At 35.3% G+C, this 72089-nt stretch overlaps 5 protein-coding genes across 13 annotated transcripts in view; 3 read left to right on the top strand and 2 right to left on the bottom strand.

Annotated features, from left to right (window-relative positions):
* Nucleotides 1–436, top strand: part of LOC127087921 (heat stress transcription factor A-2) — a 2393-nt gene extending 1957 nt beyond the window's left edge. For 4 of the 8 annotated variants that reach the window (XR_007790085.1, XR_007790084.1, XR_007790086.1 and 1 more), the window contains one exon: nt 92–436. The gene's annotated coding sequence lies outside the window, so the exon portion shown is untranslated. The other 4 variants (XR_007790082.1, XR_007790080.1, XR_007790081.1 and 1 more) reach the window with 1 other exon arrangement.
* Nucleotides 437–21148: 20712 nt separating this feature from the next.
* LOC127087919 (cytochrome P450 711A1) lies at nt 21149–26366 on the top strand. Its single transcript, XM_051028837.1, has 5 exons — nt 21149–21460; nt 24403–24555; nt 24855–25623; nt 25707–25802; nt 25874–26366. Exons 1-5 carry the CDS (start codon nt 21222–21224, stop codon nt 26219–26221), a joined length of 1605 nt encoding a protein of 534 aa, XP_050884794.1. The 5' UTR covers nt 21149–21221; the 3' UTR covers nt 26222–26366.
* On the bottom strand, nt 26356–28836 carry LOC127087920 (protein IQ-DOMAIN 6). 2 transcript variants are annotated; one of them, XM_051028838.1, is made up of 5 exons: nt 28411–28836; nt 28060–28308; nt 27719–27946; nt 27511–27624; nt 26356–27299 (listed from the first exon to the last, which is right to left on the bottom strand). In XM_051028838.1, exons 1-5 carry the CDS (start codon nt 28474–28476, stop codon nt 26616–26618), a joined length of 1341 nt encoding a protein of 446 aa, XP_050884795.1. In that variant the 5' UTR covers nt 28477–28836; the 3' UTR covers nt 26356–26615. The 2 variants fall into 2 exon arrangements, with proteins under 2 accessions (XP_050884795.1, XP_050884796.1); XM_051028839.1 differs by having other exon boundaries at nt 26356–27296; nt 28411–28827.
* A 15867-nt stretch (nt 28837–44703) lies between these two features.
* LOC127087918 (protein MAIN-LIKE 2-like) lies at nt 44704–46610 on the top strand. The gene is made up of 3 exons (XM_051028835.1): nt 44704–45224; nt 45309–45399; nt 45484–46610. The coding sequence occupies exons 1-3, from the start codon at nt 44734–44736 to the stop codon at nt 46555–46557; spliced, it is 1656 nt and encodes a 551-aa protein (XP_050884792.1). The 5' UTR covers nt 44704–44733; the 3' UTR covers nt 46558–46610.
* A 9330-nt stretch (nt 46611–55940) lies between these two features.
* On the bottom strand, nt 55941–67488 carry LOC127087917 (mitochondrial carrier protein CoAc1). Its single transcript, XM_051028834.1, has 7 exons — nt 66923–67488; nt 60755–60840; nt 60467–60674; nt 59444–59585; nt 59068–59252; nt 58801–58929; nt 55941–56332 (listed from the first exon to the last, which is right to left on the bottom strand). The coding sequence occupies exons 1-7, from the start codon at nt 67100–67102 to the stop codon at nt 56240–56242; spliced, it is 1023 nt and encodes a 340-aa protein (XP_050884791.1). The 5' UTR covers nt 67103–67488; the 3' UTR covers nt 55941–56239.
* Nucleotides 67489–72089: the final 4601 nt, after the last annotated feature.

Here is a 72089-nt window from a genome sequence, read left to right as displayed (position 1 = left end):
TGAAGTAGTTTGAATAATTGCTTGTGCTACATAAGTTATAGTACTATACTATTTTTAATTATGTCCTTTTGTTTGTAACTTCATTTTGCAGGTCTTTACTAAAAGCAAAGCAAATACTCAAGAAGATTATGATGGAATACTATTTAGTGGATTGCCAAATGTTCATTGTTCACGGAGGGTGTATAACTTTTTTTTAGAACGTTTCAATGTTCTTTGACAATTTCAAAATAGATGGACTAACTGTCCACTATTAAAAGTTTAAGATTCTGCATTTTCAGATATATAGACAGAGTCACATGTTGATTAATGTCGGTTTTCTTGTGTGGCTGAATTTAGATAATGTACTTATATGTGAAAATGCATTGAAGTTGAGTTATGTGCACTAAGTTTAATTGTTTTTTTTATAGATTTTTTAAAATGAGAATACTTTGGTACACTTGTAGTTTGTTTGAGTATTTATCAATCACCCATTCATGTAATATCATGTTTTTTTTTATAAATAATTTATTTAAAAAAAGTTAAATAGATTTTATCTAGAGATATTATGGGAATTTAAGTTTTTTTTATTTGTTAGAATTGCCTTTGTGTTTGTTTAGTTTATTTGATATTTCGGATTATATTGGATTATCTTATTTTATCTTTTTTCTACCTTATTTGAATAGTGTTGATATTATTTTTAGAAGATACTAGTATCTTACAAGTCTCTTCTGTATTTATATTATACCTCTTTTATTATTATTATTATTATTATTATTTTTAAAGATTAAATTTATTTTTAATAATATATTTAATTTAAAACTTCCCATTAATTATATATTGCACAGATCAATACATTCAAAGTATGTATGTAAAATGACTAAGACAATAAAGAATTTTATAATATTTGCAAACATAAAAAGAATACTATTACTATCTATGTAAAATGGCTAAAACAACAAAGAGTTTTATAATATTTACAAACATAAAAAGAAAAAATAGTAATCAAAGTTTAATGATATTTTAAATTTCGGATTTACATTTGTTCAACATCTCAAAATACGTTTGTCAATTAAAATAATTGGGAGTTCAATAGAGAAACCATAAAATCACAAGTCATTTATTCATCCTATAATAATTAGAAATAAATAAATTAGAACTCAATTTCTAAAATTAATTATAAAAATGAAAAAAGATAATAAAAAAAATTCAAATAAAATTATAGCATAAAAAAATTAGAAGTAGAAAAAAGACAATAAAAAAATAGAATAGTCGTTTACCATCTAAAATAGTGATTGGAAGACTTACTTAAACACAACATTGGTAGTAGTAAGACATGGTGCATTCTCCTTGTTATGTATTAAAATCTTCAAACCATTCTTGCTATTCATTCTTGAAAATGCTATATACAATTGCCCATATAACTAAAAATAGGAGTAGACAAATATAATCATACACTATCAAAGAATTAATCTTGGGATTTATTTATTGTCATTGTGTATGAGACAATGATCGGAAATTATCTCCTAATCAACTTGAATGATCTTGGTGATTCAGAAGGTGACATAGACATTAATGAAATGTAAATTATGTTTCCAATGTTCTTTTTAGACATTATTTTAGTCTCTAGCACGTGATTTATCAACATTGTCACTATTAATCTTGTTCCATTGCATAACCCTTCTGCTTTATCCAAATTTCACATTAGTTTAGCTTTATCTTGTGATTTGGAGACCTGACGTTCTTAGAAATTTAAAATTGGACTCTGTTTTATCTATCGAATCAGAACTTCATAAACTTGATTATAATTGGACTCTGTTTTATCTATTGAATCAGAACTCATGTACTCATTTTCTTCTCCTTTAAAATGGAAAAGAAGTGAAACATTAATACGTTAGAGAATGATATTGATTCAAAAACATTTATATGCAACAAAAGTAATTTTTACTTGAAATTAAGTCTAATACATAATTATTGATTTTGTCCACAACTTCAATCGTTGAAGTAAGAATAACTATACACTGCAAGAAATCTTCATTCTTGTAATTTTCTAACAGACTGGGATATATGCTCTATACAACTTCTTTTATAGGATCGTTAAACCTTGATATTAGCAGCTCTTGCGGAACTTCAATATCTACAATACCTTCATTTGACTCACAAATCGTCCCATCTCCAACATTTAATATCAATTGTGGGAATTCAGCTAGTTTTTGTGAACTTGTATTTCTTGAACCTTGTTGAAGTCGCATATTTTTTGTCAGAGTAAGTACTTGAAAGTAGTCTCATACATATGAAGAGCTAATTGAAGCATGGACTATATCTGAGTGACTTGCTCTTGGGACAACATGAAGAATTTGTCTAAAATATCCTCCCAAAACAACAACTTTGTCACCAAATATTGAATTCTTATAATCGTGCTCTGTCATGATATCTTTAAGTTTTTTATCTAAAGCCTCAAAACAGTTTTTATGCGACATTGGTGCTTCATCCATATTATCAAATTAGTTACTTCCAATAATTCTGAATGTTTGTATTTTTTCTCAATGTTACAAGTGAAATTGTCAAGTGTTTGTACAAGAATTTTGAATTTTGAGTGTGTTGTTCTTCCACTTGAAAATAATAAGAAAGCTATATCACTTGAAGCAACACTAATAACAATTTTGTTTTTGAGAACGCAATGCATTTGAAATAGTTCTCCACATGAAAGTTTTTTCAATCCCTGCATAGTCATGTAAGAAAATACTTCTCCTTTTCTATTGTTCACGACTTGCATGATCTTATAAAAAATTGAACGTTGCTCGTCTATCAATCGAGAAATACTAGTTATCAATAAAAATTCAAATATATATAATAGTAACATATGTTGGATACAAAATTATTTTGCTTTTAGTTTAATTACCTATAAGTGAATGCAATAAATCATAGAATTTTTTACATTCGATATTACAATCATAATCAGGTTCATCATAAATCAGCATGTTGCCAACGTGCTTCGTGACATATGAGTTTGATTTTGGCATTCCTTTAAATTCAGACAAACTTCTTCGATTTTCTTGCAACAAATTCTCAATTTCAATAAGCGTTAGATTCTTTATTTCTTCCTCAGTCAATTATAAGTCTGAATAATATAAATTAAACGTTATAAATTATAAACTAAACAATATGGAAATCAATGTTGGTATTTATTATAATATAAAGGCGTTATGCATAATATCTATAAATTTAACATGAACATGAAGACATTTTCGTTGATGTTAGAATACTTAAAAAAGGCAAAAAAATATGAAGTTACCGAAAATTATTAACATATCATAAGTATTATAAGATAAACTTACTTCTGTTGTTTGTCTTGTTTCTTTGTTGATTTAGAATACTGTCATATAGTCAAATCCATGTTAGTTGCCATACATGATGTGGTATATTGATGGTACTTGATAGAAGTATGGTTACAAATAACTTTCTCAAGAAGTGACCTGATCCTCAATGTTTTGCCTCACGTATAGCTGCAACATATTCTTTGTCATCTTCAAGAAATCACATTTCAAAACATGCATCCCTGAAGCTATCTTATATCTTTCCACGCACATATTTGATATCATTATAGCATGTTGGACCTCTTACAACAGTTAGCATCATTTTCAAGTAATACAATTCACCTGAACTTGGAGGAACCCAAATAAGTCTACCAATGGTATGACCTCTTTTGCGTGGTCTCCAACGTAGGTACCTTTTATCATAGATAAACTTAGAAACAAATTGAGAATAAGTCAAATTTGTTGCCTCTAGATAAGTCTTATTTGCTTACATCTAGGAAATAAACATTGATTCCTTAACACTTGGTTTATCGAGTACATCGTTTATCATCTCATGATCAATATAGTAAACAAAATTGTCCCCCTGAAAATGCTAAAACAATCTCTCAACAGCGGGATTTCTACCGTGAATAGGAAATGAAAACAACCTCCAACATACTTCACTTGGTAACACGTATCTACAATCAAGATATTGCTTTACTTTGTCAATATTTACGTGCACAAAAGTACCATCAGATCTTGATTGTACAACAACAGTCGTAATTCTATCATATCCCTTATTAATGTACTTGAATAAGTACTTGACAGAACTGCTCTAATTACACCATTTCATGTTTATGTATGTTTGAAATTTTTTCAACAAAATTGGATTATAAGGTGTCGCACCGTGAAAAATATAGAGTCGCCACCAGATTTTATTCATTCCAAAGGACAGGGAAAGTATCGATAAAACCCCCAAAGAATGATCTTGGCAATCAAGAGCGAATTCAGGAGTCGGTTAATACAAGTGGAATGTATTAACACCTTTCACATCCGTTGTACTCAACGAGAACCATTTTGCTTGTTCTTTATGCATATGAGTGTTGTTATCTGAAGGTTACTTGCTATTGGTATAATGGGAAAAAAGTTTTTAAATTAGCGTGCTCGCACAGATCTTCCAATCTTGTGCTTACGTATCCTCATAGTACAATAAGAAAATCAAAGATCGGTAGTTTCGAGTAGAAAATGAATGTTTGTTTATTGTTTTTAATGAGCAGTGTTAACGTTCACGTTCTCGCGCATGAGAGACTTAAGCGTTTGTTTGTTTACGATAGAATGGATGCACTTGGATCACATTCTAACAGTTAAATATGACTTCTATACTCGCGCATGGGAGGCTTAAGCAATGTTCATATTGCGGTAGTGTTGGTGTAAGCCCTAAAGGTCAATACTTTTGGTACTTGTATTGAATTATTTATTAATAATAAAAGACTTTTTCTTTATTATGTTTGTTTAATAAAGTCCCTAGAATAGCTAGTCCGTTTAATGTATCAAGTGTGACTTAATCATGAAATCACATTAAACATAAGGACACTATTCTTAAAGTATCCGTAGTCGAGCTTTATTGTGAAGTGGGATAACATTAAAGCATTAAGACTATTATGTATATAGACTGATGATCACATCTCATGAATCATGGATAAGGAGTTATCAAGTCTTAAACATAGGTATGAATATTAAGAGTAATATCTATACTGGATTGACCCGTTATGAGAATACTATATAGAATGTTATGCAAAGTTTCATAAGTTATTCTCATGGTGATAATGATGTATACCATCCTTCGACCTGAAACCACTATGGACCCTAGATGTAGAGTCGAGTGCCTTATTGTTGATCAAACATTATCCGTAACTGGATTACCATAAAGACAGTTGATAGGTACTCCACGAAGCATGCTAAGGAACATGAGTGACCTATATGGAATTTGCCCATCCTGCGGAACAGGATAAATGTCTATGGATCCAATATTGAACTGGACAAGGATGACACGGTCTATGTCTTGTGTTCAATATAAACATAAGGGCAAAAGGGTAATTGTACGCATAAGTATTATCACAAAAGGATTTGTTAGATCACATGACATTTTCGTGTCTTGGGTAGCAGTGATGTGTTGCTAGATACTGCCCACTGTTTATTATGTTAAATACGTGATTTAATATAATTGTCAATACCGCGAAAACCTACAGGGTCACACACAAAAGGACAAATTGATGAGAGATAGAGTAACTAAGGAATACCGTAATGTACGATGCCCTTAAGTGAATTGTATAACATCGTAAGGTACGGTATACTTAAGTAGAATACGAAATATGGTAAGGTACCACGCGCTTAAGTGATTTTGGCATATTATAAGATATGGGCCACATACACTTGAGTGAGCTTTTTAGCTTGCAGCCCACACAAGTTATTCTATAAATAGAACCCTTGTGTAGAAGCATTTGTGCAGTTGCAATTTTCGTTTCTCTCTCTCACTCAAAGCCTTCATTCGTAGCAGTTAGCACTGAGATTGAAGGAATCCGTTCGTGTGGACCGAGTAGAGGCGTTGTCATCGTTCAGCGTTCGTGATCGCTCCGTAGATCTGCATCAAAGGTTACAATCGTCACAAGAGATAACGATTCTATCATTGATCATGCTCATTCGTAAGGATCACTAAAGGAGAAATTTTAAATTCCGCTGTGTTTTGGATCGCTCTTCTCCTTCAGGTAAAACGGAAGCATCATGTCTTTTGTGATTTTTTTTAATAAATTTTATAAGAAAAACAAAATAAAAAGATTATATAGTCCGAAGGAATTATCAGCTTCATAAACTTTAAATAAGTAAAAGTTAAATATTAGTGATGGTAGCTCAAATAAATAAAAAATCAGTACGATTTAAATTACTAATGATTTAATATATTGAGTTGTTGAACACTTCTCTTTGGATTCTTGTGCTGAGAAAAAAACTTGTTATAATACTTTGTTTAGCTTCTTTAAAAAGACTATTGAGAATTTAGGATAAAGGATGGGTTGAGAGAAAAAAAAGGCAAAGACAACATGTTCCTCTTACTTTTGTCTTTACTTTTTTGTTAAAATTAAACAAAAAAAGGATGGTTTTTTTCTTCTTCTGAAGTACATTCATGTCAATTCAATGTATAAGATTGATTCCTTAGGAATTGCAAAGCATAAATGCTGTGAAAATGAGGAAAGTAGAAGCAGTGTTGATAGTAATTCTTAGCTATCAATTATTATTCTTTTAGGCTAAAGAATAAAATTGTGCTTCTTCATTTTGGTGAAAGTGTTTAATTGGAAAATGCTAAGAAATGAATTTAGACATTGGTTATAGACCATGGATTTAGGCACTGGTTAAAGACTTCTTCTCTAAAAAATTTAATATTATTAAGGGTTTAGAATTGAAAACATTAATATAAATCTCAATTTAGTAATTATATATCTAAAAGAGTAATTTTACTTTAATATATTCAAATATAAATTATTTTTTGTTTAATTGACTTTTAATTAAAATAAATTCTAAAAAGTTTAGTTTTGTCATAATCAAAACTTACTGTAGAACCACATATACTAAATTTATTAGAATATATTTTAATGTAATTATGTTTTTGATTATTTTTCCGTATTTTAGAGAATAAATCTTTTTAAAATCTGTGGGTTAAATTAGAGGTGCTGAAAGTCCATCATGAATTGAAAGATGAGAGACCCATCATGGATTGCAAGATACTTCTTTATTTGTCAAATTATATGCAAAGTGACAATTAGTTCAATATTATTTGTCAAAATGTTTAGTTGAATGAATCTTTAGTGGAATTAAGGTATTCGTCCACAAAGTTGACTAAAGCAAATTTATTTTGAAATATAATCTGAAAATTGAATTATTTTGTGAATTTTTTAAAAAATTGAATTGTTATAGGTCAAAAATTCTATTCATGTATGAATATACTCAACCCAATCATGAACAATTTTAATATGGATATTAGGTTTGAGTTTTTTAATACATTGATTCAACCTATTAATATGACATTAATAATTTCTTTTTTTTATTATTAATTTAAATAAAAAAATAAAATTAATATGTCACTAATAATTATAATTTTATCAAAATAATTTTATTCTCTATATAATACTATTAGATCAATTAATTTACATAATTTTAAGATTAAATATTTTTTTATTATTTTTCAACTTACAAACATGTCAAGTAGAATTTTATATTATTATCAGATTTTATGTTGTGTTACGTAATTCTAAAATTAAATTGTGTTAAATTTTTTTAAATTAAAAAATTATTATAAAATAATTTTTATTTAAAATACAACTCATGAATCCAATTCATAAATGATTGCATAGATTCTGATCAATTTTGACAACAAAAATTATGGATTTGATAACAAACTTAATTTATTAAAATTTAAATAAATTGAATAACATGTTAGATTAAATCCAACTCGTATACACCCCTTGATACATTTTTAATATAAAAAAGTATTTATTATATTAATAAATTTTGGACTTTAAAAAATTATTTTGCTTAGATTCTTTAACGGGTGTCTTTATTATGACATTTGTTAGCAACAACTAATTTAAATATATAACGCTAGTCATAATATAGTTTTTTTTAAATAATCGACTATTTTAATTTAATTTTTAAAATAAATTATTTACCAAGATAATTATGTTTCACGCATAGGTTTAAAACATGCGTCAGTTGAACTGACACATGTATTTTGTCATTAAGAAGAGACGTCAATATCGTTGGCGTATGCATGCAGTCAAGTTAATGCAATTGACACATGCTTATTATATATCATGTGCAATGCGTCATTGCATGTGGTGCAAGCTATATATATATATATATAGGTAAATGAAAAATAATTATTAATATTATGATATAAAGTTAAAATACATAACAATTGATAAGAAAATCAATTACTCGCCCGATTGAAATGTCCCTCTATTCCATATCAAGGTGCGTTAGCCCGCCTTCGAGGTCTCTCACGATTTCCCTGGGGTGTTTGGGGCCTTTGAGTGCTGACATGATGTAATGGTGGTTGGTGTGAAGGTCTGGTGGAAGGTCCATCAATATTTGATAAATTTGTCATCATTTCTCCCCAATAGTTGGGGTTATTGCTGCCAACGACGTTGCCGTAATTGAGTTCGGTGCCATTTGTCGTAGTTTGATCGTTGTGGTTGGGTGGTTTGTGGACGGTATGGTTGCCCGAATTGGGACATTGAATCATTTTGGAAACGAAGCAATGATTCATGTGGTGTAATAAAGTCAAACAAAGGATGGATGTTGTAGAGATGAGATGTTTGAGTGTTCATAAATGGGGGTTATGATGGGATGAGGTTGAATTGTATGAATCATCACTATAGACATATGTGGTTGTTGTGTATGGTTGTTAGTGGTTAGGTTTTGGTTCCTAGTTTTGAGTTTGAGTGTGTGGCATGAATTGGTTGTGAGGTTGGGTGTTTGGTGGTTGGGTGTATATGGTAGGGTGATGGTGTGAGGTTGGTCGTTGGGTTTGGGTGGGTTGACATTATTCTTGGGCGGAGATTTGTTGTTGGGCATTTGATGATGAAGTCCGTTGGCGTGGATCAATGAAATACCTTGGCTAAGACACAAACTGTGGCGTTGTAACCGACCTAAACCATGCCATATAATGTTGAGTTGGTCTAGCACTATGTATGATTGGTTCGTTTAAGATGTGTTGTCGTCGATTCCTCCAATGACAACACATCTCTTTTACGAAGTCTCTCCAATCGGAATAATCCCATTGCCATCGACTCTTTGTTGATGCCAATATCCCAAACACGTCGGAGGTTCTGGAATTTGTTGTTGCATGCTGAACTGCAGCTTTACACGGTCAATCTGGTGCATCTCCACAGTAGTGAATCGAATGATTGGTGTTTTGTTGTCCAAACTGCATCATCATCATGGTTAACCTGACGATCAAGACCCAGATACGACATCCAGATAAATTGTATAAGCATTTGACATGATTAAAGGATATGTAATTGAATAGTTTTTTTTAAAATCATAAGTAGAGTTGTTTAGTAGTAATACATCGTCTGGTCCAATGTGGTCTAAAAGATTGCGATAGACTACTACAGCGTGTTTGGGACACCTGTTGTAGTTCATCCCTTTAATTGACCACCTAGATCGAAAAGATAGAAAATATATTAGTTACAGTTAGTTTTAGTATACATTCTAACAAATTAGAAGATTTAGGATAAACTTACTTTGTTGCGTCGGGGAATGTGAATGGCTTCTCGTTGACCGGGGCGAGTGACTACATTCTTGACCAACCTCATGCTTGTAGTAAATAGGCGCAAGAATAAAACGTACAAGCATTTTTTTGGTATTTTTATACAACGAACTATATAGATGGGACAAAACAGATAAACCCCAACTATATGTGCCTACTTTATTTATGTATCGTAACAACGATAAATACATAATATTTACTATATTACTAGTACTTTCAGGAAATAAAAAATTACCAAATAGAATCATAATATAACATCGAGCTTGAATTATCTTTTCATGCTCAGTAGAATCTTCATTTAATGTTATACTTGAATATTATTGTTTAAGATATTTTAAATTAATACCTTGACCCCTAGGTTGACCTAAAGTTTGTCATGTAGTTGTGTCTTAACACAAAGGGGCACCCAACAATTCCTCGCATAGAGTTATCTTGGTTAACTCTACCATTTATGGCCTTACCATCGATAGGTAGACCTAACAACATGTTGATGTCCTTAAGTGTGTCGGTACACTCACCAAAAGAAAGGTGAAATGTGTGGGTCTCGGGTCTCCATCTTTCTAACAAAGCAAGAATAAATTTGTAGTCAACTGAGTATGAGACTATGTTGAGTAGATTACCAAAACCGCATTCTCAAAGATATGGTTCTATCAAAGGGTTGTGTGGTACATATTCATGTACACAACATCGAAATCTCTTTGGGTCCTAACAAAAGATGATTAAGACATAAGTACGAATAAGTAATAAACAATAAAGACATTTTGTTAGGAAATAAGAATAAGTAATAAACAAAATAGAATAAGTAATAACATACAAATGTCACAATATTATCGATTGTTCCTCGATGTTTATCACTCATGGTCAATAGAGACATATTGTTGCAGATATGTTAAGTGTTGCAGATAGGATGAGTGTTACAGATAGGTTGAGTGTTGCATATAGGATGAGTGTTGCATATAGGTTAAGTGTTGCAGTATTTATAGATGTGAAAGTAAGTTGAGTGTAACCTTGAGGGTAATTTGCATTCATGGGAAAGAGCAGACAAACTGAAGTAGATGTTGTTGACGAGGAAGAAGAAGAAGATGAGTTATTGGTTGATGAAATGGTAAACGATGAAATTATCGACCACCAGCAAGAGCCATTGCCAGTTAGTCATGTATATTGTCCACCTCAACACATGACAATCGTGAATTTGGGTGCAGATGAACTTTCGTCAAATATATTTTATAATCCTTATGTGCAAATTCAAGGATCATTGAAAGAAGGAGACAGATTTCGCACAAAAGAAGATTGTGTCAAAGCCATTAAAAAGTATCACATGGAATTATCATCTGATTATAGGGTTGATCGAAGTAATGCAATGAGGTATAAGATATATTTTTAAAATGAGATCTGCCTATTCTGATTGTCAGCATCTTACTGGAAGAGGAGTGATTCTTGGGAGATAGGTTCTATGTAAGGGTGTTCGCGGTGCTGTTTGGACGGTTTTGACGCTAAAAATCATCTGAACCACAAGAGAAAAAAGTATGCGGTTCGGTTTGGTTTGGTTGCCTTTTAGAAATAAAACCGAACAAAACCAAACCAAACCAATGCGATTTGGGTTGGTTCGGTTTTTTGCAATATTTTTTGAGCCATATATACTCCTATATAGAACAACATAATTCTGTGTTTAGTTCATACTTTACAAAATAACAACAAAACTCATCATATTTAGACAAAAACTTCTCATTCAATATACAAAAATAAGATTAGATAAAAGTAGAATAAAAAACATAAAATGAAATAGTATCATAAAACAATATAAAAAATATTATAATAAAAAATAAAAAATGGAGGAGAGGAGAGGATTAGAGAAGATGAAAAATAAAGAACATAAGAGATGCGAGATTATAGAAGAAAGATGCGATAAAAACGTAACTGGAAGAGAAAATAATAATATTAAAATGAGAAAATAAAAAATAAAGAACATAAGAGATGAGATGTACATGGAAAAGAAGATGAGAAGAATGTGCGATATTACTATGAGAGATTTGAGAAGGTTGAAACTAAAACCCTAACTGTGACTAAGAGAATAATTGTAATATTAAGGCATAATAGGTTTGAGTTTTCGGTTGGATGTGGGATAAGTGAAGTTTGGGTTGTAACATAATGCGGTTTGGTTTGGTTTAGTTCGGTTTGCAAAATACAAACCGCACACCAAATCGAACTGCACAGTTTTGTTAAATAATGGCCCAAAAACATCCGAACCAAATGTGGTTTTTTGCGGTTTCGGTTTGGTTTGGTTTAGTTTTTAGTTTTCTATTGGGTTGGTTTGATTTTGAACACCTCTATTTCTATTAGTCCAGTTCACACATGCTTAATTATGAACCCAATGCAGGACCATCGTAAAGTCAGCTCTCAGTTAATATGCAATGAAATTATGTCTATCATTAGCGACAATCCATCGTTAAAGGTGAGTAAAATAATCTCGCATATTGTTACACAATACAACTATACCCCATCATACAGGAAGGTATGGATAGCTAGGACTAAGGCAGTTGAAAAAGTATTTGGAATTTGGGAGGAGTCATACAAAGAACTTCCAAAATATTTGGTGGCACTTAAGCATTATGCTCCAAGACTATTGTCAATTTGGAAATATTGTCGGCGTATAACCCATACGGAACTTGTGTTAATGGTAATGTCATATTCCACTGAATCTTATGGGCGTATCAACCATGCATCAAAGGTTTTGCTTTCTGTAAACCTATTATACAAATTGATGGTACATGGTTGTACGAGAAATATAAAGGAACGCTACTAATGACAGTGGCACAAGATGGCAACAATAACATTTTCCCAATCGCCTTTGCACTAGTTGAAGGGGAGACTATTGAGGGATGGAGTTTTTTCCTAAAAATCTCCGATTGCACGTTGCTCTCCAGCCTAACTTATGTTTGATCTCAAACATACACCCTTCAATTGTGAGTGCCTATAAAAACATTGATAATGGCTGGCAGGATCCTCCTTTTACGCATGTCTACTGCATTATAAATATCGCTAAAAATTTCATGCGGGAGATCAAAGACAAAACATTGTGGAAGAAGGTTGTCAACGCATGGTAAACATTAATAGAACCTTCCTTCAAACACTACCGTGAAGACATCAGATTGTCAATCACAGATGCAGTAAGGTGGATCGATAATATTCCATTGGATAAGTGGACTAGGGCATACGACAACGGTCAACGATGGGGCCACATGACAACAAATCTTGTGGAATCAATGAACTTTGTCTTCAAAGGCATCTGAAACCTACCAATAACCTCTTTAGTGCAAGCAACCTATTTTAGGCTAGGGGCGCTGTTTGAGATCAGACGTTCCAAATGGAGTTCAGTGACAATCTGGGCAATTATTTAGTGATAATTCAATGAAACTAATTAAAGAGAAAGCTTCCAAAGCTAACACACATGTGGTCACGGTGTTTGACCGTACTAAATGTTGGTACAGTGTTGTTGAGTCAATGGAGCACAATGAAGGCATGCCGATGGGACACTATTGAGTGGAACCAGATAGACGGTAGTGAGATTGTGAAAAGTTCCAAGCCTTTCGTATGCCCTGGTCCCATGTCATAGCGGCATGTTCAAAGGTTCGGCGATATCCTTCCAACTTACTATCTGACGTTTACAAAGTCATAAACATTTGCAATATTTACAAAATTAGCTTTTTGGTGGTTGCAAAAGAGGATTACTGGCCTACATATCAAGGGGACATTCTCTGGCACAATGAAATAATGTGAAGAAAGAAAAAGGGTCTCCAAAACAGCACCCGTATTCGAATTGAAATGGATACGGCGAACAAAATGATTAGATTATGTCGTTCATGTCGCCGACCCAGTCATAATACTATCCCAGTGTTGGAACAAGCATAATAAGATAATTTTAATTGTAACTCTTTTGCTTTATATTAGAAACAACATTCATTTCATATGATAAGCAGAACAAATACAATAATTAAACAACAACACAAGAAACTACAACAAATAAAATAACATCACAAACAAATACAACACACAAACAACATAACTATGCGATTACAACCATCAAAACAATTTTGTGAGAAGTATACATCATCTTGTGAACGTCTCTGTCAGTTTTAATATTGACCCAGAAACGAACTTCTCCATTTTGGTTGAACGTCGTATCGAGCCATTGAATTCTTATGATCCTTTCACAATCTGCAATGTCTCTATCTAACCAACGGCTCAAGGTCCTGTTAAGATGTTTGAACGTATCTACATTCCAAAGTCGGATCCTCATCAGAGGCAACACTACTGGAAAGATTAAATCGACATTTCTCTTGTGAATATAAGGCCATAAGTATGAATATGAAGAATTACGGGAGAAGCTGATGTTGTGTAAGAAGTTGTGTGAAAAATTACGGGAGGGTGATGTTATGTATTTATAGATGGAGTGGTGGAGTAGTATCCACATGCATTAACGCACACATAGAATGCACTGTGCATGCACCATTGCATGTAGCGCCTACACATGGCCTACACCTGCATGCACCATTGCATATGGCGCCTACACATGCATGCACCATTGCATGTGGCGCAAATGAATAACTTTTTCATTAGATGCGCCAAATGCAATTAGCACCTAGGTTAGATGTTTTTTGAAAAGTGGTTATTTTGGTAAATATTTTGAAAAAATGGTTATTTTAGAATTTTAATTGAAAAAAGTGGTATTTTCAAAAAAATTGTAAAAATAAAAGTAACAAAAATATATATTTGAGTGTTAAGTGTTAACTCGATGATAATAACTTAGTTTTATAATCTAGTTCTGAATCGGCTACATGCCCAATCAAAAAGAGACTCAACATTAATTTGAAGTTGTTCCATCCAAATGACGAGTGTATAGTGCAACCGTACTCTAGAGCCTCATACTTGATCTACGCCATGGACCTCTAACAAATGTTGGCTGTCATCTGATGCCCCCCTATTCCACTCTTGGAATTAAGGTATATCCCTAAACAACTCTCATATATAAGGTGTGTCACATGAAGATTGAGGTATGATTCTAATGTTTAACCATAACTCATTTTACCCTTTTTGACTCATTTACTGACTTAGGTATTGGAGTGCTAACTTGTATGTTCATCCTCGCGCAATCGTACCAAAAACATGTCCCACCGCACCAAGGCTTTACTTTATCATTTCACCAAATATTTATAATTCCTTAAACGATACAGTGACGTCGACAGTGGGAATTGACTTTTGTTTTCTGTGTATTTCCATAATCAGATCTCTTTTGATGCAAAGTCACGAATCACTGCAACAGTTACACTCGAACAAAGAAGATTATTCCCGATCTAGATGCCAAAAATATCATAGCTTTTCATTCTTTAAGATTGTCTCTCATCCTTGTTGTCGATTCAACCGTGGTTAGATTTTCAAGCAAGAGCCTCCACCACAAAGATCACATGAATCACAGGTCACAACCACAAGGCAAAAAAAGGACGGACTTATTTTAGGGTTTTTATACCACGAGAAGATGGATGGAACTCTTAATACGACACTACCATTGGTTGTAACAACAAACATATCGAACCACTCACTATTAGGGATCCTCATCAACAACGGAAGCTCATGCGACCTAATGTACATCAGGATCTTCATGAAGCTAGGGTTATGCAACCAATATCTGAAGTTGTATGAAGGCGGGAACCTTTTGGCATTCAATTACTCCTTAACTCGTCCATGTGGTGTCGTGAACTTACTGATTTATTTTGGATAAGGAAAGGACAAAAGAAATGTGAACATGTGTTTCCTTGTGATTCCTTGTGGCAATGTCTATAACAATGTCCTAGGAAGGTAATTCCTAGCATCGTTAGATGCAGTGCCCTCCATAATACACTTGAAGATGAAATACGACAATGATTCAGGTAAGTCAGTCGTCGTTATAGCTTATCTACGTGGAGGTCAAGGAGGAAGAAGAATGTATGTGGTGCAGTCCGAATGGTCGACCTCGATGTGCATGAGGATGAAATCTTGCGAGATGATGAACTTGGCTCATCAGTGAGAATAATTTTGATGACCTTAAGGTTAGCCCCTGATGGCGAGTTTGAAACCTTCCAACTCAATGATAATCCAACATGGTCAACTAATAGAGGTGTGGGCTTCCCGACCCAAGTGAAAAGGGGATTCATTAGGTGCCTCAGATTCAACACCGACCTCTTTGCATTTCTCCCAAGGAAATTCTTAGCATTGACCCGAGCATGGTCTACCACCACTTGAATATTGATCCCTCTGTCTGATACGTTGCCCAATGTAGAAGGCAACATGGCAACTATGAAGACAATCCAAGGCCTGCTTGATGCTAACATTATCTCTTAAGTGAGACACACTAAATGGCTATTCAATGTCGTCTTGGTCAACAAGATGTCAGGGAAGTGAAGAATGTGTGTTGACTTCACCAACCTCAATTAGGCGTTCCCTAACAATTCATATCCAGTACTAAACATAGACAAATAAGTAGACATTTCATGATACAAGATTTTTTTGTTCATGGATGGGAAGTACGACTATAACCATATACCCATTTATGAGCCAGACAGGGTGAAAACAACCTTCATGACAGAGCAAGCCAACTATTAGTACAATGTTATGTCCTTTGTCTTGAAGAATGTAGGGCAACATACCAAAGGATGATGAAAAGGTCCTTATGGAAGAAATAGGGGATACCCTAAAAGGTCTATATGGATGACATGATCGTAAAATCATGTGAAGGAGAGCTACATGACAAGCACCTAACCATCGTGTTTAGAAGAGTCAGACAATATAACACGAGGCTCAACCCATAAAAGTATATCTTTGGGGTTAGGGCCTAAAAATTGTTGGGATTTTATTTTATAGGGAGAGGCATATAAGTGATCAAGGACAAATATGAGGCGTTCAACAAGATGGGAGCATCGACAACAAAGAAAGAGGTTATGAAGTTGAATGGAATGTTGAAGGCCCTAAACAAATTCATTTCCAAATCGGATCAACATGCTTTTTTTTCCTACAACTTTCTAAGGAAAGAAGGACTTTTTGAAAAGAGCCTTATCCACTCCACCGAAGCAGTTAGTGTCGTCCTCTTAAGGGATGTGAATTCCGCTCAAAGTTATGTATACTTTATCTATAAAGCTTTGGTTGGACCTGAAACACGTTAATAGAATATTGAGAAGGTGGCATTCATGTTGGTGATTGCGTCTAGGAAATTATAGTGTTAGTTTCTTGCACATGCCATTATGCTCCGTACCGACCTACCATTAAAGCAAGTACCCCATTGGTCAAATTTGGTTGGGCGGATAACCATGTGATCTATCAAAGTTTCTAAGTTTGACATCTCTTTTGAACCTATGAAAGCTATGAAGGCACAATTGTTTGCATACTTCATAGAGGAAATGATTTCGAGTGCATCAGAGCCAGCCCATAACTAGGTCATGTTCACGGACGGTTCATCCAAAAGATGGGGAAGTGGAGCCGATCTAATTTTAGAGAATGAAGATGGTTGGTAATCAAAGTAAGTTTTGAATTCTCTATTACCAATAACCAGGCCGAGTATGGAACTTTCATTGCAGGCCTTACATTGGCCGCCGAAATGGGGGAGGAAAATAATAAGTTGCAAACAGATTCCCAGATGGTGGTGTTGCAGGTCAAAAGAGATGCTCAAACCAAAGACCCATTTCTATACGATATGTCACATTGGCCAAAGAAAGAATAGAAAAGTTTAAATCCTTCAAAATTTTGCACGTCTTAAGGGAGCAGGCATCTTTTCCAAACTCGCAAGCACCAGAGCCTCTAGTGTGAATCATTTTTTCATCCAAGAAACATTGGGGAACCCAATCATCGAAACTTTCTAGGAAATGATGATGGCCATATAAGACACCTCACAACCTTCTTGGACACCACCCATTGCAATATATATTGAGTATAGAAGACTTGCCATTGATTTAGCTAAAATAGGTCTCGTTAAGAGGGGAGCATGATCGTATTCCATGATAAAAGGAACTTTGTATATAAGAGTCCTATAAACCCCTCTACTAAAATGCCTCGAAGGGGAAGATATTGCCTACGCACTTGCTGAGGTGTACGAAGGGATAGCCAGACAACACTTGGGAGCCTAGTCTCTAGCTAATAATGTCCGCAGGGTTGAGTATTATTGGTCGTCCATGGTCCAAGGCACAAAGGTTATGTGAAAATATATGGTTGGTTCTAAGGACATAGATATATTCACAATGCCCATCCATCCAAATTGCACATGTTAATGTCGCAGTGTAATTTCTCTTAATGGGACATGGACATCCTTTGTATTTTTCCTTTGACCCCAGGCGTTAGAATTCCTGGTTCTACCGATATACTATTTTACAAAGTGGGTTGAAATATAAGCTTTTGTTATGATCATTGCGGCCAATATTTTGAAGTTATTCAAGTGAAACATCTTGGATAAATATGGAACCTCTCAATTTATTGTGACGGATAATGGGACACGGTTCACAAAAAGAACTTGAAGAATCTATTGTAAGACTTGAATGTCGTACAACATTTCACATTAGACGAACACCCTTAGACCAACATGCAAGAAGAGGCTGGGAATCAGGTCATGTTGAAGGGATTGAAGGGAAGGCTTGAATCATCTAAAGTGAACTATGAAGAGGGTCTCCCATGTGTTTGTTGGGTCTATAAGACTATGCCCTTTCGACTCACTTATGGGGTTGAAGTCGTCATTCCTGTCGAAATAGGAGGATTAGGCTGAAGGACAACGCACTTTTTACCAGAAGAAGGTAATGCATAAGTTATCAAAGATGAGGTATACCTTTTGAAATATAGAAGAGCTTCAACCTCCCTCATGAGCACCTTCGCAAAGGAAGTAACCTCAGCCAAATACAAAAAGAAAGTCTGACCTTGAAAGTTCCAACCTAGAGACCTCGTACTAAGACGAGTCGACCTTGGAAAGTTTATGGATAATAAATTGCTAGTTTTTTATTTCCCTCTCTCTCTCTCTCTCTCTCTCTCTCTCTCTCTCTCTCTCTCTCTCTATATATATATATATATATATATATATATATATATATATATATATATATATATATATATATATATATATATATATATATATATATATATATATATATATATATATATATATATATATATATATATATATATATATATATATATATAGAGAGAGAGAGAGAGAGAGAGAGAGAGAGAGAGAGAGAGAGAGAGAGAGAGAGAGAGAGAGAGAGAAAGAATGTTCCAAATAGAGGCAACAAGTTTTAGATTCAATTTCATTTCACTCTTCTTTCTCACATACTAACTTGAGTGTTAGAGTGCTAAGCTTGCATGCCCCCACTCCACTGCATTAGAGGCTAAGATCCATCATCACCGCCGCACCTACACTCATTTATGGTTCTAGAACGGAACAGGTACTGAACAACATCAACAGATGATATGAGGCTTTAACGCTTTTTTCGAAACATGTTCTCCCAATTGTCATGAAAAATATAATGTTGGTAATTAAGCAAAAAATGGTCTCGAAAGTCGAGGAGTTCCCTAACCTCTTTATCACTATGATCCTGGCCGTTTACCGACCTAAATAAATTAATAAAGAGGCAAGTCATTTGTTCCCCTCGATCAACCTCAGTAGAATCTGAATTTGTCCTAGGATGTATGGGAGAAATGGGTCTGACATCTACACCTATAATAACGTGACAACATAGTTCATCCCTTTGATTCCTTCAGCAAATTCATCTATACTTCCACTAGAATGGAAACTCGAAGGTTTTCTACCACCTTCAATAACCACCACCAGAGCCAAAACTATCGCTAAGAACAATAAGGTTTGCAATAGCTTGGTTAACTTCTAAAGGATTGAAATTTGGCATTTTTGGGTTTACTATTCTAGTGGATAATGAAGCATCACTCTCATAATCACCATGAGGTATATCTATAAAATGTGCAAGTTCATCTCCTACACTGACCATGACTAATACAAGGAAATTAAAGTTATAAATTATAAACAAGAAGGAGAAAAATGGTACATGAAAAGTTGATAGTTGAAGAAATGGTTAGGACAAAGGGTGGTTCTAAAGGTGTGATAAATCATAAAATGCAAAATATGAAGAACAAGTAAAGAGACTAATAAATATGGGAGTCACCGGAGCCTGGGGAGAAAAATCATAGTTTGTAGATAGAAGAGAAAGGTTGCATTCTGTGCTGAGAGTAAAAGGTGGATTTGAAGATTGAGCGACATTTATATAGTGAGGCAAGTTAGGCGAATCAATGGTCCAAAATAAAAGAAAATAGGAAAATGAAAGAACAAACAATTTGATTTTATCTCGAATTTACAATGACACTCAAGTGCACTTAAGCATCTTAGAGGCAAGCGTTACACCTTAGTCTATGGATCTATGATCACATGTTAAAAAGATCATGTGAAACATCTCGATGACGATACTAGCATTTAATGCGCCTGATTACAAGATTACTCACATAGGCTCCCAAGTCGTTTCCAATTCTTTAAGCAATGAACCTGATGCAAAGAACCAGTCCAATTTCTAAGAGGCCTAATCATCAATTCAAATTTCATCCTTCCAAATGACGAGGGTACATTGCTACTGCACTCTATAGTCCCATATTTGATCCATGCCATGGATCTCTAACCACAGTTGGATACCATCTCACGATCTCCTGCATTCCACACTTGGAAGCAAAGGACATCTCATACCGATTATAACCATAACTCACTCTATCCTTTTTAGACTCATTCACAAACTTATGTGTTAGAATGCTAACTTATAGGTCCACCCTCGCACAACCGTACATGAAACCTGCTCCACCACACAAAGACTTCACTTCATCGTTTCACAAAACATTTCTGATTCCTTGAATGGAACAAATCTAAAAATATTGTTTTATTTTCTTATTCAAAATAATAAAATAAAATAATAATTAATTCTACTTTAATTAATTCAAAAATCTCTATTTTTCTTCTTTTTTAAATGATCAGGAGTAATACTTTTATTATATTATTCTTATAAATGTTCAATGTATTTATCATCAATATAAATATAAATAGAAAATATTAGTGAAATAATAAATTAAATATAAATATAAAATTTAAATAACTCAATTATTATAAAATTTTCTTTTTAAACTCTTTTATAGAAAAAAAAACTTTTTTTAATTTCATTAAATATCTGATGTATCAGATGCATTAGATATTTAATAAATTACAAAAATATTTAGAGAGTAGAAGAATAGCTCTTCTTCACCCTTGGTTCAACACCCATAAGTGTAGAAACACACATGCATGAGGCGTAGGTATCTTTTCAAGGCAAAGTGACTTGTGATACTCCATTATTTTTGTCTTCCCATGAATACTACCATATTATTGATTTGATTATTACACATTAATAATTGGAATAAATTATGGAAGTGGATTGGATTGGGTACAAGGGTATCTAATTCTGATATATCATCATCACATAAGGACAAAATTAATAAAAAGTCCATTTACATCCATTTTCTCTATATAAGCTATAAGGAGTAGGGTGAAACTAGAGTACCTACCTAGCCTTCAATAAGCAAAGTTTGTGTTTATGATGGATTTGGAATGGTGGTTTTCAATTCGAATTAGTAGTGTTTCTTTGGGTTCAACAATGTTTACACTATTGAGTTTAGTTGGAGGGTGGTTGATTTATCTGTATGGGCCATATTGGAGAGTCAGAAAGGTTCCAGGCCCACCATCTCTGCCGTTGGTAGGACATCTTCATTTGCTTGCTAAACATGGTCCGGATGTTTTCTCAATACTTGCCAACCAATATGGTCCAATCTACAGGTTTCATTTTTATCATATCGCAATTATAATTATTTATTTATTTATTTAATAATATTAATCAGAGAAGGGTATAAAAGATGAGTTGAGAAATTGTAATATAAATAAAAATTTATATTATTATAATTCAATTGTCTTTTTTATTATATAAAGGGCCCAGCTGAGCACAAGCTTTATATGCTTTCAGACTATATTTTATTAAAAATAAAATATTTTATGTCTTTGTCCATTTTCTTTTTCGTCAACGCCGGTTCGATTTATTATAATAAGCTGATAGCTTTCTTTTTTGATTGTTTTTTTTATTAATAACATTGTTGAATGATCTACCAAGGATTTTTTTTTGTCTTGACTCTCGCATTAATCTAAAAAATATATACGTCCCATCTATAACATTAAGATTTGTGAATATATTTTGTTTTTAGTTCTTAATAAAAAAAATAATTTTTATGATTATCTTATAAGAAAATGAGAATCTTATAAAAGAAATAAGATATGTAGTTACAGTGTAAAATAATTTTATATTGTAAAATTAATAACTATCATATATTTGATCACATCAAACTGAAGTTTTTAAGTTAATAATATAACATATGATATGCTGATGAATTGATAGTGTAAAATTATTTTATACTTTTAGTATATATAAGTTAAACTCTTTTAAAAATGATTCCTTCCGTTATTTTTTAACTGTCATTTTTAAGTAAAAAAATTATTTCTTTTTAATTGTTGCTTTCAAAATTCAAGTAAAATTAATTGTTATTTTGTCAAAAAAATTTATAATTATTTATTAAAAAAAATTTTAAAAAAAAATAAAGATATTACAGATAAAAAGACCAAATAGTGAATTTGCTTAGCAATATTTAGGAAAAAAATAATTTTTAAATATACTAAATAATCAAAAATATTAATTATTTAATATATTTTAAAACTAATTTTTTTTATAATAAGGATCAAAAAACATATATTGTAACAACACCTAAATCTTATTTTTAGGTGAGATAGGAAATCTTACTTTAGGCGAGATAGGGTGCATGGATTGTTATTTTAAGTATTATATTTTTTATCCAATTCATTAATTTTTTTAAGATTTTTTAATAATTTATCTTATAATTTTTATTAAGAATGTATATAGTTAAGTCAATACACAAAATCCAGTCAAATCTGTTAAAAAAAAATTTTAAAGTAGGTTGAATTGGATAATTTGGTGGATATGTGTTTTAAAATTAAAAAACCCATTAAAAAAATTTAAATTTTGGATAAAATCAGACTCAAAACTAAAAAAATTCACTAATCCACTAATCAAATATTTATTATTATAATTTTAATGATTTTGATGAATATTAACTTAGTTGTTTCAATTTTAGTCTTTTAACATTTATTATTTTAATAAATCATGACTTTAATTAATTTTGAATGTTTCACTATTTAGTTATTTTGTTGTTAATGTAATTTTATGTTATGCAATTTTAATTTATTATTAGTATTTTATAATAATTTTATTAATTAATGATATAATTTATTATTTTATGATGCTAAAAGATAATAATTAATTTATTTAAATAAAATAAAATTATTCAATAATTTTTATGAAAAATATGATGAGTTATTTAATATTAATAAAAAAATGTATTTGGGTACTCGACTATCCAATTCAATCCAACTTAAAAATTAATGGATTTGTTCAAGCTGATTGATTGATATAACGAGAGTTTATTTTAACTCACCCAAACTAGAATATTCTATATAGATTGAATATTGAATTTGTTTAAACCCAACCAAAATCGGCTCACGTTCACCCTTAGTTTTTGTTATTTTCTTTTTCCATTTAAACTTCTTTTCTTTTTAGCACCTCTTCTTATATCAAAATTTCTAAATCTTCTCTTTAATATTGTTATTTTTAATTTTATCTCATTTAATCTTATCATATATTTAATATAACACTCTCATCTCTACTACACATATTTTATTTATGTGTTAATTTTAAACTTATTAATATTTTATTTTATACAATATTATTTTTCTTATTATTATTCAATAAAAAAAATTCTTTAACATGTGTCACATAAAATACATAAATTTTCTTCCATTTCAACCATTTAATTTAAATGTATTGAAATTAAATAGTCTCAAAAGTTTTATGTAACATAATTTCTCACTCAATCATCAATTACCGTTATTGTTAGATTGAAGTTAATAGTTAGATTGAACCCATGAGTTGACAATTGTATGCATGAATCTATGATGAAAAAAAATAAGAAATAAAAAAATAAAAACATAAGTAAAAAATTATATATACACCTAGACTAATCATGCATTTAAATTTAGGGTTTAGCTAACTTGTGTCCTTGGGCACAAGTTAAGGTTACTACTATAAAAAAAATTGTGTGGAATAAAACAAAAATTTAAATTTCAAAAAATCAAATGCACGCACTCCAAAAAAATATTTCTATAAGTGTATCATTAACTTGTGTCCTTGGGACACATGTTAGCATTAGCCTTAAATTTATTTTCTTAGCAAATGTTAGTATATTTCTTCACACCAAAAGGCAACAAAAAAAAAAGGAGCCATGGAAAGAACTAAAAAGCCTAGTATCATTATTGCTATTCCAAATCATACAATTTTGAATAATTAGAGTGTTTGTGATCATCATCTTAATCATCATATTCTGAACTCATCTGATGAATCATTAATTTACTGAAAAATACATTATTGTTTCTAAAAAATGAAAAAAAAATGAATGTAATTAAAAGGTGGCTTTAGCCTTTAAGTTGCTGCAATATCAATAATGATACCATAAAAAGTTCAACAGTAAAAATAATCAAAGAAAGAGGAGAGTAAAATAATGCTTTTTTCATTACACTTTTTATTTATGAAATTAAACTTAAATTTAATTTTTCTTCTCTTCATGGTCATTAATAATTTTTCCCATTATTTATTAGTGCAGATTTCACATGGGAAGACAACCACTAATAATAGTAGCAGATGCAGAACTGTGTAAAGAAGTAGGAATCAAAAAATTCAAAGACATTTCAAACAGAAGCACTCCTTCTCCCATTAAAGCTTCTCCACTTCACCAAAAGGGTCTCTTCTTCACCAAGTAACCTTTCATATTCCATAATGTTTTCTGTTTTGTTCTTGTCATGTTACAGAATAAAATCGACAATCGACAAGCACATAGAATCACATGAAATGAGGTTTCATAGTATATGATTTTTTACATTTTTCTCAGTGGACTAGCCACTAAGTTTGAATATTACTTTACCTTTTTCTGTTAGTGGCAAGAAACTTGAGTCAGAATCATATATGTCTTCTATAAGGTAGTACTACATTATTTGTCGGCAGATGTTTACAATGTTTTTTCTAACAGTTTCATGCCACTTTGATTTTCATCTGCAGGGATTCACAATGGGCTACATTGAGAAACACGATTTTATCGGTATATCAACCGTCACATCTATCAAGATTAGTGCCAACAATGCAATCATTCATAGAATCTGCCACTCAAAATCTTGACTCAGAGAATGAAGATGTTGTCTTTTCTAATTTGTCGCTTAAACTCGCGACCGACGTGATTGGACAAGCAGCGTTCGGTGTCAACTTTGGTCTCTCTGAGCCTCATTCTGTTTGCAACGAAATCAAGAATGTTGGTGATAATGAAGTAACGGATTTTATCAATCAACACATATACTCGACAACTCAACTTAAGATGGATTTGTCGGGTTCGTTCTCAATCATACTTGGTTTACTTGTTCCGATTCTTCAAGAACCGTTTAGACAGATTTTGAAGCGAATACCGGGCACTATGGACTGGAAAATCGAGCGTACTAACAAAAAACTAGGCGGACGTCTTGATGAGATTGTGGAAAAGAGAATGAAAGATAGAACGCGTAGTTCGAAGGATTTCTTGTCGCTTATACTAAATGCTAGAGAATCAAAAGCTGTTTCGGAGAATGTGTTCACATCTGAATATATCAGTGCTGTTACTTATGAACACTTGCTCGCTGGCTCTGCAACCACTTCCTTTACGTTGTCTTCTGTAGTCTATTTGGTTGCTGCGCATCCAGAAGTCGAGAAAAAAATGGTTGAAGAGATTGATAGGTTTGGTTCAATAGACCAGATACCGACTTCTCAAGATCTTCATGACAAGTTCCCTTATCTTGATCAGGTAGTTACGTTGAATGAACATCCTTAAAACTCTCTAGAGTGTATCGAAATTAACTCTTATAATGTTCTATTTATTTAATGCAGGTGATCAAAGAGGCAATGAGGATTTACATCGTATCGCCATTAGTTGCAAGAGAAACATCGAATGAAGTTGAAATCGGAGGTTACCATCTTCCAAAGGTAAAACATGTTTCTTTTTGCATGATCATCAATGCTTCAAATCGGTTGCTGATGTAGTTTTGTGCGAACAGGGAACTTGGGTTTGGTTAGCACTTGGTGTTCTAGCGAAAGATCCGAAAAACTTTTCAGAGCCAGAAAAGTTTAAACCAGAAAGGTTTGATCCTAACTGTGAAGAGATGAAGAGAAGGCACCCTTATGCTTTCATACCATTCGGAATCGGTCCTCGGGCTTGCATCGGTCAGAAATTTTCCCTTCAAGAGATTAAGCTTTCGCTCATTCATTTATACAGAAAATACTTGTTTCGGCATTCACCGAACATGGAAACCCCTTTAGAACTTGAATATGGCATAGTCCTTAACTTCAAGCATGGTGTCAAGCTTAGAGTCGTAAAAAGAACAAATTCGAAGGTCGAGGGATGAGATATAAACTAATATTAGAAATAAGTATTATGAGATAATGTAATGAATAATCATGTCATATACCAAATAATGTAAGTTTATGAAAGGATACTGGTTTGTTAGCTTTTAAATAGTCAAAAATAAGATGAAAAATATTGTTGACAAAGTGTGATTTTCCCATAAATTGACGACGATTCATACAGAAAACTCTCCGGACCGAGTATTAATCAAAACTCACAAATGAACAATTATACAAATGGAGGACAAGAACATAAGCTAGATCTGGTTCTTCTTGAAGCTAGCTAGTTAACTAACTCGGACTAAAATACAACAGACAACAAGATGTTGAACTTCTTGAAAAACGAATAAATAAAGTGATCTTGAGCATCCATGGAGCTGTTTCAGTTTCCTTTTTTCACCGCGGCCTCACCGAGCTTTTATCCATGGAAGTTGGTAGATGAAGTGGCCTAGAAAAGTTGAGTGAATGGTCAGAAGCAGCTATACTTCTAGAATCTCCATTAGAGAAACCTGCAGCCCTCCTCATAAACTGAAACTCGTCCATTGACTGTTGCCTTTGAGCTCTGCTATACATTGGATTATTGCCCGATTTCAGCTTCGCCTTGGTTGATTGCGTTAGGTTCATGTAATTTGGCCTAGTGTTGTTACCACTATCCTCAGTCCTTTCGTAAGTGTTCCCTGACATTGGTGTTGCGGATGTACAAATAGAAGACGATGCAGAACTTTCATCATACCGAAACTCGGAACTTGGACTTGAAGACGAACGAGTAGCTTGTCCGATGTGGGGAGGAGGCTTCGCGGAAATCCTTGTTGTAACATTGTTCTTCTTGATATTGACCGAGCATGGTTTTGAATTAGAGCTTACAAAGGGATCCGCGAATTTCTTCGGAGGCGGTGGAGGTGTTTTATCTAAGCTTTCAGCATGGGATTGTTCCATCAATCTTGTCTCCCAAGGCTTGGCTGCCATCCATCTTTCCAACCAACTCCATCCCCCGTTAGCTTTGTTCATCTCGGGATTCTTGAGAGAGGAAAACGAGGCGGTTGTTTGTGAATTAGAGCTTGAAGTTGGCCTGCATTGCTGCTAAAAATCTCAAAAATGTAAGCATCTAAACTAACAATATTTCCGATGATTCATGAATTTGAAAACCCTCAGTGACATTAGTTTCTTCTAACAAACAATTTCAGAGACTAAACCGATCGATCTAAAAGGACTAATATGTTAAACGAAAAACATTTTCAAGGACTAAATTGTGATTTACTTAACCTAATTTGTTACTAACTTAATTTCTTACCTTCTGAGCAAGAGAGTATGCAAGTGCTCTCTCTCTTTTGAAAGCTCCTTCTTGCCTCATTTGAATCTTCGATTTCACATCTTCCAATGTTCCAATACTATCACACCACCCTTCCTGCACATACACACACACACAGAAAAGACACTTGTTAAACACCACCAAAACTAAAAATCTTGTAAACTTCCCATTGTCGACTCATGATACAAACCTCAGCATCCTTCAAAAGTTCAAGCTTTGTCCGCCGCTCATTGAGCATATTCTGCACGGCTTGTCCCTCCATCGACATCCTCACTCGACGAGCCCTCACTCGAGCCTGAACACGAACCAACGCCTGCATGCACCTCAATGTCACTGCAGCTTGCTTCCTCACTTGCCTACCCCTAACTAGTGCTTGAATCCTCACCACCGCCTTCAAAGCCCTCAAAGCCCTCCTTGCCTGCACTCACAAACAACAAACAACCCTTACATTCATTACAAACATAGTCCCTTCCAAGAAAACAGTTGAACAATACACATAAACCCTAAAATAGATTGAAAAAAAGTGAATACCAAGAAGGCGCGGAAGGTAGTTTGAATTCTTATAGCAGCCCATTCTTGCCTAACGAGTCTAAAATCCTTAGGTTGAGCTCTAACAACGGTGGCTACTGCGGCGGTGTAAGCTTCTGCTGCAGTTGGAGATTCAGAACCTTCAGAAACTGCTTTGTGATGGTTGTTACCTTTAAAGCCTTTCCAGGAACCGTTATCACCAGATGAACTTCTCCATAACCTCCATTTCTTACTCTTGACACCCTCCTTCACCTTCAAACATTAACCAAAAAAAGTCAAACAGAAAAGTCAAACTATATGCAATGTTGGTAACAAGTACAACTACCAAGTAGTAGTAGTAGTAGAAGAACTTACATGTTCATCTTTGTCGTGTTTTTTGAGTCCGATTAACGCTTTCACCCATTTTCCAGAAGCACCCATGAGTTTAGGTTGAGAATGTGGTGAATGACTGATAGATTTTGTCTTTGAATGAAGTGTAATAAAGTGGAGAGATAGAGAGAGAGAGAGAAAAAGAATGGTTTGTTTGGAATCGTGGATTGGTGGGTGTTTTGGAGATTTGAAATTCAAAAAACGTGCAACGGACAAAGGAAGTGAAATAAGGTTGTGGTTGTGTGGTGTGGGACCGCAGGTTGTTGTGTTAGAAGTGGATCTGCCACGTCAGGTTAGGCGGTTTAAATTTTGAGTTTGTGGGGTCCATCAGAGTGGTGGGGTGATGATAATAATGAACAAATGTAAAGTGTATGAAAAGGAACGAAACGTTATGGTTTTGGGTGGAAAAAGTGAGATAGGTACGGGGAGAAAAGAGAGAGAAAGTTTGGGGAGGATAGAGAAAATGATGGTAGTATGGGACAAGAGGATCTAGCATGTTTTTACGAACAAAAAGCACGGTGGAATTGAGATCTACCGCTCTTTTATTACTGACGCGGCATGCACAATTCCAGATTTCCAAGATAATTATCAATGCCCTTTTCATAACCACACAAAAACATTTTTTTTTAAATAATCATTTTTTTTATATAACCATTTTAGATGTACTCGGCACTCTAACTGATATATGCAGGATTTTTTACTAATATAACCCAAGTTTTTAAATTATTTCCCAAAATAACCCAAGTTTCAAATAATTTCCCAATCTACCCCACCTTTAATAGGGAGGCGCCAATTGGATTGGCGCCCCCTCTTAAAAATTACAAGGAGGCGCCAATTGGATTGGCTAGGGCACCTGCCCTAGCCAATCCAATTGGCGCCTGTGTGTATTTTTTAAGAGGGGGCGCCAATCCAATTGGCGACTCCCTTAAAAAAGCCTCAAATGAAAAAACTTCCAACATGAAAGTTGTAGATCTTTTCAAAACAATGAATTTGGATATAAATTTTGCAACATTTGGATTTTTTTTGAGAAAGTTATGGGCAGTTGAAGTTGGACTTCTGAGTTTTTCAACTGTTGTCTGACCTATAATGTTTTGTATTATTGCATGTGTTTCTTTTACGAATATGAATTTTTGTCCAACATAACATTTGAAGTAGACATCTTAAATTTTGCAATGCACTTGGTCCCACCTCAAAATAATTAAAAATGAGTGAGTTAGGTATCTGCGAACTTGACCCAAAATTAGGGTTTCTGTCAGAATGACCTATAATGTTCTGAAATTAATGATGAGCTTCCAAGTTTCAAATGGATTTTTGATGAACATGAAAGTTGTTCATATGGCGACTGTTGTTAAAACTTGAATGGAGGCGCCAATTGGATTGGCTAGGGCAGGTGCCCTAGCTTAGGGTAGGTGCCCTAGCCAATCCAATTGGCGCCTATGTGTATGTTTTAAAAGGAGGCGCCAACTCAATTGCCGAGTCCATCATAAAATGCCTTTTTTGTATTATAAATAGATGCGTTGTGTGACCTATTGTTCCACAACTCAAATAATCATTTGGCTATCATGTTTGGTGTTCGTCGCCGATACGGTAAGGTGATTTATGCGAGAGACAAACCTCAATTGGTGATGCTGTTTTGGAACATCACCACGTTAGATCAACTGAAGAGGGAGCTGGTTCGATGGTTAGACGGGAAGATACCAGAAGGGGAAAAAATCAGAAGTATTGAGAGACTTGACAGTATCTTTGGTTGGGTGCGAATGAGGACTGATAAGGATGCTAGGGAAATGATGTTCGGTCGAGACGACATTAATTTGATTGTTGTAATCAGTTAGAATTAATTATGTTTTCAGATATTTTGTACTGATGTTGGTTATGAAACTCGTTGTAACAAGAACTTAATGATATATAATGATTGATTGTTACAGAAATACAATGTTACAAAAAGCATAAGATGTAGATACAATGTTACAAATAGCTTAAGATCTAGATATCATATTACAATAAGCTTAAGATCTAGATGATGCTCCTAGATTGGGACAGTTGTTTTTGTTGTGTCCTGGTTGACGACAGATACTACATAATCTTATCATTTTATCTGTGGAATCCATCTCTGTTCTTATACGTGTGCTGTTTGGCCTTCCTTTCTTCTTTCTACGCATCTCTTCATTGTGCCAAACAATATCTCCTTCATATGGAGGCCAGTAATCCTCCATGGGTAGTACTGAAAAGCCTCGACTATATACATTCATGATGGTGTTGGCCTTGTACACATCAGATAAATAGGTGTTAGCGTCTTGACGAGTATAAGCGCATGCTGCAATGACATGGGAGCAAGGTATGCGGAAGGCCTGAAATTTTCCACAATCGCACCAACTTGTGTTTAGTCTAACAGTGTAGGCTAAATTTGGTATCCCCTCGTTGTTGCCCATTGTTTCCTGGACGCTGAAATTTTGTCTATGACGGTCAAACACGGTTACAGCGTGTGTCGTAGCTTTGATGCTCTCCTCTTTCATGACCTTCATGCAACATTCACTGAATACTTGTCCAGACATTAACACTGCACTCCATCTTTCGCCTCTGGTTGCGAACATAGAAGCCAACCTATAATAGGTTGATCTTACCAAGGCGGTTATCGGCAGGTTTCGAATTCCTTTGAAAACCCCGTTCATGCATTCCACAATGTTTGTTGTCATGTGGCCCCATCGACAACCACCGTCAAATGCTCTTGTCCACTGCTCTACTGGGATGTTATTTATCCATCTCCCCGCATCTTCATTAGACAGTCGAATCTCATCACGATAATATTGAAAAGACGGTTGAGTTAAAGCATACCCAGCATTCACCACCTTCTTGCGAAGATTCTTATCTTTTATAGCACGCATGAAGTTTTGTGCTATGTGTCTGATACAGTAGACATGTGTAGAAGGAGGATCATGCCATCCGTTTTCATGGTTGTTGTAGGCACTTTCGATGGCAGCATGTCTATCAGAAATCAGACATAGATTGGCTTGTGGTGCGACATGCGTTCTGAGATGTCGAAGAAAGAAACCCCATCCAGCAGCTGTTTCACCTTCAACAAGAGCAAAGGCAACGGGAAATACATTGTTGTTACCGTCTTGTGCAACTGCCATGAGCAACGTACCCTTGTATTTTCCGTATAACCAAGTGCCATCAATTTGCAGGAGAGGTTTGCAGAATGCGAAACCTTTGATGCATGGGTCAAATGCCCAAAAGAGACGGTGGAATATTCTATTACCTATAGCACAGGTTCCGTCTGGCATCATTGCTGGCACTGTCTCCAGAATTGCCACGGTTCCTGGGACATAAGTTTTTAGTGCCCATAAAAATCGTGGTAATTCTTTGAATGAGTCCTCCCAGTTGCCGAAAACCTGCTCAACAGCCTTTGTCCTCGCAATCCATGCTTTCTTGTAAGATGGAGTATAATTATATGTTGTTCGGATATGTGATATAATTATACTCACCTTCACTGATGGGTCTTTGTTTACCAATGGCAGAATGTCTCGACAAATCAATGCTGTGCTCAGTTGACGGTGATCTTGTGCAACGGTTGTTGCGACGCAACTGTGTGGTGGGTCTATTGAAGCGATCTCCCAAGAGTCATTTCTCTTCTTGTAAGATGCAGCCAAACGAAACTTACATAGCATGTTACAACATTCAATAACATACCTTCTTGAATCAGTGCGTTTAACCGTAAAGTCAACAAAGTTGTTCATGTGATATTTTTTGATTGCCAAGACACATTCCTCTTTGGTACGAAACATGTCTCCCACCTTTAATTCTCCTACTGGTCTCGGATACGGATTGTAGAAGACACTGTCGGACATTTCATCATCGTGAAGATCCATATTTGTCATATGTTGAGGAGGAATATAGACATGAGTAGGAGGTATTGGTGGTGGTTGAGCCTCATCTTCATCGTCGTTATTCAGGATGTGATCAACCTGTATCTCAGTCTCCTCTTCTTCTTCATCAACAACGTCGACCTCTACTTCTGCTTCTGGGTTGAGTTCATCTGAGCATTGTGCATCATCTGCACCATCTCCACCAGCTGGATCCTGATATGTTACTTGAGACTGTTGAGACGGTATACATGGTTGTAGAGTAATGTACAACTCGATAGAATCCATGCCTGAATGTTCATGACTAAGAAACATGCTTTGCACATCTTCATCGTCTCGTATCTTTAGGGGGAAAAACTTGCATTGACCATTCTCAAAAAATATAGGATTCTGATATGTCATCCTTGACACAATACCTCCCTGTATAAAGGATTGTATTCTTTTTTTGAAATGCAAAAAGGTTGCATTTCTCTTCATCGAAACTCTAATGGTATCAGTGTTTCTAAAACAAAAACCATGAAGCTCAGACTCAAAAGTTTCACCGTTGCAGTGAACGTTGATACTGTATAATGATGAAGATGACATTTTGGAGATGAAAAGTATTTTGCAAGTGCAGATGAAAGTGAGTGAAGATGAAAAGTATTTTGGAGATGAAAAGTATTTTGCAAGTGCAGATGAATGTGATAGTAAGACACTTAAATAGATGGTATTAATGTCTCACATTGAAGCTAGTCTGAGATACCGTGTCAAGCATGCAAGTAATTTCAGAGATGATGTGTCTGTCATGTAAGACAGTGTGACTTGATGTGTCAAGCATGCTAGCTAGTTCAGAGATGAGGTGTCTGTCATGCAAGACAGTGTGAGTTGATGTGTCAAGCATGCTAGGTAGTCAAGAGTTGATGTGTCTGTCATGCAAGCTATCAAGTAGGTAGTCATCAGCATACAGGAGACAAGACAGACACGTGTCGGACACCTAAGACGGTCAGAGATGATGTGTCAATCCTGCAAGACAGTGTGAGTTGATGTGTCAGCCAGGCAAGCTATCAAGAAGGTAGTCATCAGCATACAGGAGACAAGACAGACACGTGTCGGACACCTAAGATGGTCAGAGATGATGTGTCAATCATGCAAGCCATCCATAAGTGAATTGTTCAGCATGCAGGAGACAGCAATGCCACGTGTTGAGCATGCAAAGGGTGGCGCCAATTGGATTGGCGCCTACCTTTAGGACTTGCACATGGTCGCCAATTTGAATGGCGCCCCCCTTAGTCAGTCCTTGAAACCAAGCATTCAGAACTAGGCTTGCATGCATGTGCCCTAGGGTGTCGCCAATTTGAATGGCGCCCCCTCCTAAATAATGTACATGGTCGCCAAATGAGGTGGAGACACCATGCAAACACAATTTTTCATGCACTCTTCCATTTGCCTATAAATTGATTCACTCCTTCACCAATTCTTTCACACCAACATTCTCACTACTTCATCTACATTTCTCACTACTTCATCTACATTACTTCTGTTACAATTTCATCTTCTACAAAATCTTCCATTTTCATCTACACTAACTCCCCAACAATATGTCTTTACTCACAATGGGCGAAGCACACAGAGGAACAGTTGCAAACATCGCAACATACGTAAGTTTTTTCTTATACTTCTTTTTTATGTTTCATCTCCACCAACCCCATTTTATTTTGAAATACCGACTTAGTCATGTGTTTCATTATTTCTATTATAGGAGGTCTCAAGGTTTCGCACTAGAGTCCACGAATTTGTCCACATGGACCCGATGATTCAACCTTATGTTGAACTCGCCGGTTTTGGTCACCTTAGCAAAATTATGTCTTGGTCTATAGATAACAAATTCATTCTAGCCTTATGCGAAAGATGGAGGCCAGAGATGAAGGTGAGAAAAACAAGAAAGGGGGGTTTGAATTGTTTGAAAAATAAGCGCTTTTGCAAAATGAAATCACACAATGATTTTATACTGGTTCGCTTATAACACAAAGCTACTCCAGTCCACCCGGCCAAGGTGATTTCGCCTTCAACAAGGACTTAATCCACTAATCTTGAAAGATTACAAACAACCCCTAAGAGAGAAGAAAATCTCTTAGTCCTCTCAAGTCTACAGACTACAAAGAGTCACTTGAGGAAATCAAATAAAAATTAGATACAAGATGTGTAATCTAGAGTGCTTCTAAGAAAGCAAATATTACAAACTTAAGAACAAATTTTTCACTTGATAAGCAAAAGCTTAGTGAAAATCTTTGAAGAACAAAGATGTTTTTCTTGAGCGTGATATAATTTCAGTATAGTTTTGGCTAGTAATTTCTTGTTACTGAATGTTGATTTCTTCTCTTATTTATAGGAGTTGAAGTAGAGTTGAAGTAGCGTTGAATCTGTTGGATATTGAGATGTAGTTACGCCATTCCATTAATAGCTTCTGCAGTAGACTTTTTCTCTTAGAAGTGACTACTTACCACAATTAGTATCTTCTCTCTTGGAAGTGGAGATTAACGTCTCTTTCTAATTGAGGAAATCCATTTGCAGAACTTTAACTTGGCTTAAACGTTACTTCATCATGATTAACAATTCTGATTAGAGTCTTTGTGTATTTGGAGAAATCTGGCTTCTGATGTTATCTCTTGAAAGTTCAGATGGCGCTGATAACTTCAGAATTTACAGAAGGCATTTGTTCAGAGTCAGAGCTTCTAGACTTTACTTCATGTTCAGATGCTTCTGATACTTTGTAGTTTTGTCCAGAGTCAGAGCTTCTTGAAACGAGATTTCACTTTAGATGCTTCTGATACTTGAGATTTTGCATCTGATCTTGTTGTGCATCTGATGACATCATCAGATTTATTTCTTCTTTCTTTAGAACCCTGCACACTTAGAAACTTTTCGTTAGGGTGCCATTTTTGGTTTCATCCTTTGTTATCATCAAAATCATGGAATCTATTGTAGAACTATTTTTGTTCTTACAATCTCCCCCTTTTTGATGATGACAAAACAAATAAAATTATCAGATGAAACATGAAAAATATTAGATCAGATAAACAAAAGCTCCCCCTGAGTTAGTACTAGGGAGTTCAGAAGTTCTTACCAGAGCTTTCCAAGTAATTAAGTTTCTGAAAACTTTCTGCAAATTCTTAAATTTAATGTTAGAGTTATTTAATCAGAGCTATTAATTAATCAGAGCTATTTTTATCAGAGCTATTTCTATAATTGTTGCAGAATGCTTAAGGTTTTAGACATAATTTTCATCAGAGCTATTTAATAATTTCTCCCCCTTTTTGGCATAATCAAAAAGGCATAAAAAAAATAAAAAGAATAATAAAGAGAAAAACATTTCATTAAACAGCACAAAGGCAAACAACAGTCAAAAACATCAGAAGCAAAGAAGAATATCAGAGCTAACAAGAAGACAGAAGCAAAAACACTAGGCAAGCAAACAAAATAAATCCTAAGTGCCTAAGGGTTTGGAGGTTGAGGAAGTCTCTGAAGCAACATGGCAAACATGTTCTGGATGTTTTCATTCAGAGCATCTTGCTTGTCCATCCTGGCACGAAGCTCATTCTGATCTTTCTTGATCTCTTGCTGATCTTGCTTTATCTCTTTCAGAGTGTTAAGAATCAGAGGGATCGCAGAGGAAGACTCCCCCTGAATCAGAGCCTGCTGAGCTTCAGCTTCAGCAGCAGCTTGGGCTTCTGCATCTGCCTGAGCCTTGGCTTCAGCTTCCTTAATCCTTAGAAGTTCTGCTTCCTTTGCCAGGCGTTCTTCTTCCAACCTCTTTGCTTCTTCTTCAGCTTCCCTAGCCAATCTTTCCTCCTCTAACCTTCTGGCCTCAGCTTCTCTAGCCAGTCTCTCTTGGAGTCTTTCCTCAGAGTCTCTGATGTAGCCATTTCTGACTTGTTCAGAGATACTCTTCAGCCTATAAGACTCAGAGGTCATCCAACTAATGACTCTGTTCCAGTGTGTCCTAACAGATTTAGGATCATCACTAACTTCAGAGTTTTTAGCCAGAGACTTGATCTTCTGGACTGAAGCTTCTGCAACCTGTATAATGGCCTCCTCAAGGGTAGGTATGGTAAGTTCAGGTTCAGGTTCAGGTGAATGAGGTGGAGAGTTTTGAGGGCTGAGATTTAGAGGTTGAGGTTCAGTTTGTTGAGGTTCAGATTCTGCTTGAAGTTCAGAATCTGCGTCTGGTTGAAGACTGGGGGATGAAGCATATAGTGGATTTAGGTCTAATGGGTCAGAGTCTGGTCCAGGTACAGCGGGAATAAATGGTGGAGTGATATTAGAGGTGAAGGGATCAGATGGTTGAGTTTCAGAGGGTAAGGTTGTTGTTTGTTGTGGTGGAAGTGAAGTTTGGAGGGGAGAGGTTACTTCAGATTGTCTTGAGGGTTGTGGAGCGAAATTTTTAGCATAAATTTCAGCTATTGTTGGGGAGTTTGGGTCAGAGTGTTCTTGGTCAGAGGACTCTTGTTCAGAGAACTCTTGGTCAGAAGAAGGGGAAAGGTAAGGGGGTGATTCATATTCAGAGGATGAGGAAGAGCTGTGGTGATATAGTTGATTAGGGTCAGAGGTTGTTGTGAAATTACGAGCAATTTTTAGAACAGGTGGAGGTTGAGAGGTTCTGGTGATTGAGGGTGGTATTTCAGAGGTGGTATATATTGGTTGAGAGGAGAGAGGGTTAGAGGAAGCCATTATAGATTCAGAAGAGACAGGAGGAATAGACTTACCAGAAGAAACATTCAGAGGTGCTGAAGCTTTGATGCCAGAGGTTTCTCCAAGTCTGGCTTTCTTTGCCTTCCTTGCTTCCTCAGCTATCTTCTTCTCAGAAAGACCTCTTTTGTATCTGACCAAATCTTCTACAGAGTCCAGACAGTCTTCAAGGCGGAAATCAGAAATATCAATGCCTTCATCCAGACGATCCTGAAGGTAGATAGCAATGGCATCTCTGGGTTCATTCTTGAAGAACCTTTCAAGGCCATGAGGCATCTTCCTCTGATCCTTCAGAGCTTCCCAGGTCACTTCCATAGTGGGCTTGACTCTGATGTCTTTGATGATTCCCATACTCCTCAGATTTTTGGCATTCAGAGGCTTTCCCACATCAATTGCCAGATCATCCATACATCTGGTCTTCTCCAGAGCATCTACCAGCCCATGCTCAATGAAGATGTCAGAGAGCAATCTACCCAGAGGAATGTAGGATCTGGGCTTCATGTTATTCCTGGTTTCTCTGACTGAATCCCTCAGATATCTGAAGAGAAGAACAGGGAGGTTGATCGGGATACCCTTCTGAATACAGTAGAGGATGCATTTCTGATCAGCATTTATGTAATCTGAAGAGTTGGAGGCTGGACGATGATGGATTGTTCCCAGAATAATCTTCAGCCAAACTCGGAGGTTCTGATGAAGCTCCTTGTTCTTAGATGGGTTTCCTTCAACATTTGCTTTGAAGATTGTAGGGTTAATGACTTCTGTGATGCGCTTGGACCTTGGAGGAATGTTGTAAATCCTTTTACCTCCAGCTTTCTCCATGTTTAGCAAGGAAGCAATTGATGCTTCAGTGATGACAATCTTCACACCCAGAACAAAAGAAACAATGAACTGGTCATCAGCATCTGCACATCTCCAGAACTCTTTCACCAGAAGAGGATAGATTGGACCATACAATCTGTTGAAGTAGGTTTCCCAACCTTGCTTGTGAAGATCTTCAGTAAGATCAACACCGTTTCTTCTTAAGTTCTCAAAATCCACCAGCGATTCACACAGTACATCTAAACCTTCAAAGGGAGTTGAAAGGTTTATGTGTTGTTCGCGTTCCAAAATGTGAGGTTCTTTGTAGACTGGGGTTGTGGTAACGTCTACAACCATGGGTGTTTGAGTGTTTGAGGTTTGGGGATTAGAAGCGGCTTCCATTTGTTGGGAGAAGTTAAAAACTTCTTGCTCTTGAGGATTCATGACTAAGATTGATGAAGAAGATGAAGAACTGAGAAAGTTGCAGAGAAAACTTCGAGAAAGGGTTTAGGGTTTAAGAGTGAGTGAGAGTGATAAGTGTGTGAAATGTGAGAAAAGTGTTTATATACCTAAGGGTAGAAACACATGCAAAACGACACATTTAATTGCGTTGGAACAGAACACAAGATTTGCACGCTAGGGGGGAAAAATGATTATAGCTAATAAATGAATGTCTAATCCCAACAGTAAGCACACTGCTCGAGGAGATCTCAAGCGTTCTGACCTTTGATTTCTTTTGACAGCTGTCTAGAAGTTCTAGGGTTAGACGCATGTTCCCCACGTGTTGATGTATCTGATCTTCAGGAATACCAAAGGATTTCTGAAGATTTCTAACTCAGATATCTTCTTAACTTGGTAGAAGTATCAGAGTCAGAGGCAGAAGTGTATTTGTTTTTATCAGAGTCTCATTTTACATGTTCAGAGCCAAATTTTACTCAGGACAATTTTTAATGTTCAGATTTTCTAAGATAAAAAGAAATCTATCTTCAGCTAGAGGCTTAGTAAAGATATCTGCCCATTGATGTTCTGTATCAATGAACTTCAGCGTTACTATCCCTTTCTGAACATAGTCTCTAATAAAATGATGTTTTATTTCTATGTGTTTGGCTCTGGAATGTAGAATAGGATTCTTACTCAAACAAATAGCAGCAGTATTATCACAAAGGATAGGAATGTTACTCTCAAATATCTGAAGATCTTCTAGCTGATGCTTCATCCAGAGCATCTGAGTTGTGCACAGTGATGCTGAGATGTATTCTGCTTCTGCAGTTGATAGAGCGATAGTTGACTGTCTTTTGCTAGCCCAGGAGATTAAGTTGTTTCCCAGAAGCTGGCAATTTCCAGAAGTACTTTTTCGTTCTATTCTATCTCCTGCATAATCTGCATCACAATAACCAGAAAGCCTATACTCTGATGTTTTCTCATACATCAGGCCCAGGTTAGGAGTTCCTTTCAGATACTTAAGAATTCTTTTAACAGCTGTTAAATGAGATTCTCTAGGATCTGATTGGAATCTGGCACAAAGACAGACACTAAAGAGAATATCAGGACGAGTAGCAGTCAGATAGAGAAGAGAGCCTATCATACCTCGATAGAGCTTCTGACAAACCTTGTTGCTTACCTCTTCCTTCTCCAGAATGCAAGTTGGATGCATGGGAGTCTTTGCAGAATTGCATTCAGTCATGTCAAACTTCTTCAGAACATCTTTAATGTACTTGCTTTGATGAATGTACGTGACTTCTGGAGTTTGATTGATTTGAATTCCCAGAAAGAACTTTAGTTCTTGCATTAGACTCATTTCAAATTCTGCCTGCATTAGCTTAGAAAATTCTTGGCAAACAGAGATATTAGCAGAACCAAAAATAATGTCATCAACATAAATCTGGCATATCATGAGATCATTTTCATGATTTTTACAGAAGAGTGTAGAATCAACTTTCCCTCTGATAAAATTTTGTTCCAGAAGAAAATTGCTCAGACGTTCATACCAAGCTCTGGGAGCTTGTTTAAGTCCATATAAAGATTTTTTAAGTTTGAAAACATGTTCTGGAAAGTTTGAATTTTCAAAACCTGGAGGTTGATTTACATACACTTCTTCTGAAATATAACCATTTAGAAATGCACTCTTGACATCCATTTGGTATAATTTTATAGAGTGATTAATAGCAAATGATACAAGAAGACGAATAGACTCTAACCTTGCGACTGGAGCAAAGGTTTCATTATAATCAATACCTTCTTGTTGACTATAACCTTGAGCTACCAGTCGAGCTTTGTTTCTGACAACTTCTCCTTTCTCGTTCAGTTTGTTTCTGAACACCCATCTGGTTCCAATGACATGAGTGCCTCTGGGTTTAGGAACGAGATCCCAGACATCATTCTTGGAGAATTGATCTAACTCTTCTTGCATAGCTGCCACCCAATCGTTATCTTGAAGAGCTTCATCACAGGACGTAGGCTCAATCAGAGACACTAGTCCCAGAGGAATATCTTCAGAAGTTCTGAAGGTAGATCTGGTTCTAACAGGTTCATCTTTGTTTCCCAAAATCAAATCTTCAGATACGTTGCTACGACTCTTGACTTTCCTTGGAATTTCTGGAGATTTAATTTCTTCAGAGTCTGGAGTGACAGTTGCTTCTGGAGTTTTCTCAGATTCTACCAGAGTGATCTCTAAATCTGCAAACTTTTCAACTAGCTTTGACTTTTCAGGGTCAAGCTTATCATCAAATCTAACATGAATTGATTCCTCCACAATTTTGGTTTCTGTGTTGTATACTCTGTAGCCTTTAGAGCGTTCTGAGTATCCTAACATAATACCTTTCTGTGCTTTGGAATCAAACTTGTTCAGATGTTCTTTAGTATTTAATATAAAGCAAATGCATCCAAAAGGATGAAAATATGAAATGTTGGGTTTTCTTCCCTTACACAGTTCATAGGGAGTCTTATCCAGAATAGGTCTAATAGAGATTCTATTCTGAATGTAACACGCTGTATTTACAGCTTCTGCCCAAAAGTGCTTTGCTACATTTGTTTCATTGATCATGGTTCTGGCCATTTCTTGGAGTGTCCTATTCTTCCTCTCTACAACTCCATTTTGTTGTGGAGTTCTAGGGCAGGAGAAATCATGGGATATTCCATTAGAATCAAATAATTCTTCAAAATCTTTATTTTCAAATTCTCCACCATGATCACTTCTGACTCTAACAATTTTAGAGTCAAATTCTTTTTGCACTTTAGAACAGAAACTGGTGAATACAGAGTGAGACTCACTCTTGTGCCTTAGGAATTTTACCCATGTCCAGCGGCTGTAATCATCAACGATTACAAGTCCATACTTCTTTCCATTGACTGATGCTGTTTTCACAGGACCAAATAAGTCAATGTGAAGAAGCTCCAGAGGCTTGGAGGTAGAAACAACATTTTTCTTTTTAAAAGATGTTTTTGAAAACTTTCCTTTCTGACAAGCTTCACACAGAGCATCTGAAGAAAACTTCAGTTTAGGTAAGCCTCTGACTAACTCAAGTTTAGTTAGCTGAGAAAGTTTCCTCATGCTAATGTGGCCTAAGCGTCTATGCCATACCCATTGCTCTTCGTGAACTGACATTAAACATTTAACATTTTGATCTTTTAAATCAGAAAGATTTATTTTATAAATGTTGTTTTTCCTCTTGCCTGTGAAAAGGACAGAGCCATCGTTCTGACTAATGGCTTTACACGTTTTTTGATTAAAGATTACATCATAACCGTTATCACTTAATTGACTTATGGATAACAAGTTATGCATTAATCCTTCTACATAAAGAACATCAGATATAGAGGGAAGAGTACCATTACCAATAGTTCCGGAGCCTCTGATCCTTCCTTTCTGATCTCCTCCGAAGCCTACAAAGCCAGCGTCTTTAAGTTCCAGGCTTTGGAACATAGACTTTCTTCCCGTCATATGTCGCGAGCATCCAGAGTCCAGGTACCATGACTGGTGTCTGAACTTTGCTGCATAGGATATCTGCAACATAGATAATCTTATCTTTCGGTACCCAGAATCTCTTGGGTCCTTTCAGATTAGTTTTCCCAGAGTTTCTTACAACTTTGGGTCTTCTAGCATTTTTAAATTTGTGTTCTTGTGTGTGTGTATAGTGGTATGAAAAAGGTGATTTAATTTGGTTACTGGTAGAAGTTTTATCAGAATCAGAATCATACCCAATTCCCCTTTTATTATTCTGACTTACTCCATAAATCATGGATGCCATAATACTCCTATCTATTCCACTCTTCAGAAACTTCTGAAAGGCTTCTTCATATTTATAAATAATTTCATTTGAAGTTTGTGGTGCTTGAGACAACGCTTCTTCTAATTTTAAGCTTTTTGTTTTAGCTCCATCTCTTTCTAACGTTAAAGATTTGATTGTATCTTCATGTGCTAGAATTGTTGTCTCAAGTTCACTACATTCTTCAGATTTTGCTTTAAGAAGGCCTTTAATGCTTTTAACTTTTTGTTTTAATTTCTGAAGAGAGGTAAGAGTTTCTGATAAACATGATTCTAAGTCAGATCTAGAAAGTTCAGAAAATACCTCTTCAGATTCTTCATCTGAGCTGCTGGATGTGGTAGCCATAAATGCTACGTTGGCTTGTTCATCAGAGTCAGATTCTGATGATCCTGATTCACTATCGTCCCAGGTGGCCATTAATCCCTTCTTTGTTCTGAAGGCATTTTTCTTGAAGCTTTCTTTCTTAGAGTTATCTTTCTTCAGCTTGGGGCATTCATTTCTATAATGACCTGTTTCTTTACATTCAAAACAGGTAATATCTTTATTAGGTTTACCTTTTGAAGTTGACTCTGATCTATCCCCTCTGGGTCTTGATCTTCTGAAGTTGTTGTTGTTCCTTCTTTTCCAGAGTTGCTTAACTCTTCTGGTTAGTAAGGACAGTTCTTCTTCATCATCAGAGTCTTCAGGTTCAGAGTCGTCAGTATCTGCAGTTTCTGCCTGGAGAGCTTTGGTTCTGTCTGACTTCCGTCTTTCAGGTCTGGACTTCAGCGCCACTGACTTGTTCCTTTTCTGAGGCTCATCCTCCTCTAGTTCTATCTCATGGCTTCTGAGAGAACTAACAAGTTCTTCAAGGCTGATACTGTTCAGATCCTTTGATAACTTCAGAGCAGTAACCATAGGTCTCCATTTCTTTGGCAGACTTCTGACAATCTTCTTAACATGATCTGCAGTCGTGTATCCTTTGTCTAGCACTTTAAGACCTGCAATAAGAGTTTGGAATCTGGAAAACATAGCTTCTATAGCTTCGTCATCTTCCATCTTGAAGGCTTCATATTTCTGGATCAACGCCAGAGCCTTCGTCTCCTTGACTTGGGAGTTTCCTTCATGGGTCATCTTCAGAGAGTCAAGTATATCTTTAGCCGTCTCTCTGTTGGTGATCTTTTCGTATTCGTTGTATGATATAGCATTTAGAAGTATTGTTCTGGCCTTGTGATGATTTTTGAATTCACGTTTCTGATCTTCTGACATTTTGCTTCTGGGAACTTCAGCTCCATTTAAGGTTGGAGGTTTGTATCCATCTGTGACAATGTCCCAGAGGTCAGCATCATAACCCAGAAAGAAACTTTCGATTCTATCTTTCCAGTAATCAAACTTTTCTCCATCAAAAACAGGAGGCTTGGCATTGTAAGAATCTTTCTCATTTGAGTGGGCCATTTGTTTTTCTCGCACTGGATCTCTCTACACGGTTAAGTGTTTGATTTGAAAATCAATAACAGAGCCGGAGCTCTGATACCAATTGAAGGTGAGAAAAACAAGAAAGGGGGGTTTGAATTGTTTGAAAAATAAGCGCTTTTGCAAAATGAAATCACACAATGATTTTATACTGGTTCGCTTATAACACAAAGCTACTCCAGTCCACCCGGCCAAGGTGATTTCGCCTTCAACAAGGACTTAATCCACTAATCTTGAAAGATTACAAACAACCCCTAAGAGAGAAGAAAATCTCTTAGTCCTCTCAAGTCTACAGACTACAAAGAGTCACTTGAGGAAATCAAATAAAAATTAGATACAAGATGTGTAATCTAGAGTGCTTCTAAGAAAGCAAATATTACAAACTTAAGAACAAATTTTTCACTTGATAAGCAAAAGCTTAGTGAAAATCTTTGAAGAACAAAGATGTTTTTCTTGAGCGTGATATAATTTCAGTATAGTTTTGGCTAGTAATTTCTTGTTACTGAATGTTGATTTCTTCTCTTATTTATAGGAGTTGAAGTAGAGTTGAAGTAGCGTTGAATCTGTTGGATATTGAGATGTAGTTACGCCATTCCATTAATAGCTTCTGCAGTAGACTTTTTCTCTTAGAAGTGACTACTTACCACAATTAGTATCTTCTCTCTTGGAAGTGGAGATTAACGTCTCTTTCTAATTGAGGAAATCCATTTGCAGAACTTTAACTTGGCTTAAACGTTACTTCATCATGATTAACAATTCTGATTAGAGTCTTTGTGTATTTGGAGAAATCTGGCTTCTGATGTTATCTCTTGAAAGTTCAGATGGCGCTGATAACTTCAGAATTTACAGAAGGCATTTGTTCAGAGTCAGAGCTTCTAGACTTTACTTCATGTTCAGATGCTTCTGATACTTTGTAGTTTTGTCCAGAGTCAGAGCTTCTTGAAACGAGATTTCACTTTAGATGCTTCTGATACTTGAGATTTTGCATCTGATCTTGTTGTGCATCTGATGACATCATCAGATTTATTTCTTCTTTCTTTAGAACCCTGCACACTTAGAAACTTTTCGTTAGGGTGCCATTTTTGGTTTCATCCTTTGTTATCATCAAAATCATGGAATCTATTGTAGAACTATTTTTGTTCTTACAAGAGACACACACATTTTGGTTTCCAACCGGTGAGTGTACCGTGACGTTAGAAGACGTCTACATGCTTTTAGGACTACGAATAGAAGGCAAAGCCGTTAATGGTAAGACCAACTTTCCTAATTCAATTTGCATGGAGCTTTTAAACGTTGATTTGTTAGATGATAATGCTAGGGGACAAGGTATACTACTATCTCGCCTAAAGTCATATTATAATAGTTTTTATTTAGATGAGCATTCTACCGAAGAGGCTCGAATCATCAAAACTAGGTGTTACATTATGTTGTTACTAGGATCCTTTTTATTTCCCGAAGGTAGTGGTTCTAGCATGCATATTATGTACTTACCTTTACTTAGAGATATAGATAGAATAGGTAGTTATAGTTGGGGATCCGCATGTCTAGCCTATCTCTATAGTTCTTTGTGCAAAAACTGCCACAAAGATACTTCTACATTTTCTGGATGTGCTGTTTTGCTACAAGCATGGGGATGGTCAAGACTACCGTCTCTAGCACCGGTCAATAGCAACCCCTTCACTTTTCCATATGCAAAAAAGTAAGTTGTTTAAATTGCTATGTCTTTACTTCCTTCCTTACAGTTTATTACCCATAACTAATTTTTTTAAACTTTTTGGTGTAGATGGTCGGCACGCGGTATGAATTACAGCAGATGTCCGAGACACTGTATTACTCAATATCGCAACCTGTTGGATCACCTTCGACCGACAGACGTAAGCAAAATAATTACATTATTTCTTCATATTATATTGACTTTTTCTACATTCATTTAAATCCTATTGTCTTTAACATTTCAGTTCATTTGGCGTCCATACCTTAATATGGAACATGAGCATCAGATCAACCCTGAAGACGCAGCCGTATGGACAACATGCGCACCGATAATACGGTTCACAACAGTGGAGCTGCACAACACCGATCGTGTGAAGCTGCAGTTTGGTATGGTCCAGAATATCCCAGATCCCCCAGCTAGCCTAGGAGAATGGCATATGCGCAAAGTGAACGACCAATGGAACTACAACCCTTGGCAAACCTTCGCAAGATCAGAGTGTCGCAAGTGGAAGCACCGTCATGACCATGTCTTAACTGACGCAGTCATGCCAAATGAGGTAAAACCAAGTCGTACTTATATGGCTTGGTATAGATCAGTTGGATTTCAATTCATCGCCGATGATATGTACCTCTACGACCCACGCCAGACAACTTACACACAAGAAGCCTCAACATCTAACCCCCAGCAACATTCTCAGCCCGGTTACTCACAACCACCTATCCAACAAACTTTCCGTTCCACAAACACACAAACATACAACCAAAACATGCCATTCACCCAACCCCAAAACCAAGAACATCCCCCATACCACCACCAACAAATGGACCATCAACCTTCGACCGAACATCGCTTCGCACCCACACCATCACCCTACCAAAGTCGCCTTACCCAAAACACTAACCGCCCCATCACCTACCGTAGCCAACAACCCCAAACATCACAATACCAAAACATCCCACAACCATATCTCTTCCAAACACCCCAACAACCTTTCCAACCTTTCCTAGACCCATCATTGTCACCCATGTCCCCCTTCAACCGTCCTGGTCGCCCATCCATGAGTCAACCACACCCCAACTTCTCTGGCATGGGTCATGAGCTCAGCTACGCCGGTACACCATCATTGAATACTGAAGACTATGCTGAGTTGGCTGCATACCTCAACGGATCTTCTCCTGTAGGCGGTAATGACGCTCCTGGACCATCAGATGAACAAACACCGGTTCAGAATCGTCAACGTGGGTTAGGGCCAAGGGTTAGGATAGCTAGGGGATGTGGGACCGGAGGTCGGTTAGGTGATCCCGGTCATCACCATTAGGATTCATTGTGTAAAATCCAAATTTTATTAATATCAATTCGTATTATGTCAAATTTATCTTTGTGTATTCTCCAAACATTAAGTTTCTTTCATAATTCTAAAATAAACACATATCATAAAACAAAAATTTATAGGTCAAAAACCCTAATTCAAGGACTTGTTATTGTTATGTTGAAGGGCTTGAAGTTGGTCCCTTTTGGCAAAGTTCACATACACTTGTTTTGACAGAAACCCTAATTTTGGGTCAAGTTCGCAGGGACATAACTCACTCATTTTTAATTATTTTGACGTGGGACCAACTGCATTGGAAAATTTAAGATGTCTACTTCAAATGTTATGTTGGACAAAAATTCATATTCCTAAAAGAAACACATGCAATAATACAAAACATTACGACTCAGATAACAGTTATAATGTCAAATAGTCCAAGTTCAGGTGCCCATACCTTTCTCATAATCATCAAATGATGCAAACCTTTACTCCAAATTCATTATCTTGAAAAGATATACAACTTTTATGTTGAAGGTTTTGTCATTTGAGGCTTTTATCATTCATACTAAAGGGCTTGAAGTTGGTCCCTTTTGGCAAAGTTCACATACACTTGTTTTGACAGAAACCCTAATTTTGGGTCAAGTTCGCAGGGACATAACTCACTCATTTTTAATTATTTTGACGTGGGACCAAGTGCATTGGAAAATTTAAGATGTCTACTTCAAATGTTATGTTGGACAAAAATTCATATTCCTAAAAGAAACACATGCAATAATACAAAACATTACGACTCAGATAACAGTTATAATGTCAAATAGTCCAAGTTCAGGTGCCCATACCTTTCTCATAATCATCAAATGATGCAAACCTTTACTCCAAATTCATTATCTTGAAAAGATATACAACTTTTATGTTGAAGGTTTTGTCATTTGAGGCTTTTATCATTCATACTAAAGGGCTTGAAGTTGGTCCCTTTTGGCAAAGTTCACATACACTTGTTTTGACAGAAACCCTAATTTTGGGTCAAGTTCGCAGGGACATAACTCACTCATTTTTAATTATTTTGAGGTGGGACCAAGTGCATTGCAAAATTTAAGATGTCTACTTCAAATGTTATGTTGGACAAAAATTCATATTCGTAAAAGAAACACATGCAATAATACAAAACATTATAGGTCAGACAACAGTTGAAAAACTCAGAAGTCCAACTTCAACTGCCCATAACTTTCTCAAAAAAAATCCAAATGTTGCAAAATTTATATCCAAATTCATTGTTTTGAAAAGATCTACAACTTTCATGTTGGAAGTTTTTTCATTTGAGGCTTTTTTAAGGGAGTCGCCAATTGGATTGGCGCCCCCTCTTAAAAAATACACACAGGCGCCAATTGGATTGGCTAGGGCAGGTGCCCTAGCCAATCCAATTGGCGCCTCCTTGTAATTTTTAAGAGGGGGCGCCAATCCAATTGGCGCCTCCCTATTAAAGGTGGGGTAGATTGGGAAATTATTTGAAACTTGGGTTATTTTGGGAAATAATTTAAAAACTTGGGTTATATTAGTAAAAAATCCGATATATGCATGGTAATTCATCACATAACCCATGCATGGGACAACTCATTTTCAAGTATGTTTCTTAAATTTTATATTCATGTCTTAGTTATAGTAGCGCATGCTTTTATATTTTATATATATATATACATCAATTACAGTGGTGTATGCTCTCACATTTTACATGAAACATAGTTAATTTGATAAATAAATTAAAAATATTGTTATTTTGATATATAATTTTAAAAAGTCATTTATTTAAAAAAAATCATACAAATACGCGTCTTCATTAAATTATTTTATAGAAAAATTAGAATAGAAGTAAAAGTTCATTTTTTTTATTATATGGAAAAAAAATTCCAAATTATGTTAGTGTAGGGATATGAGTTCAAATTTGTGACATTTAATTTATTCATTTTTAAAAGATAAAATTTCGGTTACTAACTTATTTTACCAAAAAAAACACTACTACAAGAATTATGTTGTGGCAATAAAATGGATATTTTAAAAAAAATCATTACTTTTAAAATATATACCAAAATAATTATATTTTTTAATTATTTATCAAAATAACTATTTTTTAAGAGGAGTAGTCAAGATAAATAGCGCATGCATGTAAGGTTTACATCAAGGTGCCAACAATGATGGCAACTGCATTCAATACATGTCACTGCAAGTGGCGCATGCATGCATCCATTATGAGCATGCGTCGATGCATGTGGCTATTCTTTTTTTAAGGTTATAATTAAAATAAATTGAAATAAAAAAGAAAGTTAAAAATAATTCATAATAATATCTTATAAAATTCAAATACACAATAATTGACAAGAAAATCAATGATCTGCCCGATCGAAACGTCCATCTGTTCCACATCCTCGTGCATTAGTCTGTCTTCGAGGTCTTCCATTATTTCTCTGAGGTGTTTGGGGTATTTGAGTGTTGACCCGAGGAAAAGGTGGTTGGTGCGAGGGTCCTGGGATTTTTGACAAATTTGCCACCGTTTCTCCCGAATAGCTGGGGGGTTGCCGCCAACGGCGCTGCCATAATTGAGTTCGGTGCCCATGTTGTTGTAGTTAGGTCGTTGTGCTTGGGTTATGAATGGAGGATATGGTTGGTTGAATTGGGACATTGAATCGTTTTAGAAACAAAGCAATGGTTATTATGGTGTAAGAAAGTCATATTGTAGTTAGGTGCTTTGACAGTTGGATGTTTGGGTGTTCATTAATGGGGGGGAGGGGGGCTACAGTGGGATGGTATGGATTGTATGAATCATCGAGGCTATAGTAAGATGTGGTAGTGACATGTGGTTGTTGGTGGTATGGGCCATGCTCTTAGTGTTGTGTTTGGGGGTGTGACATGTATTGGTTGTGAGGTTGGATGGTTAGTGATTGGGTGGATATGGTATGGTGACGTTATGAGGTGAATTGTTGGGTTTGAGTGGGTTGACATTGTTCTTGGGTTTGATAATGGTGTGAGTTGGTTGTTGGGAGGGGGTTTGTTGTTGGGCATATGATGATGAAGCTCGTTGGCGTGGATCAATCAAATATCTCGGCTCAGACACAAACTGCGTCGTTGTAACTGATTCAAACCAATTCATATAATGTTTAGTTGGTCTAGCATCTTGTATGATTCTTCCAATGACGACACATATCTTTAACGAAGTCTCTCCAATCGGAATAACTCCATTGGACATCGACTCATTGTTGATGCCAGTTTCTCAAACATATCGGAGGCTCTAGAATTTGTTGTTGCGTCGAACTGCAGTTTCACACGATCATTTTGGTGCATCTTCATTGTAGTGAACATGATGGTCAAGACCCAGATACAACCTCTAGATAAACTGTATAAGAAAAATAAATGATTAGAAGATTTATAATGTGGTAATTAATTCAAACCAAATTTAGAGTTGTTTAGTTATAATACATCGTCTGGTCCAAGGTGGTCTAAAAGATTGCGATAGAATACTATAGCGTGTTTGGGACACCTAATGTAGTTCATTCCCAGAACTAACTACCTAAAACGAAAAGATTGAAAATATATTAGTTACGGTCAGTTGTAGTATAAAGCCTAACAAATTCGAAGATTTAAGATAAACTTACTTTGTTGCGAAGGGGAATGTGAATGACTTTTCGTTGACCGGGGCGAATGAAGGCATTCTCGACCAACCTCATGATTGTAGCTAAAAGGCGCAAGAATAAAACGTATAAGTATTTATTTTTTTTGCATTTTTATACAACGAACTATATAGATGGGACAAAACAGATGAATCTCAACTATATGTGCATACTTTATTTATGTTTCGTAACAACGGAAAATACATAATATTTACCGTATTCCCATTACTTTTAGAAAATAAAGAATTACCAAATAAAATCATAATATAACACCGAATTTTAATTACCCAGTTGATTCTTCGCTTAATGTTATACTTTAATAATATTATTTAAGATATTTTAAATCTATACCTTGACTCCTAGGTTGATCCGAAGTTTGTCCCATAGTTGTGTCTTCACACAAAGGGGCACCCGACAATTCTTCGCATATAAAGTTATCTTGGTTAAATCTATCATTAATAGTCTTACCATCGATAGGTAGACCCAACAACATGTAAACGTCCTTTAGTGTGACGGTACATTCACTGAATGGAAGGTGAAATGTGTAGGTCTCGGGTCTCTATCTTTCTACCAAAGTAAGAATACATTTGTAATCAATAGAGTATGATACTATGTTTAGTACATTACCAAAACCGTCTGCTCGTAAGTATGGTTCTACCAATGGATCGTGTGGTAGATATTCATTTACACGACATCGAAACCTCTCTGGTTTCTAACAAAAGATAAATAAGGAAATAAGTAAGATAAATTATAGTATTGAGGAAATTAAATAAGCTACAGTATTAAGAAATAATAACTTACATACTCTGCAATATTGTCGATAGTTCCTCGATGTTCATCGCCCATGGTTAGTAGAGACATTTTTTTGAATGCTTTTAAGTATCTGTTACTGAAAAATGGATGGGTTGAGTGTATGTTGCAGACAAGATAGATATGTTGAATGTGTTTGATGAAAATGCTGAGAAATACATGAGTATTTATAGATGGGAATGACGCATTCACGTGATGTTTTTTCATGTGATTTTTAAAGCATGCGCCATTGGGTAGGGCAGAGAATCACCATTTGCAATGTCTCCATCTAACCAACGGATGAAGCTCATGTTAAGATGTTTGAACGTCTATGTATTCTATAGTCAGATCTTTATCGGAGGCTTTACTGCCGAATAAATTAAATCGACATTTCTCTTGTGAATATAAGAACATATATATGAGGATATTATGAAGAAAAATGAAAGTAGATTGAAGAAAAATGGAAGGAGATAATAAGAAGACGTGTGAAAAATAATGGAGGGGGATGTTGTATTTATAGAGTGTGCATATAAAGGAGGAGTCATATTCAGTGGTGCATGCACTAAGTGGATGCATGCATGCGTCACATGCAGTGACGACTGGTAGATGCATGCATCACTAGGGTTGGCGCCATAATGCTATATTACAATGCATGCGCCATTTGAAATGGCTCATGCTCTTGTCGTGTAATTTTTTTTGCAAATTTGATAAATAATTTAAAAAGGTAGTTATTAATTTGAAAATTGTGATTATTTTTAAAAAAAGTTTAAAATAGACACATTACTACGATATTGTTATGACGTGGCAAGAAAATTGGTGTAAGAGTTTCTTATCAAAAAATACAGTGAAAGGAGATATTTTAAAACGAAATGGAATGAAGTGAATTTCAATGAAACAAACCTGATTTTTTATTTTATTGTTTTGATATTTTATGACATAATAAAATAATTTTTTTCTCTTTCCAAATAAAGTAAAAAAAAAATTGCGTGATTCAAATTATACGTTCTAAACACAATTTTTATATGAAAAATTGATGTGTGATTCAAATCATGCATTTGATCGAGTACTTTTGACTATTTTTTTTTTAGTGATTTCAATAGTCTGATTTGAATGTGTGATTCACTTTTTTTTTTCTTTTATCATTTATTTATTTTATTAATTAATTTTAATTGATTAAATAAATATTTGATAGTTAAAATAAATATTTTAAATAAAAAATCCTTGATCTAAAGTCAAGTGGCCTTTTCAAAATTTACCATCCTCCCATCAATTCCAAATCAACAAAAATCAAACATTGATCCATATCAAGTTTATTTTTCTAAATCAAAATAAAATAACTAATCATTTTCAAACATCTTTCATAAATAAGATGAAAAAGGAATAATTTGTGTCTACCACTATTTTCCCCGATTCTTTAGATACGAGTCGTATATAGGCATTGAAACATAACCTGTACCCGCGGGTACCCACCCGAACCCGCCTCGAAGTTGACGGGGAAAACCCGTTTTGGGTTTGGGTTTTCCCCGATTATAAAATATTGGGACGGATCGGGTAATGAGGATACTAGTACCCACCCCGAACCCTCCCTCGAACCCTCCCCGTTTACTTTATTATGTACATTATTATTTATTTTTGATAATTTAGAATATTAAATAAGTGGCCAATGTTTTGATATTTTGATTCGTATTGATTATTTAAAATATTCGAAATGTATGTATGAATTTTTTTTTAGATTGTTTTATTTTATTATTTGTAATATAACTTGATTTTTAAAAAAATAAATATTTCTATTTAAAAAATTGCTTTTATTAAATGAATGGTGGCGGGACGGGGATACCCGAATCCAACCTGAACCCGTTTGGGACGGGTTTGAGTTTTAATTCTCCACCCCCGTTTGAGTTTGGGGCGGGGAACAGAGATTGTTTGGGAATTCGGGTTTGGGTTTTGGGGAGGTAAAAACCGTCCCCGACCCGCCTCGTTGCCATGCCTAGCCGTATAACTCAATCATCCGAGCATTCATCATCCGTTAAAACTCTTAATTCGATTCATATTGAATCTCTTTCATAATCAAATCTTGAGCGATCTCATTCTTAGAATAAATTAGACGAAAAATGAATAATTCAGTGTATACCTTTTTCTTCCCCAAATACTTGGATACGAGTTGTATAGCTCGATCATTCGAGTATTCGTCTTACATCCAAAAAACCTTTATCATATCTAACCCATTTCACAATTAATTGGATAAAAAGGAACGATTTTGTGTATATCACTATTTTCCCCGATTGTTTGGATATGAGTCATTTAGCTCGATCATCTAAGCATTCGACATCCACTCAAAAACAAACTTCAATCAATCAAACTATATCTTTGTCGCCCCCTAGCGATCGAAAACTTTTTCACAAACGAACATTGTTTAGTCCATTCTACCGTGATACCAACAAACTCTTAAGCCTTCAATTGCAGACATACAAACAACGTTTAACAATTAGAATGCGATCTAAACATTCGTTCACTAAAATTAACCAACAAATGCATGGTTTTTTTACCAAGAACTACGTAGCTTTGAATTCCTCTTCGCACCTGAGGATACGTGGGAGCAAGACCCGCGATCTTGTTAAGCACTCTAATAAAAACGTTTTTGCCACCTTTTCTTTTTCATTCTCAACATTTTAATAACTCGAAGAAAAAAATAACAAAAGCTAACATCATATTCACAAATCTAACTAAATGTTTCTCGTTGAGTACAACGGATGTGAGAGGTGTTAATACATTCCCCTCGCATAATCGACTCTTGATCTCGAATTTCGTTGCGACGATCATTTTCTTTTTCTTTTAAGTGTTTTATTGATATTTTCCCGTTCTTTTTTGAACAAATAAAGTTCGGTGACAACTTTGTTATCATCTTGAGTGTACGAGCGCTCCAAGTAATTTATCACATCGCGACACTAAATTGTCGTCAATACTCTTTATAATGGTTCTCTAGAGTGAAGATAGAGCAAAGTCAATCAACCATCTCTCTATCACAGGTGAGAGATATTGTGGAACCGGCTCTTTCAACTTTCTCCCATGAATTGGAATCCTAAATTCTTTTTTCAATCCCCGCTCTTGAAAACAATTTAAAATATAAATTATAAAATATAAATAAGAATTAAAGTTAAAGATTATTCAACTTAATAAAAAAGAACTACTTACCACTCTATACCATAAGTTGCGAGCAAGGTGTTTCTGATACCGTATTAGAATAGATGTCTCGCATGACCTCCTAGAAAATGATGCAATTGCTAGCTCTTGTTGGGCATCTATCGTCTGTTGAGCTTGTAATGCTCATAGTCTTAGACCTCTACATGAAATAACCTTACCGTCGTGTCCTCAACTACGCACCAATAAAAAAACTAGACAGATTTGAAAAAAAAACATCGAACAGATGACTCTACCTTAAGACCATGGCCTAAAAATTAACATTTTCGGTCAAGTAAAGTTAACCACCGAATGTCTTTAATATAAGACTTTTGATCTTTAATATTTTTGACAATAAACTGAATAACTTAGATCTAAGTTCTCACAAGAACAAGATTAAAAATTGAGTGGATCGGACATCTTACTAGTAAGACCTCCGGTACTAATATTTGGATCGGATAATTTCAATATAAGACATCCAAGAAATTGGATGGACCGAACAACTCCGATGCAAGATGAGACTTTGTTCTATTTTTCTCAACTCCTTACACAAGACTGGACAACTTCAAAACAAATTGAGAAAAAAAAAACAAGAAAATTTTCAAACTTTTCCTTTTATACGAAGGTATAAGATTCAATTTATAGAAAATGTAGGGAGTGGCGTGTGATAAAATTTTCATAAAAGGAGTATATTTATTTCATTTCCTTTCCTCTCATTTTACCTATTTTGGGAACCAATCTGGGCACAGTAGCCTATCTTAAATTAATGAGTAAATTGACTGTCCTTCATTCATTAGTGTTTGACACCACATTGTAGCAATAATTAAATGACCATTGATTAGTATATTTTGTCTTTCTTCTTTGGTTTCGAGGAGCATTCCTGTGGATACAGCACGAAACAACGACAAGTTCAACAAATAAAGTAAAATCTGAAAAATGTACAATTTGGCTCATTCTTTTTATCGTATTCTAGTTTAGCATGAATTTGGAATTCAAAATAAGGTGACCAGCCAGTACTTACTTCTGACCTGTGTTTTCGAGAATAGCGAAGCATTCATGTCCGCAACTGCTAGGCTGTTCCTGTACACGTTCTAAGGAATCCAATGGCAATGTGCAACCAAACATATAATACTCCCATTATTATTTCATTGGTTACATGAAACTGAAATTTAAATTTCAGAAACAGACAATAAATGGCCACATTAAAACAAACAAAAAGAGTGCTACAAAGTGGTCAATACTCCCCAGGTTCATTTTTAAATATCCTTTTTATAAATAAAAAAATATTTATAAAAAAGTCAAATAAATTTATAAAAAATTAAAGGTAAAATAGGAAAAAAAATAATCATTACATAAAAAGTAACAATAATTATTAACTTTCTTGATAGATATAAAAAATTAAAAAATAACACTTAAAAAAAAATAGAAAAAATTGACGGATCATGAGTAAAAAAAAAGTTACAAAGATGTACTAGTATTCATTATCAAAAAAAGAAGTTACAAAAGACATTAGTGAGAGGAAAAGGAAAAAGAAAAATAGGAGACAGGCAGTCAATGACACAACGTGCAAGGAGATACTCACATTTCATTATTTAGGGTATCCCAACACCAACTCACCAGTCAACCCTAATGCTAAATGTAAGTTCAGATGTGTTAAGTTTTGCAAACTTATAATGAAGTCGTGACTTTATTAAACTTTATTCATTTTTGAATATATAGACGAAATGGTAATAATCACTAAAAACTTACACACATAACACAACTGTGTTAGGGTTCAAAACTTTATTAAACTAAAATTTATGTTCATGCAAGCAGCTATTTTGCATCCACAGTTTCTAACAAATCTACAAGTTACAGTCATAAAGTTCAGGAAATAATGAAGTAGCAAGTTGCTGTAACTCTCTAGATGATGTAATAATCAAACTAGAGTATTGATTCCTTTATTCACAATAGTTGCTCTAAAAAATAGTACTAGTTGATTATTTCTATTGGAGACATTCCTATAAACATGAAGTCAGTAGTGGTAAATTCTTGCCATCACGAGCTAGCACCTAAAACTATCCTGCCTAAACTGATTTAGATCTTTGTTGGGATGGTACATCAAGCCATGCCTTCATCATGTCATATGTGGTGAAACTAATTGCAGCTGAAGGAACAATCTGGGAACATTCAAGAGCAAAAATAAAACACAGTTACCTCCAATGAAACGGTTAGGAATGTTGATAAAAAGTTTCAGGAACAAGTCAAAACATAAAAGACTATAATATGGTCGTGTTTTTCAAATTTTAAATGGTACCAAAAACACAAGATTCCAAAGGCAATGCATAATTTATCCAGTTTCTGAAGTTTGTCAAAGAAAACTATCACTATTCACTTAAACAATTGTTTTCAGTCCATGGCTAAAGGGCAAACTGAACAATTGCTATCAAACAGGATTAGTGGCCCAACTTACTTTTAGGCCTAAAGCAAATATTACTTTTAATGTTAAGAAACACTAAGTATAGTTTGAGATTATAATATGAATAAATATATAAATACGCATTAATAAAATAATATGAAGTAGGATTTGAATGCATGACCTAAAATTTAAATTATTGACCTTAATTAATAACTTAGAGGCCTCTTTTGTCCTAAGTTGTTGTTGGGAAACTACCTAGAATTTCCCATAGTCACATTTGCATAAGAGCAAAAACATTAAAGCGCATAAAATTTTTATGACGGAATTTGGCCAATTATGCCTAGTTTTTAAGCCGCAATCTAGACGCACTCAAAGAAATATTTCTCACAATTGCCTTGGTGGAATTTTTCTTCTATTCCTCTATCGGATGGAACTTGCTACTTTGTTAAAAAATTTCTCTTATATTTAGAAATGAAACAAGCACAACTTTTATAGGTAATAAAAAATGCTTATAATTTAAGGAGAGTTTTTCTCCATACATGCCCTTCCTTTATCTTCCCTGAATCCCCGTACCTTTCTTATTTCAACGTGATTATTTTCTTTTATCTTTTTCTTCTTTGTTGACCAACAATCTCTCACTTGAAGATCGATTTTGATCGATCTTCACACCTCGTTCATACAACATCCTTTCTTAGTTTGTTATTCTAGCATGTCGATTGTCACCGCCTTTGTTAACATGTATGTTGGATTCTCACTTCCTTGAATCATGCCCAATGTTAGCATGCCATTCTCAAGCTGAGATTTCATGAAGTGATTACGAAGATCCTTGTGCATTGTTCTCAAATGGAATGCTAAACTCTTTGCCAAATGTATTGCACTCTGAGTATCAATGTACAAAATACTCTTCTCCTATAAACTCAACTCAGTTAACAATATCTGAAGTCATATCAATTTGTTGTAGACTTTGTTAGTGATGCTGACCTCAAAAGAAGTACAACCGACTATATATTTACCAGTGATACTAGTGTGTTAGTTGGATATCGCAGATACAAAAGATCAGCAAAAAAATTGACATGGCTTCAAGGATTGTTAACACAATTGAGTTTCACATAAGGAGAAAAGTGTTTTATATGGTGATAATAAGAGTGCGATACTTTTGGTAAAGAATTCAGCATTCACGTTGATCTTCATTATTACTTCATTAAATCTCAGCTTGAGATGAAGTGTTAACATTGAGTAAGATTCAAGGAAGTGAGAACCCAACAAACATGTTAACAAAGGCGGTGACAATCAACATGCTCAGTTCGCTTGCTAGAATAACATACCGATAATGGTATAAGTAAGGTGTGAAGATCCATTGATCATTGAAACCGGTCTTCAAATGGAAGATTGTTGGTCAACATAGAAGAAAGAGATAAAAGAAAATAAATATCAAGTACAAATAAGGAAGGTACAAGGATGATACAGAGATCTTCAAGAAGGGAATGAATGGAGAGAGGAAGGTAAAAGACGTGTTTCATTAATTTTTAAATATAAGAGCAAAATTCCCACAAATCGCAAATTTCACATGGTAGAGGAAAAGAATAAAATTTCCTGTGACGGAATTGTGAGAAGCATTTAAAGAGAAATGTTTCTTTGGGTATGTAACTAGGTTTTGGGTTTTGTGAGAGAGTGTGAATGTTCTTAAATGCTTTGTATGTTTCCCTTTCATTAAAAGAGGTCTACACTGCCCGGAGACTAAGCATAATTGGCCGAACTCCGTTAATCTGTTATTTTTGCTCTTCCACAAGAAGTTTTGCATAGTTCCTAACCGTTGCCCCATACAACACGTGTATGTTAACTTGAAATATTCATGGGCCAAGGGTGAAGCTTTCTCGACATATAACACCTATGGGCTACTAATTGACTTGCCATATTTATAAAACTTCTACTACTATCTACCACTATAATACAATGACATCAAATTCCAATCCAATTTATTCAAGTCATTTTATGAAAACCAATTATACGGCTGATAAATTTTTGTGCACTTTTACTCTCAAACAGAGGAGTGTGTTATATAAAAATTTGGTGATTGATATATTCCAAAATAGTGAACAGAATAATTTCGGTGCATTTTGGTCTGCTTATGAAAGTTAAAATAGCAAAAGCTAAAGCAAAAATTCATATGTGAAAAGTAGTCTAAAACAAAGCTAACATAAAGTTGGTATATGATCAAGTGAGCATTACCCTTATGTAGTTAATGCTCACGCCTGCAAACAACTGCCTCCACCCTTGATTTCGAACAATCTTTCTGAGTCCATCTAATGTATTCTTGTATCGGGCATCTCCGTTAGCTGCATTTTGCAAGCTCCCAACCTGCACAAAGGAAATATGAGCAAAACCTCCAGAAAGGGAATGAATGCATTGCTAATGCAACATAGGAGTCCATATCGACAAAAAAAGAAGAGGTAAACTAGAAATGAACCAAGGAAAAATATTGAAAAGCTACAGCACCTGCATTTGTCGCTTAACAACATCCAAAGGGTACGTTAAAGTCTGCCCAAACAATCCAGCAAGAGCTCCACAAGAAAGGCGCATCAAAATGGACTTCTGATGTTCTTCAGGAACATGCATCTTCAATTTCTCATAAGTATAGAACTTCAAACCAGCATAGGGAAGAATTCCAGTGAGTGTAGGACCTAATGAAATACAAAGGTGAGATTTACAAGGAATGTACTAAAAATATTGGATAGAGTAGTAAAATGCAAGAGCTGCTAGCTGAGACATGCTATAAGGAAACACATGTTCCACAAGCAAGAACTCCAACAAGAACCAATTATATGATTGTAATGCATAAAGGTTGTATTGGTAAATTCTAGAACACACATACCTACACCTCTATAAAGTCCACGAACTCCAGCTTCCTTATAGGCACTCGTAAGTACACCTTTAATCCCATTATGTACAGGACCTGTAGGTTGAGAATGAACTCCTTTAATACCATCTTTGATACATACTTTTGTGTCCACCACCTGTAAAATTATGCAAATACAACAGAAAGAGTTATAATGAGATTGAAATTTGCATGCAACTTTTTCCTAAAAAAATATCCCCCTCACCACCAAAGCATACAGGTATAAACAGAACATGGTACAGTTTCATCTCAAACAATGGACAATCACTTGTTTCTTACACCCAACTACCAATGCTAGAATCACAATTTGGTAAATGCATGTTGCAATGAAAATCAGAAACAAAAGGGACTACCAATAGAATAATGTAATTGAAAATAGTTCATCAGTTGAAAACCATGTGGACCAAATAATTTGAAAAAACATGACATGTTCCTCAACGAGATTACAAATTAAACTGAACTAATAATCCAAAAGTTTCATATTGTGTGAGTGTGTTGTGTGTGTGTGAACCATGTTGTTTCAGTCTCTCTGATTAAAGCATGCTGAAGCATTCAATGACATTAATCTTTTCTTAGTCCCTCTTTTGAGTTGGGAGACTTAATATTTAAAATCTATCTTTTACTAATCTTGTTTATACGAGTTGTACTATGTTCCTTTGACTAATTAGGATTAAAGGATTAAATGAGAGACAGAATAACGGAAGGGAAACTAAGAGACTTTCATTACTGTACAGGATATCGGTATACTCAAAACACACTATATAACACACTTTCCTATTGATTGAAATTCAAAAGAGTCTCACCGTTTTGGAGTAGATCCCACTAAATAGTGTGGATTCCACATAAATTTGGCTCGCGAGTTTCACCCAATGTAAGGGAGTCTATTGGATAAAAAATATGGTGCTACATGCTAGCTTTTCTCATATAGTATATGTTTTTGTATTAGATGTTACAACAAGTCTATTTCAAGGTTAAAATATGTTTAAAGGAAATCCTTACCTGATAAGCAAGTTTGGTACGGGCAAGATCTAAGGGGTACGTACATAAAACTGAAGTTCCCCCTGCTGCCGAGCCAGCTAAAAGATCAATAGAAGGACCTGTTCCTAAAATGGGGTAATTGTTAAGGATCCAACTTTTATACCGCTCATATGTCATAAAATGTAAGGCAGCATATGGAACAATCCGGATAACACTAGCTCCATTTCCTCTGAAACCAACACATATACATAGGTTTAACAACACATGCATTGTAAACCAAAAAGAAAAAATCATATAATTGAGTCTTACTTATATAATCCTAGAAACCCTTCATGCTTTAGCAACTTATTCATAGATTGGTAAACACCAAGATTATGGAATCCTCCAGTTCTAGTCTGGAAAAAAAATAAAAAAAATGAAGGTTATGCACATACAACAACAATACTAACAGTCAAGCCTTATATGTCACTATTACAAGCCTACAAGATGAACACATAGTCTTGGAGAAAATAAGGTACAAAGAAAGAAACACCAACATTGATTATTGACTATCTATTACGTACATTAGGCCATAGACAACAAGTAAACCTTAAAAGCTGGTATTTCAGTTAATTTTTTTCTTTTGAAAAAGGCTCTAGTACAGGTAGGTTGAAACAGGACAGGGGCAATAAGCTCTGGTCGCCACTTGATGAGTGAGAAGTTCCAAGGATTGCAAATCAAAAACTTCAAGAATCCAGCAAGAGGCGCATAAATCAAGGAGCAGTAACTGATTGACAGTTTGACTTTGACACCTTTAAGACATAACAGAACCAAACAACACTTGGGATATTGTGACTTTACCAAGTGGGAAGAAAACGTTGGGGTTACGTCACCGGAACAAAGGCAGCACCAAAGGACCAGGAATCTGACGATTATGAAGCATGGGAAGATGAAAACTGCTTGGTCAAGTCTTGGCTTCTGGACTCAATGACCAAAGAAACCAGATCTCTCTTCATTCGCTTGGCTACGGCAAAGGAAATTTGGGAAACTGCGAAGGAGACGTACTCTGTCAACCAAGATGCATCAAGAGCATATCAATTGTATCGTGAGGTAATCTCTACTCAACAAAATGGTGGATCTATTATTACATACTTTAGTAAATTGCAGAGGTTATGGCAAGAGTATGATGCTATTAATGATTGTACCATGGAATGCTCTAAAGATATCGAGAAGCATAACAAGATGGTTAATTCCCAACGAGTTTATGTATTTTTAGCCGGCCTGGATTCACATTTGGATGGAGTTCGTGGCCGTATCCTTGCTACCAGTCCACTCCCAAATATTCAATCAGTTTATGCAACTGTTTGTGCTGAAGCAAATCGCCAAGATGCTATGCTTGGTAGTGAACCTACTGAGGGGTCTGTTTTTGCTGTCAAGAAGTACCCTAAGAAAGGAGTTCGTAAGTGTACCCACTGTAATGGTGATAATCATGTAGTGGAAGCATGTTTTAAACTCCATGGATATCCAGATTGGCATCCAAAAGGAAAAATTAATTCCAGTAACAAGGCAGAAAATATGAAGAGCCATAATTCTACAGCTGCTGGATTTGTAACCAAGTCAGGTATATCTAACTCTGCTCTTAATTTTTCTGTTGTTACTAGGGGTAGAGATTGGATAATCGATACAGGTGCTACTGACCATATGACTTGTGATCGTCATGTATTTACTAATTTTTCCTCTGGTGGTTCTAATTCTAAAACTATCATTGTTAATGCCAATGGAGTCGCATCTCCTATTGAAGGTGTGGGTACTGTATTCCTCTCACCCTCATTATCCATACCCGATGTCTTATTTGTTCCTACTTTGAATTGTAACCTTCTCTCTGTCAGCATATTAACCAAATCACATTCTTGTGTTGCTATGTTTTACCCTACTCATTGTCTTTTTCAGAATATATACACCAAGGAGAAGATTGGCAGTGGTAGACAAAGTGAAGGACTGTATTATCTTGAAAATGTTTCCCAACAAACCCATAAGGGAGCATTGGCCCATATTGCAAGTGATCATATACAAGATAAAAATAAAAAGGAAATTTGGCTATGGCATAGACGATTGGGACACCCATCTTTTAGTTATTTAAAGAAATTGTTTCCATCACTATTTCATAAATGCAATATTTCGGATTTTCTTTGTGAAACTTGTGTTCTTGCAAAAAGTCATCGTGCTGTTTATCCTTTAAGCAATAAAAAAACTGATTTTCCTTTTTCGTTAGTACACACAGATGTCTGGGGCCCTGCTCCACAATCTACGCATAATGGGAAAAAATGGTTTATCAGTTTTGTTGATGATTGTACTCGGGTAATTTGGGTGTATTTGCTAAAACATAAAAGTGATGTGTATGATGTGTTTCGTTCCTTTCATCAAATGATAGTTACACAATTTAACACAAGTATAAAAGTCATTAGATCTGATAATGGAGGGGAATACTTTAAAATGGAATTAATGGAATTCATGAACTCTAAAGGCATTTTGCATCAAACTACATGTCCTTACTCGCCCCAACAAAACGGAGTGGCTGAGAGGAAAAATAGACATCTATTAGAAGTGACAAGATCACTCTTAATAGAAGGTAATGTTCCATCTCATTTGTGGGGCGAGGCTGTGAACTCCGCCGTTTATTTGATTAATCGAACCCCTTCTAGCGTGCTTAACTTTAGAAGACCTTTAGATGTGTTGTCTGATCATTGTGCTCTTCCTTCCATTTTTTATTTACTTCCTCATGTTTTTGGATGTGTTATATATGTGCACTTACACCCACATCAACGTACAAAGCTTGAAGAACGAGCTATTAAATGTGTCTTTGTTGGGTATGGATCAACTCAAAAAGGTTATTTTGCCTATCATCCCACATCAAAGAAATTTTATATTTCTATGGATGTGACATTTCATGAAGATAATTTTTTTTATGTCGATTCTCCACTTCAGGGGGGGGAATGAAAATGAAGTGCAGCATCATGATGTTAGTTTGTTTGACATTTCAAATGTAAAATTATCTTGTAAGGATCATTCTGCAGGAAGTGAGCCAGCCTTAAATATGGACACTCCATTTTTAGGTAATACAGTGTCTTCCGATCATATCCAACTTGCTCAATCTTCTCCACAGGTTCAACATGGCTCTTCAGAGGTATCTCTTAATCCTATCTTTGATAATACACATATAGATGAAGTTGATCTTGTTGTTGATTCTGAAATTGAGTCTTGTTTGCATGAAACTGATCATGAAATTGATCCTTGTTTACATGACACCACCATCACACCTAACACCGAGTCAACTACCGTCAAATATATCTTCCATCCCGTTCTAACCGTGGTCAACCTCCTGTTAGATATGAACCAAACCTTCAGTCCAAAATTAAATATCCCATTAGTAATTATGTGTCATCTCACAAGTTATCTCGGTCATATAAATCATTTGTATCTCAATTATCTTCAATTTCTATTCCTAGTAATGTGCAGGAAGCTTTGGCAGATCCTAAATGGACGAAAGCAATGGTTGAGGAGATGACAGCTTTAGAAAAGAACAACACTTGGGATATTGTGACTTTACCAAGTGGGAAGAAAACAGTGGGGTGCAGATGGGTTTTTACAATAAAACACAAGGCTGATGGAAGCATTGAGAGGTATAAAGCTCGGCTAGTTGCTAAAGGTTACACTCAGTCTTATGGTGTAGATTGTCAAGAGACGTTTGCGCCGGTAGCCAAGCTCAACACTGTAAGAATACTTTTGTCAATAGCAGTAAATCAAGATTGGCCTCTTCTACAATTTGATGTAAAAAATGCTTTCTTACATGGAGAAATTTTGAAAGAAATTTATATGGATTCTCCACCAGGTATGACAGATTCCATGATAGATTCAAATGGAATGAAGGTTTGTAAATTAAAGAAAGCTCTATATGGATTAAAACAATCCCCAAGAGTACGGTTTGGAAGGTTCACTAAGTCTATGAAGGCTTTTGGCTATAAAACAAGTAACTATGATCATACCTTATTTTTAAAGAAAGGAGAAGGTAAAATTACAGTCTTAATTATCTATGTAGATGATATGATAGTTACAGGAAATGACCAAGATGAGATTTCTAGTTTGTAAAGATATCTTGCATCTGAATTTGAGATGAAACAACTTGGAAACCTCAAATATTTTTTGGGTATTGAAGTAGCTAGATCAAAACATGGTATTTTTCTATGTCAAAGAAAGTATACTATTGACTTATTATCTGAAACTGGGTTGCTTGGGTGTAAACCAGTTGATACCCCAATTGAACAAAATCACATGCTTTTTCAATGTTCAAATTCAGCTAGCATAGACCGAGAGAGGTACCAGAGGCTAGTGGGAAAATTAATTTATTTGTCTCATACACGTCCTAATATTACCTATGCAGTAAATGTTGTTAGCCAATTTATGCATGATCCACGCAAGCCTCATATGGATGCCGTTGAGAGGATTTTGAGATATTTGAAGTCTACTCCCGGAAAAGGAATTTTATTCTCAAATCATGGAAACTTAAAGGTTGAAGGGTACACCGACGCTGATTGGGCAGAGTCCAAAAATGATAGAAGGTCTACCTCCGGTTACTTTACGTTTGTAGGAGGAAATCTTGTAACCTGGAGGAGTAAAAAGCAACCGGTAGTAGCAAGATCTAGTGCTGAAGCAGAATTTAGAGGCATGGCTCTTGCGGTATGTGAACTTTTGTGGGTACGAAATGTTTTATCAGATTTGGGCTTTAAATCTAACGAAGCTTTGCGTTTGTACTGTGATAATACATCAGCAATACCAATTGCTCATAATCCTGTGCAACATGATAGAACAAAACATGTAGAGATTGATAGACATTTCATCAAAGAGAAGCTTGAAGCTGGAATAATTTCCTTTCCCTTTGTAAGATCTGAATTGCAGTTAGCTGATGTTCTCACCAAAAGAGTGGCAAGCAGAGTATTCAATGAATCATTATTCAAGTTGGGAATGTGTGATATCCATGCACCAACTTGAGTGGGGGTGTTAGAATATGTCAAATATTTTGTGTTAGCTAAATTAAGCAATAAAATATCATGTTAGCTGTAAAATATTATGTGTTAGCTAAATTAGGAAATCAAATATTATGCTTGCTGTAAATTAGTCAATTGTACAGTGTGATAATTGTTAGCTGTCATTCCCTTAATAGAAGAGGAATTATAGGGGCTCTTGTGTATATATATGTACTACAATACAATATGAATAATATAAGAAATTATTCTCTGAAACTGTTCTATATCTGATCTTGTTCTCCACATTCAACGACCACTCGACATAGTTGTTGTCGTCAAGTCGTTCAGGGGTTAGCGCATCATGCATCTGGATCGCAGCGGAAGAATTGGATTTCTCCGATTTATTATTCTCGGAAGAAGCCATCAAAAATTATCCAAAGAAACTAACAAGTACCGATTCCTATATTGTAGAGAGGAAGTCGGTGTAACTCTGATACCATATAGAACAGTTTCAGAGAATAATTTCTTATATTATTCATATTGTATTGTAGTACATATATATACACAAGAGCCCCTATAATTCATCTTCTATTAAGGGAATGACAGCTAACAATTATCACACTGTACAATTGACTAATTTACGGCCAATATAATATTTGATTTCCTAATTTAGCTAACACATAATATTTTACAGCTAACATGATATTTTATTGTCTAATTTAGCTAACACAGAATATTTGACATATTCTAACAATAGCATCACTACATGTATATCCTATTTCTAGTAAATCCTCTCCCCTTTACTCTCCGTAAATGACTCCCTCCGTTTCAAAATGAATGTTGTTTTAGAGAAAAAAAATTGTTTCAAAATGAATGTCATTCTCACTATTCTTACTTTTCAATGTAGTAATGATTACTCTTTTTCCAATTGTATTCTTTAATTATTACTCTACACACTATTTCCAACACATTAATAAAGTTAATTTAGTAAAAATACAATCCAATGTCTCATGAGAATATTATTGAATTCCTTAATCTGACTGCAAAAACTTTAAACAACATTCATTCATTTTGAAGTCATTTTGAAATGGAGGGAGTAATATATTTGAATATATTCATGCAAAAGGTAGTTGACCAATACATTCAAAAATTAATTGTAGAAGTAAGAGCTTCAAATTTAGCTTCAAGTTCTACACAATAAATGTAAAACATCCGAACAAGTCAAATTAATTTTACACCCACGGAATCAATTGTACCCACAGAATCAATTTCAACTTCTCTAAAGAAAGAATATCATGATACATTTTCTATCACAAGTAATCCACACATTTCCCATTATCAATATCAATCTATAAAGGGTGAATTATGATCCCTAAATCATGTTAGTAAAAAATCTCTCTGAAATTTCGCCATTAGACTATTAGAGAAAAACAAATTAATGGAAGAAAGAGTAAGGAATTGGAAAAATGCGGTATACCTGCCAGAGAATCTTGACCCGTTCTAGAGGTGCAACAGAGCTCTTAGAAAGCGCACCAGCGAATCCACCAGCAATCAACTCCTTAACATAAACAGGAACACGATCCAAACTAGATCCATCCCTCTTAATGGATGCATTTTGCACCAAACCAGCCAACTTCGAACCTTGAGAAGAATCCATTTTCCAAATTTGATTTAAACCTAAGAATCGGCTTAAAAAAACCCGAAGAATCGGCTATGTTCACAAGCCAATCGGATTGAGGATCAATTAGATTCATCAACAAACCGAAAACGAGTTTTTCAATCACAACAATAACCTAAGATCGATGACGATTTCAATAGAGGAGGAGAACGAGTATAGGGGAAGAGGAAGAGATACCCGTTCTCCTTTGGTTTTAGGTTTTGTTGTTGTGATTTGATTTTGATTCGATTTCGTTACATTTTGTAGTCAGTTATGTGTTCGTTGCACTTGCCGATTTTGTTTCGGCAATTATGGCGTATCTTTCGTATGAGACTGACGTGGGAGTAACGATGTGCCTATTTATTCGCTTTCGGCGTAGTACCTCACATGATATCTGATTTGTCCACGTTTATTCAACCGCAAAATTAAAATACTATCACTAGTACAATGACATTATCAGAAGTTAGGACTACCTATCTAATAATGTGAAATCAACACGTACACCATTCACTACAAGAGTTTATATCTTTTTTTAAATAAGTCAAGTCTGACTAACAAAGGTAATAAAAAGTCATTCTTTAAAAACTTTAAATATAAAATTATTTATTTAATTTTAATAAATTTTCAACAAAGATGTAGAGGTGGCAAATGGGCATGCCCGCTCCGTTTAGGTCCGCCCCGCAAAAACCCACAAAAAAACGGGGCGATCATAGTTGAGGATGCGATCCTAAAACTTAGATCCGCCCCGCAAAAAAGTGAGGGCGGGGCGGGGAAAGCCCTCGGGCACTGCACTCTTTAAGCCTAAAAATGCAAAAATATATGTAAATACACATGCCCGCAAAAGCCCGCGAAAAAAACGGGGCGGGGCGGGGCAGACACATTTGAGGGTGAGAGCCTAAATCCTTGGCCCGCCCCGCACAAAAGTGCGGGCAAAACGGGCATTTCCCGCGGGCCGAGCCCGTTTTGCCACCCCTACAAAGATGAAACCCTAAAAACCTTATCCTCTGCCAGCATTCAATAGAATTTTAATCAAATTTTACACTATCATTCAATAGAATTTATTATTTAGTCATATCACATCATTAATTTAAAAATATCAATATAATTTGGTAGAATATATGATAGTGATTGATTGACAGTGTAAAACAATATATATAATAAAAAACAAATATATTAACACCAAATAATACATCTATCTGCCATTTATTCCAAAGTTTTCGAATACTTCAAAGACACTATTATCTATTTATTTTGAGGCAGTATATGAATACGAATGCTCTTTAATTTCCGAACCAGAAGCTTCTATATCATGCCCTTAGATTGAGTGTTGTAGGATCTTGCACCTTTGGCATCTTTACTATCCTTCTTTTTTTTCTTCCAACAAGTACATTGTGAATCATCATTCTCTCCCGCCCACGCTTTGTCAATGATGTTCAATTCTGCTTGAAATTTTGGAGGAAAAGGCACCTATTGCGTATCCGTGTAAATGTTGTTGAAAAATAATTACAAGTGTGAGTAGTGTGGGGAAGTCCCGCATTGGTTAGGAATGTGAAGACTTGAGCCTTTATAAATGAGAGAACTCGCACACCTATCATCATTTTAAGGTTTTGAGTGAGTATGTGGTATGTCTCTAAAAAAGATCATTTGCTCTTAAAAAAAAGTCACAGAGTACAAATGTCTAGGTTCATCTCTGAGTTTGATGCATTTACCTTCTAATCATCTCTTGATAAGTTGAAGTTGCATTTTCTGTTCTTTCTAAAACTTCATAAGTATTCGCTGTCGTAGTATGCAACACAGGGCTCTTGTTAATATTTATATCTTGCACTACTTGAACTCTCTAATTTTTGTCTTCAGTTACTTCCATTTTCTCAGCAAGTTGTTTTGAATTAATTTCCTTAGCTACACACACCACTGAACTCTTTGGAGCACCCACTTGAAGAATTTCATTCTCATCAAGCCTTACATTTTCTACTCCCTCTTGCATTTGAATATTTTCCACTCCCAATTCATATTGTTGTGTATTAGTATCCTTAGTATATAATGTTGTTGTCTTCTCAGTATCGCATCACGTTTATCCCGAGTATAATTTTCTTATTTAGTTTGTTGCAGATATTTACTAAGTATATTGAGCTCAATATTCGGGTAACTTTTCATATGCCATTGTTACATAAAACACATATCCCTCTTGTTCAACCATAATTTCATCAAATAACCTTTGGGATAAAACAATGTTAATTAAAACTCTTGCAAAATGTCCAAATGATCGTTGTTTAGTCGCTTCATCCAACCTAAATGGATTTCCAATAGACGTGACCTCCAGTATTCTTGTGGTAAATTGTAAATTCGCACCCATGCTTGCACATGCGTTTGGCGTTGAGTTGTTGGGTTGAATTTTGGTTCCCACTTCGATATACGTAGTAAACTTGATTTAAGGTTGCAGGATCCAAGCGCCCAAGCTTTCCTTATTCTTTGCGTTGCTAAATTGAAATTCAAATAAGCCTTTACGGAGGGTACAATAACTGAAATTCAAATAAGCCTTTACAGAGGGGTACATGTAAGAACAAAAATTGTTCTACAACAGATTCCATGATTTTTATGATAACAAAGGATGAAACCAAAACTGGCACCCTAACGAAAAGTTTCTAAGTGTGCAGGGTTCTAAGGAAAGAAGGAAGAGGTCTTATGACGTCATCAGATACAGAATCATATCAGATACAAATTATCAGAAGACCAGAAGTAGAAACACGTTCAAGAAAGTCTAACTCTGAGCAAAACAGCAAAATATCAGAAGCATCTGAACAAGAAGTGCGCTCTAGAAGTTCTGACTCTGAACAACGGTATGTCAAACTCCAGAAGCTCTCAGCGCTATCTGAAGAAACCATCAGAACTCAAAAGAGATCAGCATCAGAAGATTAGATAGCAAGATTCCAAGATTCCCAGAAACATGAAGACTCTGATCATGAATTTCCTAATAAAGAAAGAGTAACGTTAACTTCAAATAAAGGTTTGGAAATGGATTTCCTAATACAGAAAGAGACGTTAACTCCAAATTCAAATGAAAAGGAACTATATTTGAAAAGAAGTCATTCGAGGAGAAAAAGTAGTGTTGGCAAGAAGCTATATAAGTTATGGCATTAATTCAAATTATTGGCCATCAATTTTAACGACTACTTCACTCCTATATAAAGGACTGCAATCAACATTGAGAAATATGATAGAGAACATACTGAAACATCAACACACATAAAAACGTTTTATTCTCTCAATCTTCACGAAGCTTTTGCTTAGAACGTGAAACACTTTTTGTTCTTACTGTTGTAATACTTGCTTATCTTAGAAGCACTCTAGATTACATTGTCTTTCATCTATTGTTTTATTTTTCCTCAAGTGACTCTGCGCAGTCTGTATACTTGAGAGGACTAAGAGATCTTTCTCTTAGACGTTGGTTGTAAACAATCTTTCAAGATTAGTGGATTAAGTCCTTGTTGAAGGCGAAATCACCTTGGCCGGGTGGACTGGAGTAGCTTTGTGTTATAAGCGAACCAGTATAAATTCCTTGTGTGGTTTTTATTTTTAAAAAAGTGCTTATTTTCAAAAACAATTCAAACCCCCCTTTCTTGTTTTTCTCACCTTCAATTGGTATCAGAGCTCCGGCTCTGTTATTGATTTTCTAATCAAACACTTAACAGTGTAGAGAGATCCAGAACGAGAAAAACTATGGCCCACACAAATGAAAAAGATAGTTACAATGCTAAGCCTCCTGTCTTTGATGGAGAGAAATTCGATTACTGGAAAGATAGAATTGAAAGTTTCTTTCTAGGCTATGATGCTGATCTCTGGGACATTGTCACAGATGGATACAAACCTCCTGTCACAGAGGATGGAGCTGAAGTTCCCAGAAGTAAGATGTCAGATGATCAGAAGCGAGTTTTCAAAAATCATCACAAGGCCAGAACCATACTCCTCAATGCTATATCTTACAACGAGTATGAAAAGATCACCAACAGAGAAACAGCCAAAGACATACTTGACTCTCTGAGGATGACTCATGAAGGAAACTCTCAGGTCAAAGAGACAAAGGCTCTGGCGCTTATCCAGAAATATGAAGCCTTCAAAATGGAGGATGACGAAGCCATAGAGGTAATGTTCTCTAGATTCCAAACTCTTGTTGCAGGTCTCAAAGTTCTAGACAAAGGGTACACAACTGCAGACCACGTCAAAAAGATAGTCAGAAGCTTGCCAAAGAAGTGGAGACCCATGGTCACTGCTCTGAAGCTGTCTAAGGATCTGAACAATATCAGTCTTGAAGATCTGGTCAGTTATCTCAGAAGCCATGAGATAGAACTAGAGGAAGATGAACCTCAGAAGAAGAACAAGTCTGTAGCATTAAAGTCCAGATCTGAAAGACGCAAATCTGACAGAACCAAAGCCTTCCAGGCAGAAACTGAAGATGCTGATGACTCTGAACCAGAAGATTCTGATGATGAAGAAGAATTGTCCCTCCTGACCAGAAGAGTTAAACAACTTTGGAAAAAGAGGAACAACAACTTCAGAAGACCAAGACCCAGAGGGGATCGATCAGAATCAACCTCAAAAGGTAAAACTAACAAAGATATTACTTGTTATGAATGTAAAGAAACAGGTCACTACAGGAATGAATGCCCCAAGCTAAAGAAAGATAATTCTAGAAAAGAAAGCTTCAAGAAAAATACCTTCAGGACAAAGAAAGGATTAATGGCTACCTGGGATGATAGTGAATCTGGCTCATCAGAATCTGACTCTGATGAACAGGCAAATGTGGCATTTATGGCTACCACATCCAGAAGCAGCTCAGATGAAGAATCTGAAGAGGTATTTTCTGAACTCTCTCGATCTGATCTAGAATCATGCTTGTCAGAAACTCTTAGCTCATATCAGAAATTAAAACAAAAGTTTAAAAATATAAAAGGCTGTCTTGAAGCAAAATTTGAAGAATGTGGCAAACTTG

The sequence above is a fragment of the Lathyrus oleraceus genome, chromosome 5, assembly GCF_024323335.1.
Source record: "Lathyrus oleraceus cultivar Zhongwan6 chromosome 5, CAAS_Psat_ZW6_1.0, whole genome shotgun sequence".
Classification (NCBI taxonomy): Eukaryota; Viridiplantae; Streptophyta; class Magnoliopsida; order Fabales; family Fabaceae; genus Lathyrus; species Lathyrus oleraceus.
Note: the sequence above shows the minus strand (reverse complement) of the source record. Positions and strands in the feature narration are given on the sequence as shown.

Coding starts and splice junctions, on each gene's coding strand:
- LOC127087919 (XM_051028837.1), top strand. CDS start 21,222: ATGATGGATTTGGAATGGTGGTTTTCAATTCGAATTAGTAGTGTTTCT. Junction 21,461..24,402: donor CAATATGGTCCAATCTACAG/GTTTCATTTTTA, acceptor TTATTAGTGCAG/ATTTCACATGGGAAGACAAC. Junction 24,556..24,854: donor AAGGGTCTCTTCTTCACCAA/GTAACCTTTCAT, acceptor TTTCATCTGCAG/GGATTCACAATGGGCTACAT.
- LOC127087920 (XM_051028838.1), bottom strand. CDS start 28,476: ATGGGTGCTTCTGGAAAATGGGTGAAAGCGTTAATCGGACTCAAAAAA. Junction 28,309..28,410: donor AACACGACAAAGATGAACAT/GTAAGTTCTTCT, acceptor TAATGTTTGAAG/GTGAAGGAGGGTGTCAAGAG. Junction 27,947..28,059: donor CTACCTTCCGCGCCTTCTTG/GTATTCACTTTT, acceptor TTGTGAGTGCAG/GCAAGGAGGGCTTTGAGGGC.
- LOC127087918 (XM_051028835.1), top strand. CDS start 44,734: ATGCTTTTAGGACTACGAATAGAAGGCAAAGCCGTTAATGGTAAGACC. Junction 45,225..45,308: donor ACTTTTCCATATGCAAAAAA/GTAAGTTGTTTA, acceptor TTTTTGGTGTAG/ATGGTCGGCACGCGGTATGA. Junction 45,400..45,483: donor ATCACCTTCGACCGACAGAC/GTAAGCAAAATA, acceptor TTAACATTTCAG/TTCATTTGGCGTCCATACCT.
- LOC127087917 (XM_051028834.1), bottom strand. CDS start 67,102: ATGGATTCTTCTCAAGGTTCGAAGTTGGCTGGTTTGGTGCAAAATGCA. Junction 59,586..60,466: donor GTACCAAACTTGCTTATCAG/GTAAGGATTTCC, acceptor ATAATTTTACAG/GTGGTGGACACAAAAGTATG. Junction 58,930..59,067: donor TTGTTAAGCGACAAATGCAG/GTGCTGTAGCTT, acceptor TCCTTTGTGCAG/GTTGGGAGCTTGCAAAATGC.